Consider the following 72,089-nt stretch of genomic DNA (forward strand, 5'->3'; position numbering starts at 1 on the left):
AGTACCCTAGGTAGAACATAAAATGCTAGACACTTGACAACATATGGATTAAACCGTACCTCTCGTCACTTGAACATACAACTCATATGGAGTTTTCTCGTATCTAGTAAAGAACATGGCCAATATCACACAGACCAATATATGACTAAGGTCCCTAAACCCATAACTACACCATATGAGTCATGGTGTGAGTCCTATGATGATCAGAAGGTTCAAGACTCAAGAATTTTGCAAGGGCCAAGGTTTGGGGTGTTTCAGTCTCCCCTCCCTTTTAGGATTATTCATCCTTAAATTATGGGACAAGTTAATACAAGCATGACTTAAACCACAATTTCTCCACTCTTATCTTTAAGATAGAAAACAAACACCAAGAAATTCACAATCTTTCATCAACAATGATAGAAAACAAAGAGGTTAAGAGCAACACATACCTCAAGCAGGAATTTCCGAAATCGAAAATAAGAATGGATACTTGGAATTCATGTCCTACTAGGATTCCCAAGTAGCTTCCTCAGACTTTTGGTTCCACCATAGAACCTTTACTGATGTCACGTCTTTTGTTTGCAATCTATGAACATGAAGATCCAAGATCCTCATCAGGATCTCCTCATAAGACAAAAAATCTGAAATAACAATGTTCTCCAAGGGAAAAACTAACGAAGGACCACCTACACATTTCTGCAACATAGACACATGGAATACCGGATGAAAGGAACTCACGCTAAATAGAAAGTCCAACTCATAAGCAACATTACCAACCCTTCTTAAAACCACATACGGGCTAATATACCGAGGACTAAGCTTCCTCTTCTTTCCAAACCTCATTACTCCCTTCGTGGGAGACACCTTCAAGAATTCCCAATCTCAAACATCAAACTCCAAATCCCTTCGTCTCATGTCCACATAGTACTTTTGGTGACTTTGGGAGGTCTTAAGCCTATCCCAAATTTCCTTCACCCTGTCCATAGCTTGGTGAACCAAATCCAGGACAAACATTCCTGCTTTCCCAACCTCAAACCACTCAATAGGAGATCTACACCTCCTACCATATAATGCCTCAAATGGGGCCATACCAATATTAGAATAGTAACTATTATTATAGCAAAATTCAATCAAAAGCAAATGGTCAAACCAACTACTACCATAGTCAATCACATAGGCTCGCAAATATCTTCAAAAATCTAAATAGTTCTTTCGGCCAGCCCATCCAACTGTGGGTGAAAAGCCATAATAAGACACACTTTAGTCCCCAAACCATGATAAAAAGAGCACCAAAAATGCGACATAAACTGAGTACCATGATCCAAATAATTGAGACAGGAACACCATGCAACTTTACCACTTTCTGAAGGAATAACTTCACATAATCCTTGGCAAAATAGGTGGTCCTTACTGGCAAAAAATGAGAGAACTTAGTCATCCTATCCATGACGACCCAAATGGATTCACATTGATTCTGGGATCGTGGAAGGCTGGCAATGAAATTAATGTTAATTGTTTCCCATTTCCACATCAGTAGTTCATTCAATTAAAGTAGCCTACCGAGCCTCATGTGCTCCACCTTCACTTGCTGACACACTATACACTTAGACATAAAGCTGGATACATCCAATTCCATAATATTCTACCAATATATCTCCTTAAAGTTATGATACATCTTTGTTGAACTTAGATAAATCGTATGCTATGATTTATGGGCTTCGGCCAAAATCCTGCCTCGCAGTCCATCAACATTGGGAATACATAACCTCTCTTGGTACCTTAAGATACCATCTCTACCAATTTCAAAGGCTATCACCTTCTACCTACCCACAACATTCTTGATCTTTATTAAAAGAGGATTCAATACCTACTTCTTCTTTATTTCTAAACCAAGATATGATTGGTTTACCTATTGCACAGCCACACCACCATTCTCGGAGTCCAAGAGATGAACCCTAAGGTTAGCCAAATGGTGAATATCCTTCTCCAATTCCTGCATATCCTTATCCACATACAATAAACTATCCATGGACAACCTGCTAAGAGCATCAATAACCATATTAGCCTTACCTGGATGGTATTGAATACTTATATCGTAGTCCTTCATCAATTCAAGCCACCTCCTTTGCCTAAGATTAAGCTCTTTTTAAGTGAACACATACTGTAGGCTATTATGATCAGAAAAATATTAACATGGGCCCTGTATAGATAGTGACACCAAATTTTCAATGCAAACACCACAGATAACAATTCCAAGTCATGGGTCAGATAATTTTTCTTATGAAACTTTAACTTTTTAGAGGCACAAGCAACCACCTTACCATGCTACATCAACACATAACCCAAACCAACCGGGGACTATCACGACCTGAGGCTACCCCCTAAAAATAGTGCTTATGACCATGAGGGGCATAAGCTAATTCATGAACAGATACCTGCTGTAAGTACTAAATGAATATAAACATAACAACTATGCAGAATATAAGCTGAGAAAAAAATATAAATTAAAATGCTAAAATACCAAACAATCATAAGTCTAAAATATTTGATAAAATAGAAAGTAACTGACTAACTATCTAACTGACTGTTTGAACATTTAAAATACTTTAAACTGGCTAAGGAGCTGATGGAACAGACCCCCCAAATAACTCCGACTGATTGAATAAAATGAAATAACTGAATAATGTAACATGGCCTCAATGGATGAGGACTCACCTTTACGACTGTTGGATTACGCTAAGCTTTCTAACTGTGGTTGGGAAACTGTGTATCCAAAACTATGATATAAGAAATCATAGCGCAAAAAAGAGTATGTGGTAAGTACTTTAAATGTACTGGTATATAAGATGAGATCAATCTGATATATACATAGTTACTATGCATATGAAATAAGGACTAACTTAATAGCATGAGATAACTAAATATGAATGCATGAAAATTGTAACATCTCAGAATGCAATACCAAGCATAAACATATATCTAAAATAATCTGTAAACTGATAAACTAATATCTAATAACTGAATAACTAAGAGTTTGTATGCTTTGGTCAGGCAAACCTAAACTAAAACTATACTAAATACTATACTGAGACTGGGGGAGGTATCATCTAACCGATATACCCCAATTTGAGCTAATCGGGGTCCAATATGTAACCCAGTTGGGAGGGTGTTAGTACCGTGCCTTGGGTACTAACACTGGCTATGTGGATCTACTAGCTGGCGTCCCGAAGGACTAAGAAGTCAACCTCAATTAACAGGTGATCTAAAGAGATATGTGTCACCCTTAACTGGCAGGTAAATACTTATTCAACCCTCAACTGACAGGTAGACATCTCAAACCTACGATAGCTACAGAGTTTTGTAACTCGGGGATTGCTACTAAGGTTTACACCCTCTACTGTCAGGTGATCCCTGAGTTTACTTATTGCTAAATCCTACTCCCAACTGAATTGACACTTATACTGGAATAGACTAAACTAGATTGAACATTATTACATAACAAATAGTGCTCATCATGATCATAAATATGTAAGTATACTGATAAGAGTCATGGATTAACTCTCTGAGTACTTGAAAAGCTGAATTCATATAGAACACATAGGTATCGGGTGTTCATAACACACCAACATTGAATGAACATGAGTATGCAATATCAAACATAAAATAAAGTAATATGTGGTTATGGTTCAAAGACCCAAACATGGTATCTCATAAAAGCATGCAAAAATTCATACATTTAAACATAATAAAATAATAGGATTTTATGGTTAAACTCATAACTTGAGGATTCATCCTGAAACCAATTGAACATGAAATGAAAATTCCAATACTCAAACATGATATGGTTCATTCTACTTGAAAATACTTGTAACCATAAATTATAATTGAATCAATAAGAGATTCATGGAATTAGTTCAACTTAAACATTTAAAACTCATAATTCAAAATACCAAAAAGGGTTCTTGGACTTCATGGGTGAAAGGACCCATAGATGAACATCACACATACCTCATTGGATGAATTCATGAAGATTTTTGAGAATTTCTTGAGGTTTAAAGCTTGAATTCCTTGATTTTTTATGAAAAAGTTAGGGTTTGTTCTTGAGGAAAGAGATGCTTTTTTGGAGAGAATTTATGATAAAAAGAGCAAATAATACTCTTTGGGGACCTAAATTTTGTGTTATGGATGATTTAGGTGAAGGAGAAATGACCTAAATACCCTTAAATGATAAGGAACAAAAGCTAGACAAAAAGGGAAAGGGCGACGTAGGCTCTAGAGCACCAGGCTGGAGTCGATGGCGCGGGATTTGGAGAGGTGTACTGGAGGTACGGTACGGGCTAATCCTGGTGCTGCTACTACCTTGGTTCTCCAAACATACCATTATGCTCATTCAAAAATTCCAAAACTCACCCGAGATGTACTTTTAACTACCCCGATTATAAATCAACTCAAAAATTGACATCCCGAGGTTGGAAAGGTCAAAAATAATATCATCGAAGTTTAGGGGTCTTGGAAATGTCTAAGTCACAACACTTGGTGAAATTTTCAAGTCTTGGACCCCTTATACATGCAACTGAGAACCGAAATGAGCTAAGACTTTTACGGGTATTATAATATCTCCCCTTGGGAACATTCATCCTCAAATGAGACTAGTTTAGCTGAGAGTACTAAAGTAACTGAGATCATATACTGAATATGCTTGGTTGGAAACATGATTACATAACTGAGTCTGAAATATGATACATGAACTGAACTGAATGTATGCAATAACATAAAATAGATTACATAACAGAAACTGAGAATGGAAGAGAGTCAATCTGAAGTAAATTGTTACCTCAAGCTGAATCTGGTTTCACGAAGAAAAGATGAGGATACTTAGTTTGTCTATCTTCTTTTGCTTCCTAAGTGGTTCCCTTAACGGACTGATTCCATCAAAGAACTTTGACCAAAGGAACTTCTTTGTTCCTTAGTTTACAAACATGGTGATAAAGGATCTCAACTGGGACTTCTTTGTAAGATAGGGTAACCTGAATATAACAACAACCAAATCACTAATACACTTCTTCAATAGGGAAACATGAAACATTGGTTGCACTGATGCTAAATCTACAGGAAACTCAAGCTCATAAGCCAACTTTCCAAAATGACTTAAGATCTTATATTGGCCAATATAACGGGGATTGAGTTTCCCTTTCTTTCCAAATCTCATTACTCCCTTCAAAGGAAAAACCTTCAAATAAATTAAATCACCAACCTCAAACTTAAGATCTCTTCTCCTTACAACAACATAGGATTTCTGACGGCTTTGGGCTGTCTTCAGCCTCTCCCTAATCAATTGAACTTTTCCATGGCCTCAACTACTGAATCTGGCCCATTCAAAGTAGCTTCACCTTCCTCAAACCAACCAATAGGAAATCAACATCTACTTCCATAAAGAGCCTCAAACTGAGCCATCTGAATACTAGAGTTATAACTGTTGTTATAGGCAAACTCAATCAAAGGTAAGTGATCATCCCAACTACCTCTAAAGTCAATAACACATGCTCTCAACATATCCTTTAAGGTCTGAATGGTCCTTTCTACCTAACTATCTACCGAGGATGAAAAGCTATACTGAGATAAACTTGGGTACCAAAACCCTTCTAAAAAATCCTTTTAAAAATAAGAGGTAAACTGAGCACCTCTATCTGATATGATAGACAATGGAATCCATACAACCTATCCAAATCCCTAAGATAGAGCCCGGCATAATCCTCAGCTAAGTAAGACGTATGAACTGGCAGAAAATATAAATACATGAAACACTTAGCTATAAACTCTATGATATCCCTCTTCATACCACTCCACCAATAGATTTCCCGTAAGTCACGGTACATCTTAGTGGCTCTTAGATGGATATAGTACCACGCACCATGCGTTTCTACAAGTATTCATTGTATCAAGTCATCAACAATGAAACACATAATCTACTATGACAATAAAGTACACCATCTCCCCCTTGGGAGAAAACCTCCACCTTTTGATCTCTAGCCATCTCCTTCAACTTAACCAAACAATGATCTCTATCTTTTTTTTCTTTTACTTTGGCAACTAAGGGAGATTCCAAACCATTATGAACCTATACACTACCTTCTACTGAATTAACCAACCAAACACCTAATCTAGTAGGCTGATGAACCTCACTAACTAACTTCTTCTTATTTTCATCAACATGAGCAACACTACTAATAGACAACTTGCTAAGGGTATCTTTCACTATATTGGCCTTGCTCGGATACAACACACTCATATCATAATTATTCAACAACTAAAGGCACCTTCTCTGATGAAGATTCAGATCTTTCTGTGAGAAAATATACTGCAAACTCTTATGGTCAGTGAACACATCCACACGAACCCCAAAAAGGTAATGTATTCATATCTTCAAAGCAAACACAATAGCTACCAACTCAAGATCATAGATAGGATAATTTTTTCATGGGGCTTAAGATTTCTAGAGAGGCTATGACTTTACCTCTCTGCATCAAAACACAACCAAGACCAACTCGCGAAGCATCACAGTAAACCATAAATCCACTTGAAGCATCTGGCAAAGTCAAAACTGGGGCTGAAGTGAGATGAGTTTTCAACTCTGGAAAACTCTTCTCGCAAGAATCTGATCACTGGAATTTGAATTTTTTCTGAGTTAATCGATACATGGGGGATGGAAAAGAAGAAAACACCTCAACAAATCATCTATAATAGCCGGCCAAGCCCAAGAAACTCATGGTATTAGATGAAGAGATAGGTCTTGGCCAGTTTCTCACTACTTTGGTTTTCTGAGGGTCAACTCTAATTCTATCACTAGAAATAATATGGCCAAGGAAAGTACTGATCTTAGCCAAAATTTGCACTTACTAAATTTAGAGAATAACTAATGAGCTTTAAGAGTCTGCAACACAATTCTTAGATGGTCTGAATGATCATTCTCACTATGAGAATAAAAAAGAATATCATCAATAATGACTATAATGAACATGTCCAAGTACATAACTAAGAATTTAAACACTCTGTTCATCAAGTTCATAAAAGCTGTAGGGGAATTTGTTAGTCCAAATGATATAACTAAGAATTTAATGTGACCATACCGAGTTCTGAAGGCTATTTTTGGAATATGACATTCTCTAACTCTAAGCTAATGATAGCCGGATCTGAGGTTTATCTTGATAAAATAACTGACACCCTAAAGTTGGTCGAACAAATCAGCAATTTTAGGGAGTGGATGATACTTATTCTTGATTATAAATTTATTTAACTGATGATAATCGATACATATTCTGAGAGAGTAATATTTCTTACGCACAAACAAGACTGGAGTGCCCCATGGAGAAACACTAGGCCTGATAAAACCCTTATCTAAGAGATCTTTCAACTACTCTTTAACTTCTGTAAGCTCTGCTAGAGCCATTCTATAGGGTGGAATAGAGATAGACTGGGTATCTAGAAGGAGATCTATTCTGAAGTTAATTTCTTTTTTGGGAGGAACTTTAGGGATGTCTTCAGGGAACACATTTGGAAATTCCTTTACTTATTTCCATAAGATAGGAAATGATCTGACCCCTAAGCACAGAGGTGCTACCCCTCTATTCAATGAGTGGTTCATTAGGAAACTGAAATTGGAGGACTCTATTTTTGCAATCAACTAAGGCATAGAATGAGTGGAGCTAATCAATGCTGAGAATGACATCAAAATCAATTATCTCCAACTCCACAAGATATACCAAGGTAACTCCCTGGGACACTATAAGTGGGTAGCGCCTGTATACCCACCTGGCTATAATAGAGCTACCTACTAGAGTAGATACTAGGAAAGGTTTGCTAAATATTCGGGACTAATACCAAAATTGACTACTATATGAGGAGTTACAAAGGATAGTGACGCTTTGGGATCTAATAAAGAATAACATAGAGATGAAAGACTTGTAACATACCCATAACCATATTAGGAGAACTCCTATGATCCAATCAAGTTTGGATGACATACAACCTATTTTTATGCTGCTCACTGGTTGTGCTGGAAGCGATACCCTACTGTGTCAGGCGACCAGCTGGAACTTGAGGATGACTAGATTGACCTTGCTGTACTCCTTTGGGCAATCTCTAACTCTGTGGCCTAGCTTGCCACAACCAAAACACACATCATAGTTTGCTCTACACATACCCTGATGATGCCTACCACACTTTCCATAAAGTGGATTAGTACTAATACTATTCACATTACCCTAGGACTTGGCGCCTGGTACTCTATCTTGACTACTTTGCCTGAACTTAGGCACTGTGCACTAGCTGAAGATAGGTCTGGGGCTGAAGACTTCTGAAGGAAATCAAAATGGTTACCACCCTCAGACCTTAGCTAAAAAAAGTTTAAATTACCATTTCTGGCCCTCTTATTCTCTCTCTCTTTTTCCTTAAACTTCTCTTTCTTAATTTATTGAGCATGAACCATAAGCCAAAATAAATCCATATCCTTAATTAATATTGTGGTACTACACTCCTTGACCATACTATCAAATACACCAGATACCAACTTACTCATTCTAGACTTGTTATCAGCCACCACCAAAATAGCATACCTCGCCAATTGAGTAAACTTAAGCGAGTATTCCTTCAAACTCATAGTACCCTACTTCAAGTTAATAAACTTCTAAATCTTAGCCTCTATCAACTCTAATGGGAAGAACCTATCTAGAAAAGCTGTGGTAAACTCTTCCCACTTTACAGGCCCTACTTTAGCACCTCTATCCTCTTTTCACTGCTTATATAAGGTGTAAGCTACATCCTAAAACTAATATGCAACCAACTCTTCACTTTCACTCAAAGTGATACCTATAGTATCAGTCATTTTTTGAACCATATCAAGAAACTCCTACGGATCCTCCTCAGACATAGATCCAAAAAACAAAAGTGGATTCATCTGTGTGAAGTCCTGAATCCTAGTTGCAGTTGTATTTGCCAATGGATTAGCTGGGGCAATAGCTTGCTGATTGTTCTAAGAATCTACTTAATGAGCTAAAGTAGTGAAAGAAGCTCTGAATTTGGTGTGAGAGACATGTTCATTCAGGGGATCTTCCTGAATCGACAGTGGTGCAGGCTAATTCCCGTTCCTTCTTTCATTGTTTCTTTTGGGAGGCATTAACTATAAATGAAAAGAATAATGAGTTAGAAAGAGAGTTTAAGTAGATATTATGCTCTTTCGCATGACATGAATACTGAAATAAGGGAAACTTTTCCTAAAAGATCTTTAGCCTCTTGTCCATAAGTGTGGCACACTTCACACCTATGCATAAAACTCTACTTAACGTGGCTTTCAGACTCCCTAGGATACTTTAAAACTTTGGGCTCTAATACCAAGTTTTGTCATGACCCAAGTCTACCCCCTAGTGGCGACAATAGTGCTTACGACCATGAGGGTCACAAGCTAACCAATGAATTGATACCTGCTGTGAGCATTGAACAACTATGAACATAACACCTGTGCAGAAAATAAACTGAGCAGGAAAAAATATAAATGTAAATACTAAATACCAAATCAATCATAAGTCAGAAACATTTGATATAAACTGAAAGTAACTAACTGACTGACTGTCTAAACATTTGAAAGCCTCTAAACAAATTGAGGAGACTGTCTTCGATGGATAAGGACTCACCACTACGACTGCTGGATTATGCTGAGCTATCTAACTACGATCAGGAAATTATGCATCCGAACTAATGATATAAGTTATTATAGTGCAAAGAAAAGTATGTGGTCAGTACTTTGAATGTACTAGTATATGAAATGAGGTCAGGATGATATACATGGGGTACTGTGCATATAAAATAAGGACTGATCGAATAACATAAGAAAAATGAACATGAATACATAAAAACTGTAACATCTGAGAATGTAAGACCAAGCATGAATATATATCTAAAATAATCTGTAAACTAAAAAATTGGAATCTAATAACTGAATGACTGAAGTCTATATTATTTGGTCAGGTAAACCTAAACTGAAACTATACTGAATACTGTACTGAGATTATAGGAGGTATTATCTATTTGACATGCCTTAATCTGAACTAATTAGGGTCCAACCTGTAATCCCAGTTAGAAGGGTGTCAATATAGTGCCACGGGTACTAATACTGGCAGTGTGAATCTACTAAGCTGGTATCCCCAAGGACTAAAAAGTCACCCTCAATTGGCAGGTGCTCTAAAGAGATATGTGTCACCCTCAACTAGCAGGTAGATACTTAGTTAACCTTCAACTGGCAGGTAGACATCTCTAACTTACGCTGGTTACACAGTTCTATCACTCGGGGATTGCTACTAAGGGTCACACCCTCTTATGTCAGGTGATAACACTTAAATTACACGTCAATTTAGTGTAAGAAGATCATCGTCAATATATTTACACAACTTTGGAGTAGGGGTCAAATCCACAGGGAATAATGTGAGTGGCGATTAAACTAATTTGAAACTAAAGCTACAAGTTAAATTCAAATAACTGACACAAAAAAACAAAATGGGGTTTTTTTAATGGTTGAACAATTGATTGTTGGTAATCAAGAGTTTATGGAATAACCAAAATTATGTTCACTAGGATTTACGGTACATGACAGATGCTACAAATAACTTAAGGTTCTCACGATGGTTAGGATGACGAGCTATCTTTATCAATGGTATGCACAAATGTCTCTCGACCTATTCAAGCATCTAATTTCATAATCCTCTCGAACTTAGGAAATCATAACAGACTGCCAAGATTTTACCTCAGGTTAATCAACCTTATTATAGCACCGATTATTAAATGAAGCCTTTTCGAGTCCCTGTTGATAATTTACTTCCTACTATTTATGATTTCTTTCACAAGCAAACGAAAGTAGGTACACCTATTGTTTGCAACGAACATACATAAATTATAATATCAGAATTATCAATAAATACTAACACTTATTAAAACTTGATAATTTATGTAATACCCCAAGAAATTTTTTGTTGAAATTTTGTGCGTAAACGTGTTGGGTTCTATCTTCTAGAATGAATTATAAATTTTACGTACGAAATGTCTTAGATTATGATCCACTATTATGTAGAGTATTGAATAAGATTTTCAACGATATATGGATCATCCAAAACAGACACCCTAGCGATGAGTTATGAACATTCCGATCGAATCGTGAATAGTAGTGAACAGTAAAACGTGCAGGAAAAAGTACTGAGGCCTGACATATTTTTGCTCCAACTTTAACCAATCATAATTTTTGTAAATAATGATCTGGGTGATCTACTATATATCAACGGAAAGCTTTGCGAGTCCTCTTTCCAATGAAATTGGTTTCATCTAATTTGTCTATCAGAGCAAAACGTTATGGTCGATCTACTTTAGCCTATCAAAAGTAAATTTTTGAGTCAACTTCAAATGATCATAAATCCTTGTACACAATGATCTGGGTAAGATACTATATATCAACAGAAATATATGAGAGTCCTCTTTCTAATGAAATTAGTTTCATCCAATTTGGATATCGGAGTAAAACATTATGGTTGATCTACTTCAGACTATCAAAACAGTCCACCAAAGGACAAATTCAAGAATTATTTGATTTTTTAGGGGCGTTTTGGTCATTCCCCCTTACCCAAAATCCATCCAAACCCTATATTAAAGCCTATTAGAAGCATTATACGTTATATTTCATCAAATTCCCTCAAAAAGATAACCCTAAGCTCCTACATCTAACTTTAAGAACCTCCAAAGTTCACCATTAATTCTGCAAATTTATTCAAGATTCCAAGTTCCTAGTTCAAGAACTCCAAGAAACATCATTCAAAGGCATAATTAACATCTCAAAAATGAGTATCGATCTAAAGTTCATCATTCAAGGTATGTGGGGTTTTTCAACAAGAACTCTTTTTTGTTCTTGTTCCCAAAAGTAATTTTCCTTACAAAGGCATGATTTTTATTTGATTTTTTTATGAATTTGAAGCATGAACCCATATATTATGATGATTTTTATGAAATCTTGATGTTTATGATTTTGAAAGATGAATTTACATGTGTGGAGATATAAAGTATGATTCTTGAATCATATTTATCATGATTTTAATATTTGGGACGTGAATCCCCATTGGAAATTGTGTTTGTTTTAAAAAGTGTGTGTTATAAGCACGTTGATGTTGAATATTTGAGATATTTTGAATGATTTGACCTTTTGGTTTTAATGGAGTTGTTTTGAACTCGAGTGTGAAAGAAATCCACAACGTGGTTGGTTTTGATAGATGGGAAGCATGATGGCTCCCGATGTATATTTATATATTACTGAAATTGTTTTGTTGTGGATTGTCTTTGAAATGATCTGAGCTAAGTCTGGGAGAAATCCTTAGCACCGAGTGGGAGGTATAAAGTGACCTTACTTCTCTAGAACTACGTACCCCCATAGGAGTGAGCCTGAGGTTGATTTATATAGTGATCACTAGTTTGTGTTAATTTGATATTGATAGTCCTACTTCGATGGCAAGGATAAGACGGCTCTCCCTAACGTGGGTTGTACGTTGGACTCCATGTAGCTCACATGGTTTATGTCGGTTATAGGATATCCCAGTGTGTGTGTTTCCTTGTGTCTATGGTGAATGGTAAAGTGATTTAAAGGTGGAATTGTGAAAGTTATTCTTTCGAAAGATTTAAATGATATTTACATTATGAGAATTGATATTCTTTATGAACTGAAAGTGATTGACAAATTATATGATGACTCACATGTGTTATTGTACTTATTTCATCCTCTCATTATTATGATGATTTTTTTTCGAGCTCTGTGAGTCTTTCATACATCCTACATATTTCTTATAAATATTTATGATGATGATGTTTATACAACTGTATACACCCCTATATACTCGGTTTCTTTCTATGGTATTGACCCACTTCTTTGGATGTGGGCTGTATTTTCTCAGAATGTAGGTTCAGGTGCTCAGTTCCAGGTTCGACAGTGATTCCTCGGGCACGCTGTTCTACATTCTCTGTTGTAGTGAGTCCTCATGTTCCAAGGACGTGATGTCTGATGTTGGTTTCACGGAATTGTTTACATTTGATAACTGAGTATGAGTCAGTTAGGGAATGTCTCAATAGCTCGCTGGTTTTATTGATTTTCTTAGAGGCTTGTCAAACTAGTATAGATGTTGGGAGTTGACTAATAAGTCATATTTTGTTATCTTTCTGAAATTCTTTTATTCTTGGATGATGATTACTCTGTTGATATTTGAGGGTTATTTATGGAAACCCCATTGATTTGTGTTAAACTAAATGAAAATGGCTCAAAGGGAGGAAAAAACATCATTTTTTCTCCTCAATAATAGATGAATTATGCTTAAAACACTAAAAGTGCTATAAATACTTAATTCTAAATAAGGACACAAAAATTAAGGTTTCAGTTTTCTCTTCAGAGTAGATGATGGCGATCTTGATGGTGTGTCAGACATCTGACGGCGTGTGCCAGATGTTGTCAAAGATTCCAGTGAATTGTTATCTTCTGATTCTTCTGATGGTAAATCTGATGGCGTGTCAAATATGTGATGGTGCATTAAAAATGTCATCAAATCTTCACTGGAAATCAGCATGATCTGCTTCAAGTTGATGGTAATTTTGACGCCTCATAACATATTTGACGGCTTCCAAAACTTCGTCATATTTCATCTCAACTCCTCAGGTTCTGTTTAAGCTTGATGGCAACTTTGACAACCTGTCCTATGTCTGAGACACTTCAGAAATTGCGTCAGCTGCACTTTAGCTTATTCGTACCAGATTTTAACTAATTTATTTTCTTTTCTTTTGTTTTCTCCCGAATCACTTGTATCTGTATTAAAACAATAAAAATAATCAAAAACAATAAAATTTACTTAAGGATTCACAATTATTTAGAGTTAAAAGCCTCAAATGTGTTAGAATATTCTCACACATCAACACCCTTAACTTAAAACAATTGCTTGTCCTCAAGCAACCAAAACATAACTTAGAAATAAACAAAGTACAATTGGCATCACACATTCACATAAGCTCAAACACACTTTACCTTCTCCAAGGTCAACTATTTCAAACTCAACTGTGTATACTATTAAAGAACAACAATGTGACACACACGACTCAAGATATGGCATAAATTCAGCAACACAATCATGCATGCACTAACATTGCACTATCTAAATAAGTTAGCTACTCGTAACATACCTACTGTGCCCCCACAACAAAGAAATCCCTTTCTCACTTAAATCAGACATCAAATGTTTAACATAGGGATAATCCACAAATCCTCACTCTCAGAATAAAGTTCCTATCATTGTATGTCATTTTCCATAGGCTTGCCCTTATTTTCATTGCCAAGGTCTTCAGACATGTTAGCTAGGATCACTATAGGACTTTTTCTCAGTTTGTAATGTAGGCTAGGGGCTGGTATGATATTCAAGGGTATTTAAAGTGACTACGCCTCCTTGACACTACACTAACCTCTTGGGGTTTTACTTCTTAACATTTTTATCTTTCTCTTTTTTATTGATCACACATGCTCAAAATGGGTGCGGTCTTTTAAATAATCAAGTTATCTTTTGTCATCTTTTACATATTTTTTTCTTTTTTTTTTTCATCGCACCCGGCTTTTATTCTTTTTTCTTGTTCTACCTCTCTTCACACTCATTTTGTATCATGCACCCCTATGATAGCAGCCCTCAACTTAGGTTGTTTGCCTAAGTCAAGGTGCACAATATCCAAAGAGGACCAGGGCCAAAACAGGTTCATTACAATGTTAATGTGAAGGTGATAGGTGTCTCAAAAAGAAATAGGCAATTAAGGCTCAAAGTAGGGATCAAGGGATCTCATGCATACTGGGAAGGTCATTTAGGCTTAAAGTAGACTAAATACAACAAAAACAGCCTATGATCCTTTCCTAACCCCTATCCTACAACCTAGGCAAGAAAAATCGAGCAAGTTCTGGATTTAACACACAAAGGGAACTAGGTAGTTTCTTAGACAGACATGGCATAAAGGTACATCACAAGCCACTACCTATCCAGTTCATGCAATTGTTAACAATGATTATCATGTACCCAACACTAATGCCATAAAAATATTCACAGTAGTCACATACAGATGGACGTTACACAGTTAACACAAACAATTGGAGAGGTAGTTATCATTCCAAGAAAATTCAACAAAAATATATCAACTGTTGTAGATAATTATTTTTCTCCTAGTTAACCAAAACACATCACAACACAAAAATAATACGACTAAATATGTTGGCTTTACTAGGAACAAGACTCCAGGGAAAAGAGGCACGAAAATAAAAACCCCAGGAGGACATCAATACCCGCAAGTAGCTCCAACACACTCAACTTAAAATCATGCAATATCCCCAATGCATCAAAGAAAAACAAGAAAGTTAGAAACATACCTGTGGCACAATGGTTGTGAAGATTTGATGTCAATCATATAATACGAATACAAATGAAAAAATACCTTGGGTTGTCTCCAAAGAAGCGCCTAATATAGTGTCGCGGCACGACAACATCCATTCATACTTTATTCCTCCACTTTGACGATTTAAATTGCTGGCCCATCTTTTGATCTTTACATTTTTTAGGCCCATTGGGTAAATGTGAGGGCATGATAAGGAATGTTCTATCATGCCACTTTGAAGACTTGAACCGCTTTCCCAATTTTGCATCGAACTTTTGTGTCGGATTATTGGGCAACGATGAGGATCTTAAAAAGCCACTAAATGGATATGATTTTTAAGCTTCTTAGCCTTCAAGACTGGGGTTGTAGTATACCTTTTTGGAAAGATAAACTCTAAAATGTAAAAATTTTCCTCATCGTTTTCAAAATTCATTGTTTGCTTGGGTGATTCGACTTTCATCAAATCTACCAAGCATAATATTGAAAAGTGGTTCGAATGAGGACTAACTCTCAATTTTGGAGTAGCATCCCTGTTAGTATTTTTTACCCCGAAATAGACTAGAGTCTTCACAAGGATTGTGCTTGATTTCTTCTTTTGATTCTACTACCATCTCCTCATCTTTGGCATCTTCATTCATAAATGGTTCAATTGGTTGGGAAATCACCAAGGGTTGCTTAACATCAATCTCATCATCAATATCAGATTCTTGCTCCTCATCTTCACACTCATCCATTATGTTAAATGATTCTACAGACAAGATATCATCTAAACATAATGTGGAAAAGTGCTTTGAATGCTTGACCTCTATATCCATATCCTCTATCCTTCTTTTTTTCTCGTTATTTGCCCTTATGTCTTGATGTATATCACGTATGATATCATTCGTTGTGTCCACACACTCCAACATTAGTTAAAGCATAGCTTTAATGCCACTCTTTCCGGTGCTTCGTTCTTCCTGTTCTTTACCATAAGACCTATCAAACTCATAATAAGAACTAGAATTTGGGTTAGCGCAATAAGGGGAAGGGGCATTTGGGCAATCACTCTAATGTCCATCTCGACCGCCATATAAAGAACAATCATATTCCTGGTATGATAGAGATGGTGCACACATCTCTCTTCAGAGAGCATATCTACAGTCTTGCCAAAAGTGAGGTCCATAGCAATATGGACATGGATCATCAAGATAAGATTTCCAACCATCAATATCATGTTCATTCCGAGATGCCATTGTAATAAGTAAAGTAAAATAAAAATCTACCTAACACAAGAAATAAAAGAAAACTAAAAACAAATATTTACAAGTTTGAATTCAAGCTAGTAGGCTAAAATTCCAAACCAACTCAATACGCCAAATTGTTCTCTGGCAACGGTGCCATTTTTGATAACGCTCGACTTACACGTTAATTTAGTGCAAGGCGGTCGTCGTCAATATATTCACCCAACTTTGGAGTCGTGGTCGAATCCACAAGGAATAATGTGAGTGGCGATTAAACTAATTTGAAACTAAAGCTACAAGTTAAATTTAAATAACTGACATAAAAAGAATAAATGGGGTTTTTTAATGGTTGAACAAGTGATTGTTAGTAATCAAGAGTTTATGGAATAACCAAAATTATGTTCACTAGGGTTTACGGTACATGACAGATGCTACAAATAACTCAAGATTCTTACGGTGGTTAGGATGACAAGCTATCTTTATCGATGGTATGCTCAAAGTTCTCTCGACCTATTCAAGCGTCTAATTTCCTAATCCTGTCGGACTTAGGGAATCGCAATTGACTGCCCAAATTTTACCTTAGGTTAATCAACCTTGTTACAACGCTGATTATTAAATGAAGCCTTTTTGAGTCCCTGTTGATAATTCACTTCCTACTATTTATGATTTCTTTCTTAAGCAAACCAAAGTAGGTACACCTATTGTTTGCAACCAAAAGACATAAATTATAATCTCAGAATTATCAAGAAATCCTAATACTTATTAAACCTTGATTATTTAACACCTTAGCATGACCTAACCTTAGATTCCATAATCCAGGTTAAAAGAGTTTAGCTACTCATGACGCATGAAACAAGCATGTAATTTGGATTCATAACTGAAAAGATTAACTTACAATGATGAATGAAATTGAAAGTGAACTTGTATTTGAATCACACGGAAAAACACTTACATATTGTTCTTGAGATAGGAAGGAAAGAACATCATTTTTTCTCTTCAATAATAGATGAATTATGCTTAAAACCCTAAAAGTTCTATAAATACTTAATTCTAAATAAGGAAACAAAAATTAAGGTTTCAGTTTTCTATTTGGAATAGACGACGGCGATCTTGACGGCGTGTGCAAGATATCATCAAAGATTCTAGTGAATTGTTATCTTCTGATTCTTCTGACGGAAAATCTGATGGAGTGTCAAATATGTGATGGCGCATGAAAAATGTCGTCACATCTTCACTGGAAATCAGCATGATCTGCTTCAGCTTGATGGTAATTTTGACACCTCATCACAGATTTGACGGTGCTTCCAAAACGTTATCACATTTCATCTCAACTCCTTAGGTTCTGTTTAAGCTTAATGGCAACTTTGAAAGCCTGTCCCATGTCTGATGACGCTTCAGAAATGGCGTCAGCTACACTTTAGCTTATTCGTACTAGATTTCAGCTGATTTATTTTTCTTTACTTTGGTTTTCTCGCCGATCACTTCTCTCTACATTAAAACAGTAAAAACAATCAAAAACAATAAAAGTTACTCAAGGATTCACAATTATTTAGAGTTAAAACCCTTAAATGTGTTAGCATCTGCTCACACATTAACACTCTCAACTTAAAACAATTGCTTGTCCTCAAGCAACTAAAGCATAACTTAGGAAGATACAAAGTACAATTGGCAGTCACACGTTCACATAAGCTCAAACACACTTTACCTTCTCTATGGTCAACTATTTCAAACTCAATTGTGTATACTATTAAAGAACAATAATGTGACACACAGGACTCAAGATATGGCATAAATTCAGCAACACAATCATGTATGCACTAACATTGCACTACACAAATAAGTTAGCTACTTGTAACATACCTAGTGTACCCTCACAATAAAGAAATCCCTTTCTCACTCATATCAGACATCAAATGTTTAACATAGGGATAATCCACAGATCCACACTCTCAGAATAAAGTTCCAATCATTGTACGTCATTTGCCATAGGCCTGCCCTTATTTTCATTGCCAAGGTCTTTAGACATGTTAGCTAGGATCACTATAGGACTTTTTCTTAGCTTGTAATGTAGGATAGGGACTGGTATGATATTCAAGGGTATTTAAAGTGACTACGCCTCCTTGACACTACACTAACCTCTTGGGGTTTTACTTATTAACATTTTTCTCTTCCTCTCTTTTATTGATCACACATGCTCAAAATGGGTGCGGTCTTTTTAATAATCACATTATCTTTTTCTCATATTTTACACAACTTTTTCTTTTCTTATTCTTTTTGCACCGCACCCGACTTTTTATTCTTTTCTCTTATTCTACCTCTCTTCATACTCATTTTGCATCACGCACCCCTATGATAGCCACCCTCAACTTAGGTTGTTTGCCTAAGTCAAGGAGCACAATATCTAAGGAGAACCAGGGCCAAAAGGTTCATTACAATATTAATATGAAGGTGATAGGTGTTTCAAAATGAAATTGGCAATTAAGGCTCAAAGTAGGGATTAAGGGATCTCATGCACACTAGGAAGGTCATATAGGATAAAAGTAGACTAAATACAACAAAAACGGCCTATGATCCTTTCCTAAACCCTATCCTACAACCTAGGCAAGAAAAATTGAGAAAGTTCTAGATTTAGCACACAAACGGAACTAGGTAGTATCTCACACACACATGACACAAAGGTATATTATAAGCCACTACCTATCCGGTTCATGTAATTGTTAACAATGATTATCATGTCCCCAACGCTAATGCCATAAGAAGATTCACAATAGTCACATACAGATGCACATCACACAGTTAACAGAAACAATCGGAGAGGTAGTTATGTCATGACCCGAACTGGGGCCCTGGCCATGACGAGCATTCTTGAACCTGAAGGCCCGAAACGCCCTCTGTCTAGCTGGTAATCATGGACATGACTTATATGAAAAAAATTATGGAAGATAGCACTATATAACAAAAACATGGTCAAGAATCATATAAAAATAATAATGGGGAATAATGTCCCACAATCTCGATCAATATCTCTATAACGTCTGCAAAATCTCTACTACATGACTGAAACATATATCTATCTGAAAACTGGGACAAGGCCCCTAGTAGACCCAAAATTAATAAGTGATAAATGAAAATGCCAGATATCAGGCCTTCCGAAATATAAAAGGCTCACCAAGTGACTCTACAAATCTGTCTGAGAAAATCTACTGATTTTCTGGACCCCTAGACTGTGCCTCCGAACCTGGGAGGGAAGGGGGTCAATATAAAAGTACTGGCACACAGAGATATCAGAACAAAACATAATGTTTTTATAAAATATAGTTGAGAGCCATTATAAAGCAAGTTCATATCAAATCATTTGAAAACACATGGGTGTAATGTAATTGTTTTCAACAACAATACAATGCAGCTGAGCTAGGTGGAATACCCTACATATCATATTTACATAAATTGTCAAACGTCGGTTGCCATCGAGATTAGAGTATAAATGAGGGAAAGACACACAAGATCACACAATAGGGTGTCTCGACCCAATGGTAGAGCACAAGATCACAAAGCAGGGCTCTAAACCATAGTCCCAATTTGGGAATGACATAAAGTCAGGTATGCAAGATCATAAAGTATGGTACCAAGTTGTCATGTCGGCAAACATGGTTTCCAGCGATGTGTCCTTACACTAAAATGCCTTCTTCGGGCATCCACCTATCTCATGTAAAATCAATGCATTCAAATTTCATCTAATTCAATCACATATCATATTCTGTAAGGTATCGTCATACCCGACTTGCAAGCCATCAATATCACATCAACATGTGCATAATCATGTAAAAATCAAGATGCTTCATCATTTACAAGTAGTGAACAGTAATCATTTCAAATTCATGCTCTCTTTTATTGGTCATAATATAATATGGGGTATCAAAACATTATCATAGGAAATTGAAAGCAATTTATCATTCATAATTTATCAAACTTTCAAGGAAAATCTCAAATCATATATGCATGGTTTCAACTATTGAAGTATGTAGGCAAACAATTCCCATGACATTCAGAAAAATGACTTAGAAATCATATTAAAAGCAAGCTATTAGCATTTTATTGAAAAAACCCCATTTAAAAGCATGCATGTTCATATAACTAAACCCATGAGATTTTAGGATAACCCCACGTACCTCGATTACTACTAATATTAGGTGCTTCTTGAAGCATACGTTGAGAGGATTCCAAATATGCAATTAGTTTCTAAAGCTCCCGGTTGAATCTTGAGTTGCTTGGGTTTTTATTTTTGAAAACCAAAGGAGAATTCTTGAGAAAATTTGATAAATGAAGGTGTGTTTTGGCATCTTTTAGAACTAAATTTCATGTTTAGGGCTAAATAAGGGTGGGAAAAGGACCATTTTACCCCAAATACAGAGTGTTTAAGTCACTTGAAATGATTACATAGGCGCCGCCTATGCTATCACCTATGTTTACATAGGCGCCGCCTATGCTTTCCAGTGGCCATGTGTGATTGGTTAGGCGATGCATATTACTTTGAAAGGCCATAACTTTTTTACTCGGGTGCCGGATTTTAGCAAAATTGGTATCGTTGGAAAGCTAACTCGAAAACCTATCATTTTACACATAGTAGGCTCTCTAATTCGATATATACAAAGAGTCATGGTTGATAGAAGTTGACACAAATTATAATTTCCACCCAAACTTAATTGATCAAAGTAGTTTTCAACTCGTCCTTGAGTCAAACGACCCCTATGTTCTTAATTCAAGCTTGAATGGATTTTACATACTACACAATAACTAGCATGCCATATTGGCATAGGATTTATGGCTTCGAGATTATCAGCACATCAGAATCATGGTCTATATTGTAGCCCAAAATGTGGGGCATTACAAGTTATCATTCCAAGAAAATTCAACAAAAATATGTCAACTGCTGTAGATACTTGTTTTTCTCCCAGTTAACCACAACACATCACAATGCAAAAATAATATGCCAAAACATGTTGGATCTACTAGAAACAAAACTCTAGGAAAAAGAGGCACGACAACAAAAACCCCAGGAGGACATCAACACCCACAAGTAGCCCCAACACCTTCAACTTAAAATCATGCAATGTCCCCAATGCGTCAAACCAAAACAAGAGAGTTAGAAACATACCTGTGGCACCATGGGTACGAAGATCTGATATCAATCAAATAATTCGAATACAAACAACAAAATACCTTGGGTTGCCTCCCAAGAAGTGCCTAATTTAGTGTCGCGGCACGACAACATCCAGTCATCCTTTATCCCTCCAGTTTGACAATTTAAATTGTCAGCCCATCTTTTTATCTTTACATCTTTTAGGTTCATTGGGAAAATATGAGGGCATGATAAGAAATATTCTACCACGCCACTTCCAAGACTTGAACCGCCTTCCCAATTTTGCATCAAACTTTTGTGTGGGCTCATTGGGCAACGATGAGGATCTTAAAAAGACACTAAATGGATATTGATTTTTAAGCTTCTTGGCCTTCAAGACTGGGGTTGTAGTATACCCTTTTGGAAAGATAAACTCCAAAATGTAAGAATTTTCCTCCTTATTTTTAAAATTTATTATTTGCTTGGGTGATTCAACTTTCATCAAATCCACCAAGCATAATATTGAAAAATGGTTCGAATGAGGACTAACTCTCAATTTTGGAGTAGCATCCCTATTAGTATTTTTACCCCGAAATAGACTAGAGTCTTCACAAAGATTGTGCTTGATTTCTTCTTTTGACTCTAGTACCATCTCCTCGTCTTTGGCATCTTCATTCATAAATGGTTCGGTTGGTTGGGAAATCATCAAGGGCTGCTTAACATCAAGATCATCATCAATATCAAATTGTTGCCTCTCATCTTCACACTATCCATTATGTTAAATGATTCCACAGACAAGATATCATCTAAACATAATGTGGAAAAGTGCTTTAAATGCTTGACCTCTATATCCATATCCTCTATCCTTCTTCTTTTCTCGTTATTTGCTATTATGTCTTGATGTATATCACATATGATATCATTCATTGTGTCCACACATTCCAACATTAGTTAAAGCGTAGCTTTAATGCCACTCTTTGCGGTGCTTCGTTCTTCCTGTTCTTTACCATAAGACCTATCAAACTCATAAAAAGAAATAGAATTTGGTTTAGTGCAATAAAGGGAGGGGGTATTTGTGCAATCACTACAATGTCCATCTTGACCACCACATAAGGAAAAATCATACTCCCTGTAGGATGGAGATGGTGCACACATCTTTCTCTGGAGAGCATATCTACAATCTTGCCAAAAGATAGGTCCATCACAATATGGACATGGATCATCAAGATAAGATTTCCAACCTCCAAGCTCATGTTTATTCCACGATGCCATAGTAAGTAAACAAAAATAAAAATCTACCAAACACAAGAAATAAAAGATAACTATAAACAAATATTTACAAGTTTGAATTTAAGGTAGTGGGCTAAAATTCCAAACCAACTCAATATGCCAAATTGTTTCCCGACAACGGTGCCATTTTTGATAACGCTCAACTTACATGTCAATTTAGTGCAAGGCCGTTGTCGTTAATATATTTACCCAACTTTGGAGTCGGGGTTGAATCCATAGGGAACAATGTGAGTGGCGATTAAACTAATTTGAAATTAAAGCTATAAGTTAAATTGAAACAACTGACATGAAAAGAATAAATGGGGTTTTTTAATGGTTGAACAAGTGATTGTTAGTAATCAAGAGCTTATGGAATAACCAAAATGTTCACTAGTGTTTACGGTACATAACAGATGCTGCAAATATCTCAAGATTCTCATGGTGGTTAGGATGACAAACTATCTTTATCGATGGTATGCTCAAATGTCTCTCGACCTATTCAAGCGTCTAATTTCCTAATCCTGTCGGACTTAGGGAATCGCAATTGGCTGCCTAGATTTTACCTCAGGTTAATCAACCTTGTTACAGCGTTAATTATTAAACTAAGCCTTTTCGAGTCCCCGTTGATAATTCACTTCCTACTATTTATGATTTCTTTCTCAAGCAAACCAAAGTAGGTACACCTATTGTTTGCAACCAACAGACATAAATTATAATCTCAGAATTATCAAGAAATCCTAATACTTATTAAACCTTGATTATTTAACACCTTAGCATGACCTAACCCTAGATTCCATAATCCAGGTTAAAAGAGTTTAGCTACTCATGACGCATGAAACAAACATGCAATTTGGACTCATAACTGAAAGGATTAACTTACAATGATGAATGAAATTGAAAGTGAACTTGTATTTGAATCACACGACAAAACACTTACATATTGTTCTTGAGATAGGAAGGAAAGAACATCATTTTTTCTCCTCAATAATAGATAAATTATGCTCAAAACCCTAAAAATGTTATAAATACTTAATTCTAAATATGGAAACAAAAATTAAGGTTTTAGTTTTCTCTTCGAAATAGAAGATAGTAATCTTGACATCGTGTGCAAGATGTCATCAGATTTCAGTGAATTGTTATCTTCTGATTCTTCTGATGGAAAATCTAACGGCGTATCAAATATGTGACAGCGCATGAAAAATATCATCACATTTTCACTGGAAAATTAGCATGATCTACTTTAGGTTGACGATAATTTTGACCCCTCATCACAGATTTGACAGCTCTTTTGAAACGTCATCATATTTCATCTCAACTCCTCATGTTCTGTCTAAAGCTTGACGCAACTTTGACAGCCTATCCCATGTCTAACGACACTTTAGAAATGGCGTCAGCTACACTTTATCTTATTCACACCAGATTTCAGTTGATTTATTCTTTTTTTATTTAGTTTCCTCCTCGATCATTTGTATCTGTATTAAAACAATAAAAACAATCAAAAACAACAAAAGTTACTTAAGGATTCATAATTATTTAGAGTTAAAGTCCTGAAATGTGTTAGCATCTTCTCACACATCATCAGGTGATCCCTTAGTTCCCTCGGTGCTAAATCCTACTCCCAACTAAACTGACACTTATACTGGAATGGAATGAACTAGACTAAACATTATTACATAATTGATAGTGCTCATCATGATCATAAACATATAAGTGTACTGATATGAGTTATTGATTAACTGTCTGAGTACTTGAAAATCTAAATTCATGTAAAACACATAGGTATCGGGTGTTTATAACCCATCAGCACTGAATAAACATGAGTATGCAATATCAAACTTAAAATACAGTAATACGTAATTATGGTTCAAAGACCCAAACATGGCATCTCATCAAAGAATGTGAAAATCATACACTTAAACATGAGGAAACAATAGGATTTTGTGGCTAAACTCATAACTTGAGGATTCATCCTGAATCCAATTGAACATGACATGGAAATTCCAATACTCAAATAAGATAGGTTTATTATACTTGAAACAACTTGCAACTATAACTTGTTATTGAATTAACAAGAGATTCATGGAATTAGTTCAACCTGAACATTTAAAACTCAAAATTTAAAATACAAAAAAGGGTTCTTGGACTCCATGGATAAAAGGGACCCATGGATGAAAATGACACATACCTTGCTGGATGAATTAGTGAAGATTCTTGGGAATTTCTTGAAATTTGAACCTTGAATTCCTTGATTATTTGTGAAAGAGTTAGGGTTTGTTCTTGAGGAAAGGGATGCTTCTTTTGAGAGAATTTGTGATAAAACGAGCAAATAATTCTCTTTAGGAACCTAAATGTTGTATTATGGATGAGTTGGGTGAAGGAGAAATGATCCAAATGCCCTTAAATGATGAGGAACAAAAGCTAGACAAAAAAGGAAGAGGGCAACACTGGTTCTAGAGCAGGCAACATGGGCTCTGGAGTATTGCATTGGGGTGAGCAGCGTGGGATCTGGAGTGGTACATTGGGGGGCACAATATGGGATAATCGCAATGGTTTTACTGCCTTGGTTCTCCAAACATACCTTTACGCTCATTCAAAAATTCTAGAACTCACTCGAGACGTACTTTTAACTACCTCTATCATGAATCAACTCAAAAATCGACGTCCTGAGATCGAGAATGTCAAAAATAAAATCATCAAAGTTTAGGGGTCTTGGAAATGACTAAGTCCCAACAATTAGTAAAATTTTTAAGTATTGGACTCCTTAATCATGCAACTGAGAGCTTAAATAAGCTAAGACTTTTATGGGGTATTACAAGGACGCATCATAATGACTACAAACCCTCTATACCCATAGGTAGAATAAAGACTGGAGCTGAAGTCAACTTATCTTTTAACTTCTAAAAGCTACCCTCGTAAGTATCAGACCATAAGAACTTCACCATCTTCTGAGTCAGTTTGGTCAATGGCGCAACAATAGAAGAAAAACTCTCCAAGAATCTCCTATAATACCCAGCTAAACCCAAGATGTTACGAATATTAGTTGGAGTCATGGGTATAGGTCACTTCTTAACCACAACAAACTTTTGATGATCCACCATAATCCCCTCACTAGACACAATATAAACCAGATAAACTATAACATTTAACCAGAATTCACATTTAGAGAATTTAGCATACAATTATTGATCTTTTAAAGTCTGCAACACAAAATGGAGGTAATTGACATGATGAAAAACCCGAGACTACCCCATAGTCATCACATGGTGCTTGGAACCACAAGTGTTCCCAAGCTAACACATAAACTGGCATACTATTAAGCAACTAAATTATAATATAATAAATAGTTGTTCTGCTGTGTAGAAACATAATTGTAATAAAAATCTAAATAGATACAATACCGATACAGCTTTATAACTTGATAAATCTGAAGGATGAAACTGAAATTACATAACTGACTCCGACTGACATCTATGCAGCCTCTACTATACTGACTATAGATAGCTGGGACATGTCTCCAACTACCACTAATCAATATACATGAAAATAAATGAATTGTACATAAACTACAACTGTTTGGAGTTCCTAAAGTGAGAGAACTCATTATCTGTTGGCTGGAATCTGCAGCTGTCTGATCATGATATGTTGGCTATAACTTATACTTACATTATGAGACAATGTATCACATAGACATATATGTGGATTAGAATTTTTGGAATGTATTAAGTATGCATGGGTGAATGCAATAAGTAAAACAAATTTCATACATAATCATAAAACATATATGCTAAGTGTAAGTAAACTCACCAATAGGCCAGAATGAACTAAAAACTAAAATATCTTAAAGCATGAGTGATATTCTCTGATAAGATAGTGGATCTCTACACTTAGTTTCTGTAAACATGCTTTAATGATATAACTATAACTGTAGCTAGAATATGATAAGACATGGATACTGTATGAATACTGAGTCTAAAACTACGTGATAGAGACTAACATAAACTGAGGATCTGATTACCCAATCACACTAAGCACAAATGCATAAATATTCTAACTTATTTGATTAACTCAATGTTTGATAGCTAAATACTGGGCATTTAAGACTGAACTGTACTTAGTCTGAGTAACTGGACTTAAACTGTAGAGTATTATGCATATGAGGAAGGGATTGATTAAGTAAAATGAGATAACTGAGCATGAATTCATGAAAAACTATATTATTTGAGAATGCAAGACCAAGCGTATAATATGATTCTGAAATAGTCTGTAAACTGAGGTACTAAAATACTAATAACTGAATAGCTAATAACTGTATGCTATGGTCAAGCAAACCTAAAGCTGAACTAAGTTACTGATCTTATTACTGGACAAAGAATGTGATTGGGACTAAAACTAAGACTATAAATAAGACTGTAACTATGACTGTGACTGAGATTGTAACAGAGACTATAACTAAAACTGTAATTGAGACTGTAACTATGACTATAACTGAGACAGTAACTAAGACTATAACTGATACTATAACTATGATTGTAACTTAGAATATAACTGAGATTGTAACTCAGTTTTGATAACTGAGTAACTGATAGCTGCAATTACTGATGATTGAGTTACTGATAATTAGGTGACTATTTCTGACAGTCCTAATTCTGTAGAACTGAACTGAGTTCTATACTGAGTTGGGTGATTATTTCTGACAATCCTAATTTTGTAGAACTGAACTGAGTTCTATATTGAGTCTGAAACTAAAACTGTGGGAAGTAATCATCTAATTGACATACCCCTCTCTGAATGGATTGGGGCATAACCTATAACCCCATCTAAAAGGGTTTCAGTACCGTGCCACGGGTAAAGACAAGCTAAAGAGTCACCCTTATCTGGTAGGTGCCCTAAATGAGAATGGTGGTACCCTAACTGGCAGGTAAAACACCTTATCAACCCTCAACTGGCAAGTCGATATCTCAACCTATGCTGGCTATGTAGTTTTAGAACGCAAGGACTACTACTAAGAATCACACCCTCTACTAGCAGGTGAGCCCCCATCCTTGGGTTCACTCGGTGCTAAATCCTACTGCCAACTGAATAAACACTAACTGATTACTAAACTGTACTAAGCTGGACTAAACTATTACTGACCGTGTTAATTGACTGAACTGGACTGAGTTCATTGAATTCTGTAACTGACTGAGTACTACCGTTCATGACAAAACTGAGACTATTCTGAAGCAACAATAATTCTAAGTAAACAACTAGATTTTTGGGTATTGAATATCCCCAGGACTCGATAACAATAACACCAAGACCATACTAAGGCTTTGAGGACTTGATAAATAGTCATTATTTAAAGAAACTCATTACTTTGACATTTCATCAAACACTTGTAATTTATGCTTTAAACTAAGCATGGGGATAGTTTTAGACATGTAGTAATAGCATGAATTCAATATTAAAAATCGCCAATTAAGGCTTTAATATGGAAAAATTCGTCAAACACATGGGGATCATCAACTTGGACATGGGAATATCTTAAATATGGGAGCATAGCATGATTACATAACTAAAATCATGACTTGGGGAATTCACATGTAATTCAATTGAAATAGGACATGGGTGTTTCATCAAAACATGTAACTTTCTAGCTTAAACGTAAGAATGTCTTAAACATGAGGGAACAATAAGGTTCTATGGTAAAATTCATAACTTAAGGATTCATCTTGAAATTAATTGGACATGATATGGGAATTTCATCAAAGATGTGGAAGGCATGAATTTAAAACATGGAAAATTCACTAAACATCATGAATTTAGGATTTATCATGGAATTTACTTCAATAAAGCATGGGAAATTCAAATTCATAGCATGAGGAATTTAAAATATTGCATGGAACATACATGTACTGAATTGAATTAAAAACATCATGAAAACATGAAATTCAACCTTTCTTGAACATACAAATTACCATAATAATGGAAAAAATTCATTCTTTACTTAAGTAAAAAGTTTTTTAGGCTCCACGGGTGAAAGAGGATCCATGGATGAACTCCCACATACCTTAAAACTTTAATCATGAAGGAGAAATACAATCTTGAAAGCATTCTTGAATTAAAAAACTTGAGTTCTTGCTTTTCTTGAAGAAAGATTGATGAAGTTCTTGATGTTCTTAAGGAGGTTATGATTTTTCTTTGATAGAAAAGATGAATAATTAAGTGTATATTGCTTTTGGGGGGGCTGAAATTAAGTGTTATGGGCGGATATGGGTGAGCGGAAGTGATCAAAGTTCCCCTAGACCCTTTAAAATCTAAATTAGCGTGTGAAACGCACTGGCCGACGCATCGACTTACTGCCTCACACGAAAAATGCCATAACTTTTCGCTCGGATATCGAATTTTGGCGAAATTCATATAATTGAAAACCTAATTCAATTATCTACAATTTGGTGGGTCTTGAGCTAATCAATTCCAAGAATTTAAAAAGTTATATATGTTTAAAGTAGACCTTTGTAGAATTGAATACCAAACTTTGGATGAATCAAAGGCTCTAAGATCAACTTTGTTCCAAGTTATTCTTATGAACATTTTTCACTTCTAAAGCATATAATAAATGAGGATAAAGATCATGAAACTTATATTCACATGGAAATATTTTGGATTTTATCTTTTATATGTAGGAACGATGGTTTAAAACTAGCCCAAAAATGTGGGGTATTACATTATCTCCCCTTGTGAACATTCATCTTCGAATGAGACTTATTAGACTGAGAGTACTATAAGAAGGTAACTTAGATCATATTTTGAACATGACTGATTTGTAACATGATTTCATAACTGATTCTAAAACATGATACATGAACTGAACTGATTTCTTGAATACATGCAGTGACATAAATTCGTCAGAGAGGTCTGAATTGAGGACATATATGACATAAAATGAATTTTTGCTTATCATTAGAGGTGTAGCATGAGTACTTGGGATTGAACATACTGTAACACATGAGTACCTGAGTCATGAGTTGCATGAACTGAGTTTGTATTTCACGATGTCATAGAACATGATTTATACTACTAAGTGAACTGAAACTCCTCATACTAGAAACTAAAAGCGTACATGGTTTTTTTTATATAAAGTGCATGGATATGAGCTATGATTAGGGAGCTGATATATTAGGCATAAGTAGATATCGTAATGGCAAAAAAACTTTACACTGCGATAAGAATGGGTTGAGAATCATCCTCCCTTACTGCTTTTCTATACATAATGGAACTACTACCAGAGTCTGAGAGCCTGACTTGGTTACTTGTTTTATCATCTCCCCCTTAGCTTTAAGCCATCATCTTAAGTCAGTGACCACTTTACTAAACTCTAAAATGAACTGTAATTACTTTACTCTAGAGTTTAGGGAATAATAATACACATGAATGATAAACTCATGCTGAAGGACTGGACTTGAAAGTATAAAACCGACTACTAATACTATCTCCTAGGGTACAACTCTTAACCTTCTATAGTTTCTATAATCATCATCACATACTTACACTTTTTTTGACACATGCTTGCCTCACTAAACACATCATCTTCTTCTGTTTCTTTATAGACTACTAATATCACATGTCTTAACTCACATCCACACCATCATACTTAATCTCAAATCAATAAACTTAAATTCTTTCATACACTATTCTAGCCTACCGATTTACCTTTTGCACAACTAGCCCCATTAATATATAATCTGCTCAATCTGAATAACGCTATCCCAAATCTACGACTTGTAAACTTTTGGGTTCATACTTCTAAGAAGGGATTCTGAGAAGAAAATCTGAAAGCACATTTGACTTTGGCTTAATGAACGATTTTCATGAACATGAATGAGATATTTCAAACTTTAGGACATAAGGGTGCTGATGGGATACTTTCTGAGCTAACATGTAATCCCATAATAGTCTGTGGGGACTGGCTGAGGAAATATGGTCTGTAAGGACTTAAGGTTCACTGTTTCTATCACCTTAAAACTAAGGTAAAGTTATCATGAATAGAGCAAGATGAGGATCTGCATAAATTTCTTAGATAATACTTCTACTGTATGGTCTGAGACTTATAAGAAGGAAAACATTTCCTAAATGCCCTGTAGCCTCTCGAAGAAAAGTACAGACATCTCCGTACAATTTTGAAAGACTCTACTAGATACAGTTTCATAGACACCCCAGGACACTTGAACTCTGTGCTCTGATACTAAGTTTGTAACAACTCGAGACTACCCCCTAGTCGTCATACAGTGCTTGAAACCAAAAGTGATCCCAAGCTAACCCATGAACTGGCATACTATTAAGCAACTGAATTATAACATAATAAATAGCTATTTTGTTATGTGGAAACATAACCATACTAAATATCTAAAATAGATACAATACTAATAAAACTTTACAATCTAATAAATCTGAAGGATGATTGATATTACATGACTAACTCTGACTGACATTATTACATGACTAACTCTGACTGATATCTATGAAGCCTATACTATACCGACTATAGGTAGCTAGGACATGCCTCCAACTACCACTAATCAATACACATGAAAATAAATAAACAGCACATGAACTAAAACTGTCTGGAATTCTCGAAGCAGGAGAACTCATCACCCGCTGGCTAGAATCTGTAACTGGCTGATCATGATACATAGGCTATAACTGATACCTACATTATGAGACAATGTAGCACATAGACATGTATGTGGATCAGTACTTCTAGAATGTACTGAGTATGCAGGGGTAAATGCAATAAGTAAAAATGATTGCATACGTAATCGTAATACATACATGTTAAGTATAAGTAGACTCACCAATAGGCTGGAATAAACTGAAAACTGAAATATCTTAAAGCATGAGTGACAAACATTCTCGGATAAGATAGTGAATTTCTACAATTAGTTTCTGTAAACTTGATTTAATGCTATAAGTATAACTGAAGCTGGAATATGATAAGACATGGACACTATATGAATACTGGGTCTGAAACTACGTGATGGAGACTAACATAAACTGAGGATCTAAATATACAATCACACTGAGCATGAATGCATAAAAATACAAACTTATCTGATTAACTAAATATCTAATAACTGAATACCAGGCAGGTAAGACTGAACTGTACTTAGTCTGAATAACTGGACTAAAATTGTGAAGTATTATGCATATAAGGAAGGGACTAACTGAGAAACATGATATAACTGAGCATAAATTCATGAAAAACTATATTATCTGAAAATGCAAGACCAAATGTATAATAGATTTTGAAATAGTTTGTAAACTGAGGTAGCAAACCTAAAACTAAACTAAGTTATTGATTTTATTATTAGACTAAGACTATGACTAAGACTGTAAATAATACTATAACTGAGACTGTAACTATGACTATAACTGAGACTGTGACTGAGACTGTAACTAAAACTATAACTAAGACTGTAACTATTACTATAACTAAGACTGTGACTATGACTATAACTGAGACTGTAACCATGACTATAACACTATAACTGAGTAACTGATAACTGAGTAAATGATAGCTGCGATTACTGATAACTGGGTGACTATTTATGACAGTCCTGATTTTGTAGAACTAAACTGAGTTCTATACTGAGCTGGTAAACTATTTCTGATAGTCCTAATTCTATGGAACTGAATTGAGTTCTATACTAAGTCTGAAACTACAATAGTTGGAAGTAATCATCTAACCGACATGCCCATCTCTGAATAGATTGGGACCAACCTGTAACCCCAGCTGGAAAGGTGTCAGTATCGTACCATGGGTAAAGAAAAGCTGAAGAGTCACCCTCATCTAAATGTCGCTAAACAACATGAGTTTAGGATTTATCATGGAATTTACTTCAATAAAGCATGGAAAATTCAAATTCATAGCATAAGGAATTTAAAATCATACATGGAATCATACATGGGATGAACTAAATTAAAAACATCATGAAAACATGAAATCCAACCTTTCATGAACATACAAATTACCATAATAATGGAAAATTTATTCTTTACTTAAGTAAAAAGGATTTTTGGGCTCCATGGGTAAAAGAGGACCCATGGATGAACTCCCACATACCTTAAAGCTTTAATCGTGAAGGAGAAATATAATCTTGAAAGCATTCTTGAAATAGGATACTTGAGTTCTTTCTTTTCTTGAAGAAAGATTGATGAAGTCTTGGTGTTCTTGAAGAGGCTAGGGTTTTTCTTTGAGAAAAAAGATGAATAATTGAGTCTATATTTCTTTTGGGGGGCTGTAATTAAGTGTTATGGGCGGATATGGGTGAGGGGAAGTGATCAAAGTGCCCCTAGACCCTTTAAAAACTGAATTAGCGTGTGAAACAATTCTGTAACGTGCTGGCCGATGCGTCGCGTCGCTATCGCATCGACTTACTGCCTCACACAGAAAATGCCATAGCTTTTTGCTCGGGTATTGGATTTTGGTGAAATTGGTATTGTTGGAAAGCTAATTCAATTATCTAAGATTTGGTGGTTATTGAGCCGAAAAATTCCAAATATATAAAAAGTTATACACGTTATAAGTTGACCCTTGTAGAATCGAATACCAAACTTTGGACAAATCAAGGGCTCTAAGCTCAACTTTGTTCTAAGTAATTCTTATGAACATTTTTAACCTCAAAAGCAAATCAAACATGAGGATTAAGATCATGAAACTCATATTTCCATGGGAATCATTTAGATTATTCCTAATATGCATAGGAACGATGGTTCAAAGACTAGCCCAAAAATGCGGGCTATTACACATGATCATCCCACTTTTAGAGCACACCAAGATGTCATTAATGAAGACAATCTTGGATAGATCTAGAAACTGACTGAAGACTCTATTCATCAAATCCATGAATTTTGTAGGGGTGTTGGTCAAGCCAAACGACATCACTATGATATCAAAATGCATATACCAGGTACGAAAAGATGTTTTAGGGATATCTAACTCCCTAATATTTAACTAGTGATACCCGAATGGAAGATCGATCTTAGAAAAGAATTTTGCACCCTGAAGCTAATCAAAGAGATCATCAATCCTTGAAAAAGGGTACTTATTATTTACCATCACCTTATTTAATTACCAATTCAGAATTAGCGATAATAAATACACATCTAAAGGGAACCATCCTTCTTATGCACGAAAAACATCGGTATACCCTATGAAGACACACTAGGACGGATGGAATCCTTACCTAAAAGATCCCGTAGTTGCTCCTTGAGTTCCTTTAACTTGGTTGGAGCCATTCTATATGTTGGAATAAAAATAAGATGAGTGAACAGAACAAGGTCAATACCAAAATCAATCTCCCTATTAGGAGGGACACCGAGAAGGTAATCAGGGAAGACCTCAGGAAATTTATTTATCACAGGAACATAATGTAAGGAAGGACCTTCCAAGTTAGAATCTTTAACCTGGACAAGATGATAGAGACAACCTTTGGAAATTAACTTTCGGGCCCTAAGATATGATATAAACCTCCCCTTAGGTGCTAGGGAACCACCCCCCACTCAATAACCAAATTATGGGACTTTAAATATGACCTTAAGGGTCTGACATTCTAGAAAACCATAGTACGAATACAACCAGTCTATTCCTAGAATAACATCAAAGTTAAGCATATCTAACTCTATCAAGTCTATCATAGTTTCTTTACTACTAACAGATACCACACCCCCTATAAACTCTTCTGAAAACAACGGAGTGTCCTACTAGGGTAGAAACAAAAAAAGTGTCCAATAGAAACTTAGGACCTAAACCAAAACACACAACCACAAATGGTGTCACATAGGAGAGAGTGGACCCCAAATTAAGTAAATAGTACAGATCACGAGAAAAGAGTTTCAACATATCGGTAATAATATTCGAAGATTCCACAGACTCCTGACGAGTAGTGAAAGAACAAAGATAGTTTTGACAAGTGCCAGAGCCAGAAGTGATACCCTTTGGTGCTGGAGATGATGAAGAGCCAACATGAACCTTATTTTTCCTTGAAGAAACTCTAGAGGGAAAATGCAATTGCATATGCCCAATTTGACCACACATAAAATATCGGTTCCTCCCCTTCTTGCATTGACCACAATGATATTGACCCCAGAATCTGCAAGAAGGCTAGGATGGTACTGACGGGGCCTCACTAGTCTGAGATTGGGCACTCTATTCGCTAGAACCATCACCACTTTAAAAATGTCGATTACCAGATAGCTTTGGGTAGGGAGCATTAGCTGTCAAATAGGAGTTAGGAATCCCCCAGCTCTTCTTCTTAGACCACTCACCACTCTGTTGTTGGCTCCCTCTCTACTCTGAATACTGGAATTTCTTACTCTACCTCTCATTAATCTTAGCCTATTTTATTTTCTCCTCTTCGACATGTTGCATATACATTACCGATATAGAGATTTCTATGTCCTTGATCGACAAGGCACCCTTACTTTCAAGAATCAACTCACCAGAAAATCTTGAAGAGAACTTTCTCATCCAAGCCCTTATATTAGATATGAATTCCAAAGCATATTGGGACAACTGATGGAATTTCAAAGAATACTTTTTGACTATTTCTTCCTTGATTAAAGTTAACAAATTCCTCCACGTTTGCCTCCTTCAACTCCTGAGGAAAAAAAGTTTACAGAAATACACTAGAGAAATCCTCCCACAAAGTAAAACCAGCATCCTCACCTTTTGACTATTTCCACTCTTCATACCATTGGTATGGCACATTTTTCAGTTGATAGGAAACAAACTCTACATCTTTAATCTTCGAAGTATGCATAACCTGGAAGATCTTCTCAATCTCATTAATGAAACTTTGAGTATCCTCCTCAACCCTTGTACCAGTAAATATTAGAGGATATAACCTTATGAATTGGCCAAACCTAGTGGCCTCAAACAAACCCAAAACAACACTAGCAGTACCCGACTATTGTGAATGAGACATCACTAATTAAGTTAATAGGGTAATGGGGCAACAAAACTCAGTAATAGTAACCTCCTCGGGAGGCAACACAGTATGAGTGTCACCCTTAGTAGTAGTATCAGTGGGGATAGGTGGGACCCTACGAGGACAGTCAAATTTAGTGAACTTTGAGCAGGTCTAGATCCTAGAAGTTTGATGAGCTTTGTCCATATTATCCCCGTCCATATTGTCCTCAGATGGGATAGATGAGTTCACGTGGATATTAGATGTTTTTAGAGGCATTATCTAAATAATGAGCTAATGGAAATCAGAAAAATCCAAGACCTTATACTCTATAGCTCAAAATTAAGACAACAAGAAAAGGAAATGTTCCTAAATGTCTCATAGCCTCCCTCTTATAAGTGTGGCGCACTATAGACCCATACAAAAGACTCTACTTGACAAAACTTTGTGGACACCCAATTGACCATGAGCCTAGGCTCTGATATCAACTTTTTCATGACCCAAACTAGGACCTATCCATGACGAGTATCTTAAGTCTCACATGGACAAAAGATCACCCCATTCACCTAACCTAATCAACACAACAACCTAAAGTGTCAGATGAATTTTGAACATATAGCAAGATAGTGCAACATAAGACTAATAATAACTCATGGTGTGTGTAAGTCAATCCACCAAATAACATACCCAAGTTTATAGTAATCCAACAAAACCTCTACATATTCAAAGTCAACAAAATGTTGGGACATGCCCCCAATAATAGCCAAAACCAAGCCTAAACAAAGTCTAAAGAATATAATATAAGGACTATGAAATAAAGCCTTCCAAAGTATGGAAGCTCACCACTTCAATGTTAACTCACAAACCACTCGAACACCTAATCATTGCACAAGAAAAGAAGAAGAAGTTTTAATCCCTGTATCGCGTGGGCATACGACGTCCGGAGCCTATTAGTTGTTGGAGTGATAGCATTTAACTCAGGGATGGAGGAATAAAATAGTGCCATTATTCAAAAACAAATCAATCATCATATGCAATCACATGTTTACCTATATATATTATGCTAGGATAGGGAATGAGGCTTAGCATGAACTTTGAAAACCGTAACCTAGGGTGTGTAGCATAACTGTCATATAACTAGTCACTTACAGGATATATAGGCCCAGCTCTCTCCTAGTTGAAAGGTCCCAATGCAAATAGCCAAATGAACCAGAGAATATCCTTAATCGTATATGCCATTATAGGGAACTCAAACCTTTCAGAATAATCAAGGTGACTTAAGCACCAATATTTATAAAATGGGGGACTTAAACCTCTTAGTCATATATCCATTCAGGTAACTCAAACCTCCCAGTCATATAGACACTCGCACTGATTAGTGTGATTTCCAGTGTTAGTTCTTCAGACTCCACTTTCATAGCCCAGCTACACATCCTATTTTAAAGCCTAATCAAAACATCCATTACAAATATACAACAATTAGTCCAATTACATACCAAAGGCACCCCGTTGGTATCATCATACCAACCCTACTTGCAAGCGTACAACATGCTATTATCATTATTAATCAATTTTGGGATTCGAACCCATTGTCTAAACAAAGACATCAATTATATTAAATATTTAGGGACTTAAACCCATTTTTCCTATTAAACCACCAAGGTTATTATTCAAATAAATTTATGGTCATCAAGACCTTCATAAAACCATTTACCGATCATCAATATTCATAGGCTAATGCCATAGTTCAAAATACAATCCATATATGAAAAGATTATTCTCATTGGTATTGTCACAAATAGGTTAAGAGCATACCATTATCAATCCATAAACCATAAAGTTAGGGTTAACCATGACTCTTTAGTTTAAATAACCATTACCAAGAACCCACATATGAAAAAACATTGTTAAAACATTCATAAACATAAATGAAATCATTAGAGAACAATACTCAACTTTATGCATTCAAACCCTCAACCATGATTTTCAAAACCACCATTTATGATTGAAGAAGAATGTTTAAAAAACATGATTTTTATGAACTAACAATGAAGGATGAGTCACATGCCTAAGTTACAAAAATTCACTGAGATATTTTGATATTTACGGCTCTAGATGACCACCTTGAAAAAACCATATCCTAATCTTCTAGAGAGGTTTTTAGAGAATGTTTAAAGAGCATTTCAATCTTCTAAAGTGTAGAATGAAAGCCAAATAAGTGTTATAAGATATGGAGTCTTAAGGGATTGGGGGTGGAAATTTTCCAAATACCCCCATCTTAAAATATGTAAAAAGAATGCATGTAGGTACGATTGGACCCTTCAACTCGTAACCATATCATACGAGTGTAACCCTAAAATAGTCACTTGATCAGAAAGTTGGAAACCATATTCCATCCAACATAAGATTTCTTTGCCCAACTCGTATCATCACCATAAGACTAGTGTAATCAAGTCGTGCCCTAGGCAAAACATCAAAGGCTAGACACTGGACAACATATGGTTTGGAGCCTACCTCTTATCATTTGAACATACGACTTTATGGAGTCTTCTCGTATCTGGAAGAGAACATAACCAATATCACACTAACAAATATATGACTAGGTTGCATAGAACCGTAACCATACCATATGAGTTATGGTGTGAGTCGTATGATAATCAGAAGGTTCAAGACTCAAGAATTTTGCAAGGGCCAAGGTTTGGGGCATTTTATTAATCCATACGCCTAAATATAAGGTAATTTTCCATAATAAAGAAAGCACAAAGAACGGAATAAAAATTATACGTTGAATCATAGTTACAGTCCAGTAATCAAACTTTCACAAACTAACCATAATAATAACATAATATAATAACCAGCTATCTTGAACAAATAATACCTACCTCGATGTCGAACTAAAAATCCTTGAATCACCCCCAAATCATCTATTTTTTTCTCTATGATCTTAAAATTCCATAATGCTATCAAATTAGTAATATATGCATCATTAGGAGTAAGATAATACTCATATTTCTATATAATGTTCGGGTCAAAATTCAGGTCAAGAATGGGCCTATTGGGCCTATAAACAAAATCTAAAATTGAATTCATCACGAGGTCCCTTGAAGAACAAAGAATGAGTGCTAAAAAGATAAGCATAAATAAAGCATAAATTGGGTCTCAAACCAACCCTTAGAGTTTAGGAATTCAATACCTAATACCTAAGAATTTATCGTAAACTAGGATGGAAACCAAAGAAAAAATTAATGAAAAATGACCAAGGAGAGTTAGGTTGGCTTACCTTAACCTATATGGATGATTTTTCACTTTTTCTCTCTTTGACATCTCTATTTGGTATGAAAATGGTGGAAAATCATGTTGGGAAAAAGGGATTAACACCACCATGCATCGCTTAAGCGGTCACCTTGTCACTTAAGAGACAACTACTTAAGCGGCTCCACGATTGCTTAAGAAATTAGGCACCAATGGTTGGGTATCGCTTAAGCTACTATTAGGCCATTTAAGCGATGACCGCTTAAGCAAACGCAACATCTTTTATGCCGCCCTAGACCTAATTGACAAGGTTTCTTAAGTGACCCTATGTAACATATATGGAGACCGCTTAAGCAGTCGCATCGGCAACCTGATGTACCAAATTTCTTTGAGTCTAAAATAGACTTCAATTGGGTGCTGGGGATTCATTCGAAACTCCATGCTTGTTAATAAAATATGTTACCATATCAAATTCAATGTTCTAGACTTAACAAAACCAATAAAACTTTCATCTGAGATCATTTCAACTAAGTTTGGGACCCAAACCTATAATTTTATTTTTTACATAATCCGCCTAATAGCCCAAAATAAGTCAGAAACCTTCAAACCTAAATCAAGGGTCCCCTAGCCTAAAATCAATGTTCTAAAGATGATGGCACTATCAAAATTCTCATATCAGGTCATCTACTAGGATTTTTAATCTGAGACCAAATCCTAAATTACAAAGTCTCCAAAATAGGGAAATGAGCCTAAAATCCAATCAAACTGCCTGATAATTGAATCGGCAGTTTCGATATGTCGTAAATGACTTATAACTACTATGGGAAGGCTCCAAATGCTAGAAAAGCTTAAAAATCATTAAAATAACCTTGAGGGTCATTATAGTATCTGCTACTAAAAGGACTTTTATCTGCAAAAGTCAATGGATAGAAAGATCTCTAAAGCTCAAAAGGATAAGGTGTGAGGCCTGCATGTTCCGAGCACATCTTCTTAGGTAACCTCCAAGAAGAAATGATGCTTCCAAGGGATTTTTCCATATGTATACATTTTCCAACCAACTTCTGCACTTTACTCTCAAACAACAAAAAATCAACCTCAACCAACAACTAGCCTCTAACTGAACTTAGAAAGGCTAATACATGCAAATCCAAACCATGACACACTGATACCATACCGATACCAGTACAATCAAGAGAAGAATCATCTAAGCCAAAGGCAATCCAAGGCATGAGTTATGCAACAAACTCCAAAATCCAAATATAATTTTGTTTTTCTTTTCCAAACCTACTATATATTCAAAACCAACCAGAAAGTGGCGTGAGTCCTGCCTGTGCAATTCCATCACACTAACCTCAAAAAACTAAAGCCGATCCACTAAAAATCCATAATGGCTGATATGAGAATAATCCCCTAAGGAACTTCTTGTGCATATAAATAGAGATAACCAAGGTTTATAATTTATGTTGATGCTATAACTAGTTTGGATGATCCTCAAAACTGCTAGCCAGGAGCCTAAAGTACAAGTGCTCACTACCGAATGATCCTTTTTATGATGCCCCACCAATAGGTGTAAAACCATGTGAAATCTACTTTTTCTGAGTAGATCATCCATAATCACTACGATAAATGAAACCTGAGGTCAAAGTTGAATGAATCAATACCGTGTCCACAGAGTATCATATGAACACCTATCAACCATAATCCATTTGAACTGAAGAATATCGAGTAGGTAGACAAGGTGTAGGCTTATCCAACCTATACATAAAATCCAAACTTAGATAATTCTAAAAACAAAGGCTGCACCCAACATCTACAACTCCAAGCTAATATCTTGACACCAACGCTGAACTGCTCAATATAAACCGCCCAAACCAACCCTAAAAATAAGTAAGCATTAACACTCTGAATCTACCATAATCTTTAAATTGCCATTCAAAGCCATCATATTCAAAACTGAGCCAACAAGTCTGATCTAAATCCAAATACCTAATAGACCTTAGTATCTAAATCATATATATCTCTTATGGATCATGTCAAAGCCAAATCAAAATATAGCTGAAGAACAAAATCATAATAAAGGATAAATCACCAGATAAAAAAATGAGAAATCAACTCCATATCTGCTAGAAGGCATGAACTGTAAAAACATACTGAAAAACTCAACAAGATTGTGAACAGTACTATAGATAACCAAAACTCTAGTAACTTGGAGAAATGTAACCTCAGTTAGAAATTGGTCAATTCAATAATTCATATCAACAGCGAATTATCAATTTTTAGCTTAGGAAATGGTCATAAAAAATATCACCTATTGTGATACCTTGTGTTATCCTTAGTTTAATTCAGCTGCTAGTGCATGCATAATAGGCTTAGAACCTAAAAATTTCACTAAGTGTTGTAGACTTGTCGTATTATTGGCCTTTCAACTTTGAGGACCTTTGGCCTTCCCAACCCTGAGACATAAGTTTTTGAGTTAATTTATGCTCAGGGAAGTAAGAAGTATATAGTTTGAGGGATTTTTTGATTTTTCAAACAAGGATTGGGCACTTTTAGATTTTAATTCCAAAATCTTATCGCGATAGTGGTGCGTCACTATGGGTATAGCAATGAGCATACCACTATATTATGGTGGAGGAGATTTCATCCAGTTCTTGATTTATAATTTGAGTGCTTGTGTCATGATCTTTATGTTAGTGTGTGAAGTGCTTATTAGGTGAAGAATGTTCATAGAAATCACTTAGAGCCAAGTTGAGCTAAGAGCCTATTATTTGTCCAAAGTTTGTTATTCAATTCTACAAGGGTCAACTTTGAACGTGTATACCTTTTGATGTATGTTGAATTTTTCAGGTCAAAACTCACCAAATTATAGATAATTGAGTTAACTTTATAACGATATCAATTTTGCCTTAATCCGATACCCGAGCGAAAAGTTCTAATTATTTTGATCAGAACCAGTAACCCACCACCATTAGACTGCATCATGATGAGCCTCAAAATAAAATCCGGGTATGAATTTAAATGTCCAAAAGGTAGTTAAGTATTTTTCCCACAAGCCAACTCATAAAAACATGAGTAAGATGTCAATTTAAGCATTATTTGCTCATTATTCTTCAGTTTTCTCTCGAAGAAACCTTAGCCTAATCCCAAGAACATTACATTCAATTCATCCTCTTCAAGAAAAATCAAGAATTAAGTTTCCTAATCCAAGAATCCCAAGAAAAACCTTCAAAGATCATCTCCAAGGATTTTAAGGTCAAGCTTTCTTCATCAAATTAAGCCTATTAAGGTATGTGGGTTTATGAACAAGGACTTTCTTTCACCCTTGTGCCCAAATTATATGATTTTAAGATTTATTTCCTTATTTGGAAGTAGGGTTTATACCAAAGTATACATATTCTTGAATCATGTGATTATTATGAAATTTGAAGCTTTAAGTTGATCATGAAGTGCTTATGTTAATGTTTTATCTTATGAGATTTCTATCATGCAGGAGATTGCACTATATTGATTTGATATTGTTGAAGTATTTTCAAGATTGTTATTGAGAATGAAGTTTTATTATGTATTGACTTGAGATTAAAGCATGGGTTTTAAGTCCTAAGTTTAAGTATTGAGGTTTCAAAAAGATCGTGATCTTAAGTTTTATTTGAAAAGTTCTTATCAAGAATAAGTTGAATTTTCAGGAAGACTATGTTCTTAGTTTCTTGATGGTTTTATACCAAGATTTAAAGATAGATGGATCTTTTGATCCTTAGTTAAGAGATGGAATCTATAGTTATTTATCTTGATTTCAATTTAAGCAAAGAAGAGCATAACTGGTTTTCATTATAAACCCTTATGCTATTTTAATATGGATTTCCTAAAGTTTGAGCATATAAGTATGAGAGTTGGGTATGATTCCAAGGTCTTATACGCCAGAACTATGTGCCATGGTAGGTTTTAATACCCATAAGTGGGTTTAGTATAGCAATCACTCTAGTTTAGGTCCTATTTTGATAGCAAGGGTAGGACAACTTTTCCCAACATGAGATCTACCCTCTGTGGGTAAGACGCTGAACTCCATGATTGTTCACATGGTGTATGTTAGTTAGAAGAACCTCCCTTAGAAATATTAAAAGTAAAGCTTTAAGAAACTAAGAGTGTGGCTCACAAAGTTTATTCAAGATGCTTTAATATTCATGATTTATGATTTTTCATCTTTCAGTTTTATTCAAGCCCAAGGTGAGTCACTTACACTTAGCATGCATTATTTGAAAGTCTATGAATATATTATGCAATTATTTTACTTATGCACTCACCCCCACATACTCAGTACATTCTAAAAGTATTGATCCACATTTATGTCTATGTACTATATTGTCTCATAATATAGGCACAAGTTGTAGTGCGCACATCATAATTAGATAGTTTACAAGTTTCAGTCAGCAGGTGATGAGTCCTTTGTATTCGAGGGCTCAAGTCAATCATAGTTTGAGTAGCATCTTGTTTTCTTTATTTAGTCGTATTGATTCAGGATAGCTAGGGGTTATGTCCTGGCTAACTATAGTCAATACAAGTAGAGGCTTCATAGTCAATTAGTAAAGTTGATGAATTTGATTTCAGTTTTGTTTTGTATAACCAGAGTTTAAATTATTTTAATAATTTTGTTTTGAATATCTTTAGCTAAAGACTTTTCTTTCACTCATTTCTTTAAGATTTATGTATCTTACTTAGTTTCTCACAAGTTATGCCAGTATAAGGGTTAGCTTAGGATCACTTGTGGTGCTAAACACCTCGTGACATCTAGGAGGTAGTCTGGGGTGTTACAAACTTGGTATTAGTGCACAGAATTTAAGTGTCCTAGGTTTTCTATGAAGCCATGTCTAGTAGAGTCTTATGGAATGGTACAGAGATGTTTGTACTTTTCTTCGAGAGGCTATAGGGCATTTAAGAAATATTTTCTTTCTTCATGCTCAAGGTTGTGCTGTAAGGTTGTTCTCTTAGAAACTTCTATCGATTCATGTGTTACTCCATAATACTTCATCTATGACTTATTCTTGAGATAATATAATTAGCAAGATCTAATTCCTCCTAAGATGGTGCTCTTAGATTTACTATCAACAATTTCAAAAGTCATATAAGGGGCTTGAGAAGAGATCGGTAGTGTGTATAAGTTCCTTAAGTTTATAGTTATTTCCTCATTATTATGAGTTATTTAGTTAAGACAAAGTAAGATATGTATCCAGATTCCTTATTAACCCTTTACTATAGATAGTGGTCATAAGAGGAGATAGTGTGAACCTAGATTGTTAAATAGAGTTTGCATTCGAGAGATATTACAACCTAGAGTGTTATGATTTATAAGTTGTAGAACCTTGTTATAGTTGGAAGTATGGGTTTTGATGTATAGTGACCATAAAGGTGGGAATGGTAATTGATCGGAAGTATATAGATGAATTTATGCTTTCTATCAAGTTTGTGTTAAGGTAATATGTCCTTATGTGTCAGCTTAGGGGTAATGAATGTAGTACTATTTTCCTGGTAGAAGGTAGAGAAAGAGTTATTAGTTAAGGTGAATTATGGTCTGCTTGAAGTAGGAAAAGAAAACTTGATGGTATGTTATGGTGTTAGAAAAGTATTGGTCATTAATTAAGGTACTAGGTTATTAAGGATTGTTAATGAAGGGTTTCTCGTAGAGTTATTAAAAAGAAATTGGTTGAGGTATGTAGAGATAGGGGTATAATTTAAATATATGGATGGATAAGTACTAGAGATATGTGGAAGGGGGATGTGCTTATGGACTATATTTAGATAGACTGTAAGATTATGATTAAATGTCATTATTATAAGGTTTTAGTGGACTAGTGTTTCCTGATGTTTTGACATGTAAGAATAGTGTGTGAAGTTATGGTTAATCATGGATAACACTAGACGTTAAGTTTGAACAGTGGATAATCATAAAGGAGGAAATAATGATTGCTTGGTTAGTGATGCTAATTATATGGAAGTGATCTAGTAGGCTTAAATAGTGTATGCAAGAGTTTAAGTTCATTTTTTGTAATTAAGTATGATATCGTAGGAATGATATAGAGGTGTGTCTAAGGTGATATAGGGATTGAATTATTTTATAATATTATTAAGTGTCACATATGCTTAGATAATGCCCATGAGTTTCTAATTTTAAATAAGGCTAGTCATATAGTATATGGTATTCTTGATGCCTATGTTAGGAGATAAGGATAGAGGATGCTGAGCCTTTTGGTGTGATTTGAGTTAGTGACAAAGATTATGTGTTTAGTGAGACAGGTATGTTTGTTGAGTTAATAGAGTATAAGTCTATGATGATGACTATTGAAGCTAACGGAAGTTAAGGGTGGTATATACTAAGAGAGTGACCAAGAATGAAGTTAGTATTATTTAGATATAGTGTATTTTGGTGAGTGAACATTCATGTGTAGACCATTAGAGAAAAGAAATTATGTTCAGTCTCGAGGATATGGAGTAGATCCATAAGCTTAGAATGTCATCTTTGATCTTATGGGGAAATGGTAGAGTAAAGAACCAAATAAAGATTTGAGAATTAGATTGTGATTCATGTCTTGCGTGATAGATCAATGCCAAAGGCCAATGCTTACACACCTCATGCGTATTCAAGTCCATTCTATACTTCTAGTAAGTAAGTAATAGCTTTACTCTGTGATTTAAGTCATCTCTCCTAAATCTACAAAACTCTAGTCTTATGTTAAATAGCTTATGATAAGCATGGACTCATCTTTTAGAGTGTGATCAGTTATCAAAACTCGTGATACTAGTAAAATATGCATTATATAGTGTACCTTCTTAATTTAGATCTCTTTATGAATCCATTCCTTTGACATTCTATTCCTCAGGCCTCAGTTAAGTGTCAAAGTTATGTATAGTATTATTTCATGCTTCAGTTCCTTATTTATTAGCCCTTCAGTGACCTCTTCCTATGTTAAGATAGTGGTAATGATAATGGATAAGCATTGATAGATGAGAGGGAGTTAATGACCCTCATTAAAAAAAATTATTTATGTTTTTTTATCTAAGGCTAAAGAAAGAAGGAATATTGAGGTAAATCTTTGGTATATGTCATAGTTAGTTGAGAATTCTGGGTATGACATCTTAAGCATAGTGCAAGAAAGATCTTGTTGATATAGGTTTAGAGAATATGAGAAGTATGTCTTTACGGATGTTGCCTTGAAGTTCATATGTTGTTATAATGATAGGCTTGGATGTCATGTTAGGATGTAAGTGGAGGAATGCAATAAGCGCTAGTGAATCCATAGTAAAAGTTCAGAGTTATCCATTAAAGAGGTAAGGCATGTTATGCTTAGGGTGTAAGCTTTGGAAGAGACATAGAAGATTGAATCATATGGTTTAGACTAGTATTATGGTACAACGTGTTGTATCTTGTGATTTTGAGTTAGGCTTGATCAATGTGAGAGAATTTAGTTCAGTTTAGACTTTAGGAGATGGATTTATCAACGCCCATGTGAAAATTTTAAGTTGAATCAAATGAGTATGGTATTTAAAGGGATTAGTATAGTTGAGGGAGTATTTGAGAAGTGTTTCTAAGCTTGAAAGTAAGAAGTTGCATTGCCTAAGGCCTAGTAATTCTATCCTAGTATATGATTTATATGTCTATGTTCTATGCTACAGAGTTGTATCAATGTTGTGATTCCTTAGTCAAATGTCTTGTTCAAATTATGCCCAAAATTCTTTGCTCTTTAATATTATTAAAATTTCTTAGAAGAGTGTTGGATAAATACTCAATTTGAGTATGGGCAGTCCGTATGGTCCAGTTCATAGAGCCTACAGCCCAGTTTAACAATCAAGCAGATAAGCTCCGATAGATTTTCAACTTTTCATTTAGTCTTACTACCCAAAGTTTCATAAGTAAGTCCATTCCATAAGGTAAAGTGTTCACATTCATGTAAATTACGAATTCAACTCCGTTTATGCATCATGCATCGGTTTCAAATTCAGATATTAAAACATGATTCATCTTGTGAATGTCCCATCTATCATCTCAGTCTTTCCTTCGTATATCAGCCAAGTCAGTATCATTTGAGGATGAATGTTCTCAAGGGGGAGATATTGTAATACCCCATATTATCCTTAGTTTAGTTCAGCTCCTAGTGCATGCATAAGAGTCTTAGAAACTCAAAGTTTCACCAAGTGTTGGAGACTTAGTCATATTATTGGCCTCTTAACTTTGAGGAATTTTAAGTTGGCCTTCCTGACCCCGAGACGTTTGTTTTTTATTTAATTCATGTTCAGGGAAGTAAGAAGTATATCTCGGGGGAGTTTTTGATTTTTTGGACGAGGATTGGGTTACTTTTGGATTTTGATTCTAGAACCTCATCGCGATTGTGGTGTATCACAGTGGGTAGAGCAATGGGAACAACACCACGTCACGGTGGAGGTGATTTTGTCTAGTTCTTGAATTATAATTTGAGTGCATTTGTCATTGTCTTTATCTTCGTATGTGAAATGCTTATTAGGTGAAGAATTTTTATAAAAATCACTTAGAGACAAGTTGAGCTGAGAGACTATGATCCGTCCAACGTTTGGTATTTGATTCTACAAGGGACAACTTTGAAAGTGTATAACATTTGATGTATGTGAAATTTTCCAACTCAAGACCCACCAAATCGTAGATAATTGAGTAAGATTTCTAATGATACCACTTTCGCCTTAATCCGATACCCCAGTAAAAGTTCTAATCATTTTCATCAGAATCAGTAAGCCACCATGATTAGACCACATCACGATGAGTCTTCAAAACGTAATCCGGGTATGAATTTAAATATCTAAGGGGTAGTTCAGTCTTTTCCCTCAATCTAAGTCGTTAAAAGATGAGTTACGATGTCGGTTTAAGCATTATTTGCCCATTCTCCTTCACTTTTCTCTCCAAAAAACCCTAACCTAATCCCAAGAACATCAAATTCAATTTATCCTCTTCAATAAAAACCAAGAATTAAGTTCCCTAATCTATGAACCTCAATAAAAGCTTTCAAGATTATCTCCAAGGATTTCAAGGTAAAGCTTTCTTTATCAAATCAAGCCTACTAAGGTATGTAGGGTTATGACCAAGGGATTTCTTTCACCCTTGTGCCCAAATTGCATGATTTTAAGATTTGTTTCCTTGTTTTGAAGTAGGGTTTATACCCAAGTTTACATATTCTTGAAGCATGTGATTACTATGAGATTTGAAGCTTTATGTTGATCATAAAGTGCTTATGTTTATGTTTTATCTTATGAGATTTCTATCATGCATGAGATTGCACTATCTTGACTAGATATTTTTTAAGTATTTTCAAGATTGTTATTGAGCATGAAGTTTTGTTATGTATTGACTTAAGATTAAAGCATGGGATTTAAGCCCTAAGTTTAAGTGAGTTTTCAAGAAGATCATGCTCTTAAGTTTTATTTGAAAGGTTTGTATCAAGAACGAGTTAAGTTTTCAAGAAGACTATGATCTTAAGTTTCTTGATGGTTTTTTACCAAGATTTAAAGAAATATGGATTTTTTGATCCTTAGCTAAGAGATGGAATATACAATTATTTATCTTAATTTTAGTTTAAGCAAAGAAGAGCATAACTGGTTTTCGTTATAAACCTTTATGCTATTTCAAGAAGGATTTCCTAAAGTTTGAGCATATAAGTATGGGAGTAGTATTTAGCACCGAGTTAGGTATGATTCCAAGGTCTCATTCCCCAAAACTATGTTCCACCATAGGTTTTAATACCCAGAAGTGGGTTCAATATAGTGATCACTCTAGTTTAGGTCCTATTTCAATGTTACATATAGGACAGCTTTCCCCAGTGTGACCTCTACCCTCTGTGGGTAAGACACTGGACTCCATGATATCTCATATGGTGTATGTCAGTTTGAAGAACCTCCCTAAGAAAGAGTAAAAGTAAATCTTTTAGAAATTAAATGTGTGGCTCATAAAGTTTATTCAGTATACTTTATTATTTATGATTTATGATTTTTCAAATTTCTAATTTATTAAAGCCCAAGGTGATACACTTACACTTAGCATGCATTATTTGAAAGTCTACGAATATGTAATACCCTATACTCCTACTTAGCTTCGATTCGCCCCTAGAATATCAAAGATCTTACTTCATAGATGAATACTTTTTTATTACTTATGGTATTTTTAAGATTTTGACTTTTTATTATGTGGGAAATTAAATAAGCTTTCCATCGATACCAAATTCGCCCAAATCCGACACTCGGGGGGAAGAGTTAGAGCTATTTTAGTAAGATAGTGTACCACCTGGTACTTTACCGCATTGCGGAGCCAGCCAAAATGGCAATCATCAAAATCCAGTGAGCCTCGGCGATTATGGCGAGTTGCGCCAAGGCTCAATTTTAGAGTTGTCAATTTCCAGTGCACCAACGTGATTCCACCACATCGCGGTGCCTTCCAAGTCATAACCAAGGTGGCAATGCAATTTCCACCGCATCGTGCCACCAACCAGTTTCCCAATTATCCTACTTTCAGTGAGCTAGCGTGATTTCACCACATCGCGCCAACATGAAAAATTGGGATTTTCAGATTTCGTTATTTAATTCGAAGGACCAATTGGTAATTTCCTAAAGCCCCTAATCAACCTGTATAAGGGATTTAAACCCTTAATAGCCAAAAATTGCTCATTAATTTCACTATTCCTCAAGAACAAAAGCATTCTCTCTAAAAAAAAAAAAGAAAACCCTACCCCCCAAGTTTCAAAAGGAATCTCAAGAATCCCTCCAAGAGTCTTCAAGAACTTCAAGAATCTAGATTTCCAGCAATGTTAGATTTTGATTCTTGGGTTCCTTCCACCCAAGAAGTTCAAGAATCCCTTTTTAAATTATAAAGATTGTTATTTATTAGTTTTCATGATATATGTGAATCTAGATTGAAGTTTATGATGTTGTTGAGTTTTAATTCATGTTTTGGTTACAAAGTTCTAAACTTTGGTCCTAGTGTGAGGTAAATTTCATGATATTCGTAATAAAACCTACAAGATGCATGTTGATTGATGTAACCATGTTAATTAGGTGTATTAAATATTGTATAACCAAAGTATGCTTCCCATATGTTTGAAAAAATGCTTGTGTGAAGGAAATAAGGTCATTATAGCATATTGACAAGAAACCCCAATTATGTATAAGTTCATGCATGCCAAGTATTTATTAAAAAGCCTTAGTGAATGACTGTGATATGTTACATGCATTACTATTCATGAGTATTCCTTATTGACTGAGTTATGAGACCACAACATGTCTCTCTATACAATTACATGTTTAAGACCTCCAAGTGCTTGAAGAAGTCGCTTTATTGATTATATTGTGAATGATAGCCTATTGCCATGTTGTGTACGAGTTGTCCTGTCTTGTATTATTTATGTTATCGAGTCCTGGGGGTATTTATACCCGATAATTTAGCTGATTGTCTAGAGCCAATGTCAGTTTTCAAGATAACCTCAGTCATTCCAATCAGTAGAACTCAAACAGTTACAGAACTTAGGAAATCTCAGTCATCTCAGTATCAGTAGCATTCTAGCTTCAGTTCAGTAATCAATTCAGATCTCAGTAGTATTCTGTCAGTCAACAAAACCAAGTGAACTCAGTTTATCTCAGTTAACTAGTATAATAAGTAATAGATTTAGCTCAGCCTAGTACAGTTTAAGAATCAGTTTAAAGTCTTTCAGTTGGGAGTATAATTCAGCACCGAGCGAGCCTAGGGATGGGGGCTTACCTATTAGATAGGACTGAGATCCCTAGAAGCAATCCCTAAGTTCCAGAACTATATAGCCAGTGTAGGTATGAGATGTCACCCGTTAGATAGGACTGACATACTCAGGGATCACCCATTAGTACAGGACTGATCTCAAGGGTCACCCGCTAGATTAGGACTGAACCCATAGTAGTTGTCCTTACCCATGGCACGGTACTTTCACCCTTCTAGCTGCGGTTACAGGTTGGACCCCACTATTAAAGATTCGAGGCATGTCGTTTAGATGAATACTTCCCACAATCTCAGTTTCAGTTTTAGTCTTCAGAATAGAACTAAGATTAGTATTACAAAAATGAATACTGTCAGATACAGTCACTCAGCTCAGTAAAGAACTTAGATAGTTCCAAAGATTTAGAGATCACCCGTTAGATTGGCTTGATCTCATATTCAGTCAATTATATTCACTATCAGTAGATTTAGAGATCACCCTCTAGAAAGGTCTGATCTCAGATATAATCAAGCAATACCAGTAACCTCAGATATCAGTTATCAGTTATCAGTAGACCCAGTTATTCAATATCTCAGTATTAGTAAACTCAGTAATATTTGATACTATGATTTCAACTATAGTTTGTGCATTCATGCATGTAACCTCATTCAGCATACTCGTGTATTTAGTCAGTATTGTTCATGCATAAGAACTCTTACATTTATCCTTACCTCATCTAGCATACCAGTACATTCAAAGTACTGACGCATATTTTTCTTTTACGCTATATTGTCTTATACCATAGGTTCAGAAGTATGAGCTCCAGAGCATCCTTAGCAGTTCAGACTCATCCAGCAACAGTAGACTTTGTAGTGAGTCCTTATCATTCAAGGATGTTCTTTGTTTCAATATTGAATTAGATTCAGTATTTTAGTATACAGAGTTTGTTAGGGGTTTGTCCCATCAACTCCAAGTTTAGACAGTTTAGAGGTTTTCAGACTAAAATTTTAGATAGTTGTTTTAGTTTTGGTATTGATATATTTTGTACAGTTATAATTCAGTTTGAACCTTATGTCAAGTTTTTCGCCAGTTTTCCACATTATTACATATATTATTCAATTATTGCAGCAGGTACCAAAAAAGGGTTAGCTTATGGTCCTTTGGAATTATGAGCACCGTGTAACGTTTAGGGTTTAGAATCTAGGGCATTATAGAATATATTATACTATTGTTTTACTTATGCATTCACCCCCACATACTTAGTACATTCTAGAAGTACTGATCTACATAATTGTCAATGTGTTACATTGTCTCATAATGTAGGTACAAGTTGTAGCGCACACATCATAATCACACAGTTTGTAGCTTCTAGTCAACAGGTGATGAGTCCTTTTTATTCAAGGGCTCAAGTCAATCATAGTTTGAGTAGCATCTTGTTTTAGTTTTTTAGTTGTATTGATTCGGGATAGCTGGGGGTCAAGTCCCATCTACCTATAGTCAATACTAGTAAAGGTTTCATAGACAGTTAGTAGAGTTGATGTATTTGATTTCAGTTTTGTTTTCTATAACCAGAGTTGTAATTGTTTTAATAGTTTTGTTTTGAAGATGTTCAACTAAAGACTTGTCTTCCACTCACTTCTTCAAGTTTTATGTATCTTATTTTGTTGCTCATGAGTTATGCCAGTACAAGGGTTAGCTTGAGGTCACTTGTGGTCCTAAGCACCGTGTGACATCCAGGGGTAGTCTCAGGGCGTTACACCTATCTCTAACTCTCTTAAATCCGTTACAAAAAGAATCACATCATGGTCAGAATAGAGTTTCCAATTCTACGCCAATACCAAAAGTAAACCATTACTAGGAGATAAACCTGACAAACCTAAAAGACGAATCCAAGACCTCTCAATATCAACACCAAAACCACCACCAGGCGATTAATTAGTCATAAAAAATTGACCACAAACTGGTCAACCAAGAAAATGGACATGCTAACCCAATCACCAACTCTAGAACCATAACAAAACCAGAGAAAGACAACTTACCTTCACTACCATAACCTACTCTACGACTGGTCGAGCATACCCAATAGAAGAAGAAAACAACAAAACTCATTGCTACAATTAAGAACTCATCCTACCAAGATGGCCACCCAAGCCAATCAACAAAAACTATAAGGAAGGGAAATTCTAACTAGATACTACTAGTCTAGCCATCTACCAAGAGAGGATGAATTAACATTAAACAATGAAAATGATAACAATAATAATATAAAAATTAATAAAAAGAGTAGGCGGTACCAAAATAAAATATGAAAAGATAAAAACATAATATAAACATGAATGAAAAGAGTAGGAAATACCAAAATAAAATCAACAATAAGTACCATTATTGTGCAATAATAAGGCCAATATGCCAAGGTAAATTGGACTCAAACCCAAATGCTACACCTACAAGGAAATATCATTACTGATCTACTCCATCCACTACTAAAAGAAATCATCTATGGAGGTATTCATATAATAATGAACTTTATATCAAGGCACACAATAATTGATATAAACCTACCAAGGCATACAATCATCGATGGGTATGAGAATCCTAATACACACAAATGAAAAGGTAAAGGCAAAAAATTTAATCATACAGATCATAACAAACCTCAAAGTCACATACCTAATGGGTCCAAGGAAGAAAGAATATAATGCGTCCAAACTTGGACTGACCATCTATATCACCAACTATTGCACTAAATGCACTGTCTCTGACTAAAGGTGCTACAATACTACCAGTCTAATCTAAAAAGTTAAATGACTAATAATCCCATGTCGAGGATGCTCGCTAAATCAGTGAATGATCTCTCTACAGCCATAGCGAACCCCTAAAGCCCTAAATTGGTGAGAAATATGAGCTGACCCTAACTAGCTAACCAACTGACGCTGAGGCAACTCCCTAATAAAATGACCATCCTCTCCATAATCATAATATATCTTAGAATATCTAGGCTAGTAAGGAACATAGCTAACTCTATCTAAAGAACCAACTTGTATTTGTGGCACACTCTAGACTAATGTCCCATCTTACCAACAAAACAAGCCCCTGGAATACTTTGAGGTTCATTTCCTACAGATCCTAAATAGTCACCAGATATATAAAATACTCTAAAAGTTCAGTGAGAACTCTGTCCACTACGATAACCATGACTAATCTAAGAGCCACCCATAGCATAAGATGCTACCTATATAGAATTAATAGGCTGTAAGTGAAGCTGACCTCTACCGAAAGGATCCTCACTCCCAAATAGAATACCAATAGCACTATACTAATGGCATAGAATTTTAATTCCACCTTCATAAGTCTTGACACATGATCTCTCTCTGGCCCTTGTGTGATCAATAACCTGAGAGAAAGAAGACCCATCTTCTATCAAATACTTTGATGCCAAATAGAGTGGCAATGTTAATCCTCTAATAAATCAATGGACCATATCATACTCTAAATGATATAACATAGGAATATGTATGGACCTCTTAAAATACCCAATATCATACTCTAAAAGTAATAAAGAAGCTTGATTAACACTAACAAACCTATAATACCCCACCCTTCTTCTAGTTCAAATTCATCTCAAGAATATTAAAATCTTTATTTAAAGATGAATATATTTTATTCCATGTGAAATTTGTAAGATTTGACTCTTTATCCCATGGAAAATCGAATAAGCTTTCCATCGATACTAAATTCACCCAAATCCGACATTCGGGCGAAGAGTTAAAGCCATTTTAGTGAGACAGTGTACCACCTGGTACTTTAGCGCGCCGCGGAGCAAGCCAAAATAGCAATTGTTAAAATCTAGTAAGCCTCTATGATGCCACTACATTGCAGTGGCTTTCCTGTTTGCAACCAAGGTGGTAACGTGATTTCCACTACATCGCGCCAAGGCTCAGTTTCCCAATTGTCTAATTTCCAGTAAGCTGGCGTGATTATGGCGCGTCATGCCAGCATGTAAATTCAGGATTTTTTTCAGTTCTAGATTTAAATTCCAAGGATAAGAAGGTCATTTTTCTATCCCTATATATACTCTTTAACATGAGATTTCTCATTATTTCACCCAAATATACTAGTTTTCTTTCAATTTTCTTCAAAAACAACCATTAGGGTTCATAGATCAAGACCCAAGTCATTAAGATTCCTCTATAAATCTTTTGAGAATCATTTAACGAGGTATGTTAGATGGTGATTCTTGGGTTCCTTCCACCCAAGAAGCTCAAGAATCCTTTTCAAAATTTTGAGGTTTATGTATTTTCAAGATTTCATGATTTATGTGTATTAGAGTTCATGATTTTTTATTGTTGGGTTTTAATTCATGATTTAGACTACCAATTTCAAGAGTTGATTCTAGTATGTGATGAATTGTATAATGTTCATGATAAACCCTCTTCAAATTGCTTGATATTGATGTATTCATGATAATTAAGTATAGAATCTATTGTATAACCAAATCATACTCCCCATATGTTGGATAGAATGCTTAAGTAAAGATAATAGTGCCTATTTAGTATGTTAAGCATGAAATCCCCAGTTTTGTGATAACTAGTGCATGCCAAGCATTTGTTGAAATGCCTTAGTGAATGTATTATGATAAGTTGCATGCATTCTTATCCATTTGTTTTCCTTATTGAACAACTATGAGTTATTAGTATGCATTCCCTATATATTTACATGTTTATGATATTCAAGTGATTGACGGATATCGTAATGATTGTGTTGTGAATGAAAGTCCATTGTCATGATATTCAAGTGTGGTCTTGTCTTATTATTTATGCTATATAGTTCCAGGGGTATTTATACCTGAAAATTTAGCTGATTGTCTAGAGCCGAATCAGTCTCAAGATAATTTCAGTCGTGCTATGATCAGAAGAATTCAGCCAGTACAAACTTAAGAAAATTCAATAATCTCAGTACTATTTCAATCTAGTCTCAGTATCAGTCTAACCTAGTTCTATATTCAATTCAGACCTCAGTAGTATTTAGTATCCAGTTTAGATTTCAGTAAAGCTCAGTAAGTTACATAACTCAGTAGCATTCCGACCGAAAGTAGAATTCAGAAGTATTCCATTAGATAATGGAATCAAGAAAACTCAGTCAGATCATTCAAGTAAGATAATCAGTAATAGATTCAGCTCAGTATAGTACAGTCCAAGAATCAATTTAGTGTCTTTCAGTTAGGAGTAGGAACTAGCACCAAGCGATTACAGGGATGACGGATTCCCCGTTAGAGAGGCAGAGTCGTTAGTAATAGTCCCTGAACTCCAGAACTACGTAGCCAGCGCAGGACCAGGATTCACCTATTAGATTAAGGCTTGACTATCATATTGCCTTAGGCTTGACTTCCTATCCAGGGTCACCCGTTAGAGACGTTTGACCATAGCAGAGGTCTTTACTCATGGAATAATATTGACACCTTTCCAGCTGGGCTACAGGTTGGACCCCACTGGATCAAATTTGGGGCATGCCAGTTAAGTGAGAATTCCTGCAGTTGCAGTTGCAGTATCAGTCTTTAGAGTAGAACTCAGAAATTAGGACTGTCAGATACAATCACCTATCTCAGTAAGGAACTTAGATAGTTCTATAGATTCATGGACCACCTACTAGATAGGCCTGGTCTTACATAAAGTTAATCAGTATCAGTACTAATAAAGCTGGAGATCATCCGTTAGATAGGCCTGATCTCAAACTCAGTCCATCATTTCTATTATTAAAAGATTCAAAGATCTTCTACTAGATAGGTCTGATCTCAGATACAATTATTCTTTATCATTATTAGTAGATTCAAATATTATACGTTAGAAAGGTTTTATCACATATTTACTCAGTCGATAGTAGCAAACTCAGAACTCAATAATTGATATAAGAAGATTTAGTTAATCAGCTTCAGTATTATCAGTTTCAGAGATCAACCGTTAGAGAGGATTGATCTCAACTTCAGTACTCAGTTATCAATATCAGAAGATTCAGTTATTCAGTATCTTAGTATTAGTAGTGATTTTAGATGTCAGTAAAGCAGTATTCAAGTATTGATATTTAGAGTCATGATGATTTCAGTTATGGTTTGTGCATGCATGCATATGTCTTCATTCAGTACTCTCATGTTATTCATTTAAGCAATGTTTATGCATATGCCGTTGAACTTATCCTTACCTCATCTAGTATACCATTACATTCAAAGTACTGATGCATACTTTTCTCTTATGCTATGGTGTCTTATACCATAGGTTTAGAAGCGCGAGATCCATAGCACCCTTAGCAGTCCAGAATCAGTCAGTAGTAGTATACGTAGCAGTGAGTCCTCTTCATTTGAGGATGATCCTTATTTTATTATAGCATTAGACTCAGTTTATTTTTAGTAGATAGAGTTAGTTAGGGATATATCCCATCAACTCCACAGTTCAATCAGTTAGAGGCTTTTCAGACAGATGTATCAGTATTTAGTTTTCAGTTTTAAGTATTTTAGATGTTTGAACCTTATGGCAAGTTTTTGCTATTTTTTTGCATTTATTATATTATATTATGTAGTGCTCAAGTACAGATATTAGTAGAGGGTTATCTTGTGGTCCTACGGGATCATGTGCACTATGTGGCATTCCGATTCACAAAAATTAGGACGTTACGAAACCTAACCATGGCCTAAGAACTGCTTGAAGAACCAAATACCATACTTGTCTATGAGGTATCCGCAAAAATACTTGGGATCACAAATGCTAAATCTTAAAAGACTGAAGCAATTATGAACTTTACCAAAGTTTGGGTTGGCCCTAAATTCAATGACTGGCGTTGAAGATCTTCAACACTCATCCTTGACTCCCTTGTTTGATGTTGCATTATCGAAGTCTTATCTACAATTATTCATAACCTTGAATTGTCCATCTAGGATAGAATAGAGCTAAGAAACATACTTAAAGGTCATAAAAATATAGATACATGACAATGTATCATGAATAAAATTTCCTAAGAATATCCTGTAGCCTCCTAATTATAAGATACAGACATCTCTGCCATGATGAATGTGATTCTACCAGACACTTAGCTATTATAACAATGCATTTGTAAACCTTAGATTTGTACCAATTTGTCAAGATCTAATTTTTTAGGTCATTATGACACCTACTATAACCTACCAGTAGGTAAGCTAATGAAATACCCTGGTTTCTGGACCTTGGAAAATTTCCTTGATTTTTGCTTTTTGGGAAAGATACAACTTAGGGGAATGAGTCATATGCTTGAGTATGGGTGGTATGATCCAGTTGTATATTGACCAGTGTTGGTTGGTAGGATGGATTTAGTTACAAGAATAGGTATGATTTGGGTGGTACAATTCGTATTGGCGTATACAGGTTATTTGGTTACTTTACTTAACCTTATACTTGGTAACTTAAGTTAGATCTAAGTAAGATTGGCTCACCAGGAGCATAAGACAGGGTACGAGTCATATCATGGAGTCATATGGTGGTCAATGTTCAAACCTCCTAAAATTCAATTTTGCCAGGGGTATAATTTATGGGTACTAGTAATTCACTTGGATACGACTTGGGTTTGGGTGTGGGGTACCTTGGAAAACATTAGGTGTAAGGGGTAGCCTAGGTTACAAATGATGGTTACCATTCATACAAGATGTGTACAACTCATAAGGGCCAGTCGTACCCTATGACGGGAATTAAGTATAGTTTAAGTGATGGCAATCTGGACATTTCCCCACTTTTCCTAATGAGGTCCCACAACTTATATTGCACTTGGGAGGTTATTTTCCCTACTATTCTATTTTTAAATACTTAGAAAACACTCTTAAATCCTCTCTAGAGTTCTTGGAAAAAGGAAGCTAGGGTTTTATCTTAAGGAGTAAATTGAGGCTTGTCTTGGTAATTTCTCTCAATCATTACCTTAGCTTAAGGCATTTTCTCTTCCCTCATTGTTAGTTTCAACTAAAGGAATGGATTTTATACAATGTTTTCATGATTTTAATGTTGTATAATCTTGGGTTTTCAAATATGATTTGGTGGTTTTGGTTTTAAATGCTTGGTTATGGTTTTCTTATGCTTTCATTATGTTTTAATGGTGGTTTTGGATAAATAGATTTCATGGAATGGTTATTGGTAATGGATTTTGGTTTTGGAAATACTATGCCCCCAATATATTTGATAAAATGCCTATGATAATGATTTCACTATGTAATTGGATTTCTAAAGGAACTATTGCATGGTTTGAACTTGGTAATGGAACCCTAAATGGTTTAAATGATTTTGAAATGGTTTGGCTTAATAAACATACTTGCGGGGTACAAGACAATCCCCAAAGTTAATATGGTAATGAATTCTTATGAGGTACATGGGAATCCCCCAAGCTAATTGGATAATAGGGTCTATGGGTACATGGGAATCCCTTGACCAGTAAAATATTTGGCTAAGGAGAATACTTGCAACTTATAGTCGGTATGATGATACCACTACTAATAGCCATGGTTAATAATAGTAGAATAATGGTTTAGCTGGAAATTAATTTTAATTGGGCTAATGGCGGGGTGTGAAAGCAAACCACGAAGGTGGGAGTCCAATGGATGAACACCAAAAACTTATGTTTTCCGACATAAGAGGTAGGTTATGGCAACCTTATATGATATTTATGAGGTATATGGGAATCCTCTAGGTACACTGTACATATGTATCATGGAGAGTGAAGGGTACATGGGAATCCCTGACTTGTATGGTATCTTCGATTCATGCGGCTACATGCATCAGGGCCCATTCAGGGGATTACACTGGACCCATACAGCCTATAGGTAGTTCTAGGAAGGTTATGCTTCACATACCCAAGTTAAAGGTTTTAAATGCATGCTAAACCCAGTTCTCTTTTCCCAGCATAGTTGTATATATATGTATGGTTTGTGTACATATGGATGGTTTTGCTTGGTTTTCTTAAATGGAATTATTTTATCCTTATCTAGAGTTCATGCTAGCGTTCACCCATCTTCGAGCAACTGTATCCCTACGCAATATAGGAATTGGCCGTTCTACTCCTCTTGCTTAGCATTCAGAGATTTGGGGATCATCTTTGGATTGAAGTAGTGAGTTTCCATTTTCCTAGAAGGCTTAATTTCATGGATGTTATTTCATACATTGGATTATTTATGGGTATTGGCTTTTGCTATGATTCGGGGCATGTGACAACTGGATTTTTGTACTCTTTTGGTTAGAGGCTTTTGTGGAACTACTATGGGTTGGAATGAGTGGGATTGATATTAGTGTCAACCTTAGGATTGGTATTGGTATTGGGGATAATACCAGTTGATGATATTGTTGGTTTTTCCATCCTTTTTTATTTTGGGATTACATATTTAATTATTAATGGAATTTATTTGGTTATGGTCGAATTTATGGTTTTGGTTTGGCTTGGTATGGTTGGACGATTGGTATGGAATGGTTGGACTCGGTTGGGTCGATCATGGTCATGATCCTATGCTAGAGTGTTCATATGATTTGTTACACTATCTTGTTTTAAGCTTGAAATTCAGCCAACTAAGTGCAGGCGGCTAGAGGTTGGGTTAGGTAGCAAGGGTGGTCTCCGGTCTCGGCCGAACATGGGATGCCCATTATGACAAGGCCCCGATTCGGGCTGTGTTAGCTTACCCATATTCTAAAACTACTATTAACAGGATACCAAAAGAAATGAAAGAAGAATACTGAATAAATATAGTACAAGGATAAAATACACAACATTGTCCCAAAACCTGGTGGAATCAGTACAAGAGCTTCGAATATAATGAGACTAGAATATGAAGTACTAAATTAATATACTGATACAATCATCTTTGAATACAACATAAAATTATTCTTATATATAAGATGGAGAATAGTAATACTCCGAAATGCTAGGAACTAACCCTAAATCTCCAAACCATTACTGCTCTACATGACGCACACAAGAATGATAAGAACCAGTATTATGATCTGCAGGCTGCAGAAGTGTAGTATGCATACAAAACACATGAAACTGAGTAGAAAACTATCGACTGATCTCCAAAGATAATGCAAATATTCATAACATCCAAGAAATAATAAAAACTATTCCCCAATATCTATGGAACTTACATAGTAAAGCTAAGGAGGCACTAAGAATAAACTCTCCTATTCTAGCCGTACTCAAGAATCTATACACTATACCATATATTGCTGCCGCATATTTGAATAAAGAGCATATGAAGGATATATAATAGTATACAAGGCTAAGGAATGGATATACAACATGAACACATGAAGGAAGGAAGGGATATACGGTAATAACATTACTATATATATAAAGGTACATAAACAAGGCTAACCAAAAGGTACAACCTAAAGTAATAATACTAGCACCTTAAAGCTTCTTACTATTAGTAGCAACTATTACTAACATAACTAGGATCTCAAATACAAATGTTTAAACATGATATAATAACATATAACAAAGCAAATATTAAGAAGGAAATCATAATCATACCTCGAATCTCTATATGAGTCCAGTAATCAACATGTCATGAACTAATCGAAATAATATCACAATAGAATAATTGGCTAGCTCAGACAAATAATACCTAAATAGGAACCATAACACAGAAGGTCCAATCAATACAAACACTGCAATCAATTCTTATCACCTATACCCATGCAACCTCCTATAAGACTGATAGATATAGGCACATACTTGTGATAGGAAATGCACATGCAAGGATAAATGCAAAGAATAATCCATACTACTTAAATAAACCAAGTACCATAATTTAAATCAATGTGTACACCTCCTCCAACTAGATGGCTCGCAAAGTCAGGAGCTACGGCAACCTCTCTTCTCTGCCACGATGGCTCACAGATGAAGGGGCCCCTAGGAAAAACCATCATAATTCTCCATTCATCATAGTAATTATTATAATAAAGGTTTATTAGCCTCAACTATGCCTAAAATGCTAGAAACCTAGGGTAATAGGATTCTAAAAGCTTAATAAGTCTTTCACCTTAAGGGTCAATTTACCTATCTAATCCCAAACTTATAAATTTTGTCTAAGTCATGGTTTTCTACCTAATATCACATCTTAGAATCCCTACCTAACATACAAAATATATAATAAACCATCTCATGAAAAACAGTAGACAGAAGCCTACCGCGATGTCAAATAGTACACCATTGAATCACCCAAAAATCATTTGTTTTTGCTCCACAATCCCAAAATATCACCATGCTATTAATATAGTAATCTACACTATGTTAGGAGTAAAATGAGACCTATAATTCTATATAAAGGATCAAATCAAAATTTATGTCAAGAACGAACCCTCGAGTCCCGTAAATAGAATCCAAAATTAAATCCGTCATGAGGTCCCTTAAATGACAAGGAATGGGTGCTCAAACGTTAAGCACAAATAGAGCATAAATCGAGTCTAAAATCAACCTTTAAAGTTTAGGAATTCAAGATCTATTTGCTAAGAATTTTTCGTGAATTAGGATGAAAATCAAAGAAAAAATTATTGAAAAATGACCAAGGAGAGTTAGGTTAGCATACCATAACTTATATAGGTGATTTGCCATTTTTTCCTTTCTTTAAGCTCTAAATTTGGTGTGAAAATGGATGAAATTGGTTAGGAAATAAGTGATTTATAGCTAACAAGTGTTGCTTAAGGGGTCACTCCATCGCTTAAGACAACCACTTAAGCATCTCCGCGATCGCTTAATCAATCTGGCACCATGGGTCGGGTATCACTTAAGTGACTCCTAGCCTGCTGAAGTGATTCCTGATTAAGTGGACATAACATTTCTTAAGCATCCCTTAATAAAATGGTCAAGGTCTCTTAAGAGACCTTATGTCACATACACGGAGACTGCTTAAGTAGTCATATGATCGCTTTAGCCGTTGCATCAGCAACAATTTGCACCAGATTTCTCTGAGTCTAAAATAGACTTTATTCGAGTGATCAAGATTCGTTTAGAATCCCTGTGTGCAAAAAAACATGCTACCATATAAAATTCGATATTTTAGACTCAATAGATCCATCAAAAATTTCATTTGAGATCATTTAAATTAAGTTTGGGCCCACACCTATAGTATTATTTTTCACATAATCTGCCTAATACCCCAAAATGAGTTTGAAAGCCTTGAGACCTTAATCAAGGTTTCCTCTAGCCTAAATAAACATTACAACACTAATCACATTATCAAAATTCTTATCCGATGTCATCTACTAGGATTTTTTGTCAAATATCAAATCCTAAAAACGAAAATACCAAAACTAAGAAATAATCCTAAAATCCAAACAAACTATCACATAAATTGAAATGGACGAAGTATTTTTTAAAATATTTCAACCAACCAAACAAGAAAACATTACAGATCGTACACTAAATATTTATTGAGTTTCATTTTTATGCACTAATTAGTAATGAGTTATACAATGGATAAAAGCTCATTACTTTATTGATAGGTTAATTGATTTCATTAATTAATTAGTACAAACTAAATTTTTTAATTAGCTTAATGGTAGGTGTATTCAATTATTTTCAATCCAACAATTGAATCGATAATTCTGGTAAGTCATAAATAACCTATAATCAATGTGGGAAGTCTAAAAACTCTGGAAATAATGAAAATCAAGAAAATGACTTAGAGGGTCATCACAATAGATTAAGGTATAACATAATTATTGAAATTATGATGTTTTCAGGATGTGGTATTGTGATGTATTGTGATAATGAGTATCAAAAGAACAAGGTTAATATACCTCAAAGAATTCATGGTAGCATAAGAATAAGTCTATGTAAAAGGAGAAAGGGTTAGGTTGGATCAGGTAATCAAGGGACAATGATATACAAAATATTAAGTCAGAGGGCAATAATATATGAAATACTAAGTCAAAGGATAAATACATACAAAATATTAAGTTAAAAAACAAAGATATATAAATTTGTTACATGACGGGTAAGTCACAAAGATGTTAAGATTATGTGTTGAGATTCCTTAATTATGGTTATAACAGAAACTTTATTTAATGTTATGATTCTTTAGTTTTATTATTGATGTTATTTTTTTATAATTCAGGTCCGCCAATGATTCTTACCAGTATGTGTGGTTGTACCAATTCTACATTTACTATACCTGTACTCATGGTATAGCCATGGTGCATGCCAGTTGGAGTTTCTATAGCAGCGATGTCAATCGCTCAACAATAGCTCCTACCATCTTTATTCAGCATAGATGTCATATCTTGGATGTCCCTAGTTCTTGACACTTACTATTGTACCAATTTAGGAATGATTTTATAAGACATTTGTAGTTGTTTTTTACATTTAATTTTTATCTATGATGTATTAAAAATAAGTTTTGGAATGAATTAATTTAATAATCATTAAGTATTTAATGGTTATTAGGATGATAGATAACATTGTTTAAGTGGCCTTTATAACAACTTTTGCAAATGCTTAATCGTGGGATATTCAAGGTTCTCCTATCAGGAGTAGGTGTAGGCAGGTGTCAGATATGACTAGGTGGGATGGATCGTGACATATATTGATACTATCATGGATGGTATGGATTATCCTCAATGACCATTCAAACATAGCCAAGCAAATGAGCTTCAACACCTACAAGCAATGTTCGTGAGAAAAGAATCTTTGGAGGAGTTTGAAGGATGTCAAAGGAACACAAACAATGTATGAAAGATCAATCAAAGTGAAGAAGAGGAAGAGAATGGGCTATTTTTTCAAGTGACTACTTGTTAAGTTCAAGAATTCACAAAAGGAGACAATGAAACAAGGCCCTCGTCTCATTAAGGGAAAAATTATAGATGCCAGTTGTCTTCTTATTCCCTTTAGTGTAAATAGGATTTCCTTATTTTGGCATAGTTGTTTTTTATGAATATTGAATATTGATAAATTGTAGTTCCTTATTAGCATATTTCCTTAGGGAATTATATGGTTAACTAGTCAGTGTTTAGTATTGTGTAATCTTAGAATGGTTGTAAATTAATTTTAGTTTATTAATTTTAAAAATTACCTATTTGTCGTATTTGGCATTTCCTTTGATTTTTCATAATCTAGAGTTTTGTTTGCATTACTGGATTCAATTGGGAACTGAGAGTTTTAGTCCTTTGTTTACCATAAATTCAATATTTTGAATATCAACCTCCATATCCTTCTATTATTTTCCATCTCTTTTTGTTCCTCTCTTTGATTATTATCATTTTGTTAGCAAGAGCATAAGTTTAGTTTTTTTTTCACAAATCTAAATCTCTAAGTATTGACCTAAAATTAAAAAATCTATGAATCTACTAAAAATTTCAAAAAGAATTTTGTTTTAATTTGTTGTTTTTGATGCTAGATTTTAATTTTCTAATATTTTTAAGCCTGGATTTCTAATGTCCTGCAATATATAGGTGTAGAATTAGAATTATCATTGAAAAGTTTTAACGTTTCAAAACTTGATCAACATTGAAAAGTGGGCTTATTTTAAATCAGTTTTGAAGGATAAAAAATAGAGTGATTTGTTCATGGTGTTGAATGGTGCACGAGGGTTAAAATTTCATTAAATTTGAAACATAGATGATGTTATGAGCATGTGAGGATTAAAGTTTTTGTTGGTGTTCTTGTGCTTTTTCATCTTGCTCTTCAAGAAGAAGATAGACAAGTACACTTTTATCCAAAAACTTTTAGATCAAAGTGTTAGTGGGCCACTCCTAGAAATTTGGAAAAAAAATTTGTATATTAGCAGCTGACTGGTCACCCCCGTCACGTACCGTCACGTCGACCAGTGGCTGCGACATCAGTGACAAAGATCTAGCACCTAACCCCTATGCATCGTGTGCTATACAATATCTGAGATTTGGAGTTTTCAGCACTAATAATATTTTGGGTCCTATGTTTTTACGTCCAAAAAATTTTGTAAGTGTCCAAGTTCCATTATTCTTTTTTCTACACATTTTTCCTTCAATTTCTCAAATATTTAGCAGGTAATTAACATATTAAATTACTTTTTTACTAGTTCAAAAGAATCAAATCACTTCAATCGAGTCATCCTTCTTTTATGAGTCAAAATAATCTACTCTACCCTAAAGGATAGGTGATCTTAAATTGATCGAGAAAAGCTAGTTCACTACTAAGTTAGAGATGATGAATTAAGAGGTGAGTTGGGAGTTTACATATAAGTGAAGTGAGACTTTTTATACTAATATTGTTTGTTATATTTTGTAGGTACTAGTTTGAATGCAAGTCTATGTGAGAAATACTAGAACCACATCATGGAAGCCATCACAACCTCCCCAAACAAATAATAGAAATAAGTGCAGTTATGAATGGAAAGAGAGGGGAGTGTATGGAAGAATGAGAGGGATAGAGAAAAGGTTAGTACGGCTGGAGAGAGGAAAATTAATTAAAATTGAAGATGAGGGGTAAGGATGGGATCAGTGTAATCCAACACCATTACTTCGGGACAAACCCAAAACTTCCAACACGTTACCTTCCATACAAAAAACACTCCAAATTTTCCAAGGCAAACTACACCATACCCCAATTACAACCCTATCATCCTCTACAAAAGAATTGATCTTTTGTAGACAACCAAATTTGATACCAAACTACACTACGAAACACACCAAATTCATCCATACATGATTCCCACATATCATCTTCACAAAATGCATCAAAGTTCCATACAAAGAGTAACAATACCAAAAACATCTATGTGATGAAGTAAATGATGAGTTAAAAACTGATGAATTTTGTGAGCATGTATGTAAGTGTGGTTATCGAGTACTAAGGAATGTTGTCTAGCCTTGAAAACTAAGGTGAGACCAAGGAAAGGGAGGTCATAAATATGGAATAGATGAGATAGGATGAGAAATCGAAGAGATAGATTTGGGGAGAAAAATTATCAAGATCGAGGTACTTGATGCCACAATACTACCAAGAAGTACTCAAGAAGATATATATATTGAGGCAAGATTCCAAATGAGTAGAAAGATACTATAATGAGTTTGAAAACTTAAGAATTAAGTCTAAACTTAAAGAGGGCTTAGACTATACGATGATTTGATTTGTGGAAAATTTAAGGTATGATATTTTAAATTCGATGAAACATAGTCACTATGATACTCTCAAAGAGTCCTTTAATGATTCCTCAATGATAGAATCAAATTTGAAATAAGAATGGTCCTAAGAGGATAAGTGTTCATCTACTTCCACATGGAACAAGCAGAGATATTTGGAAGGCGACATCTTCTAAAGGGAAATCTAAAGGTGTTGATCAAGACACTAAGTCAATATTTATTACAAGACCAAAGCAAGTGGGAAGCCATAAGTATCTAACTAAATCAAAACTAATTTACCTTGACCCTTTAATATTCAATACTTAAGAAGTCAAGGGAGGACGCATATTGTTAGTGAGTGTTAGGAGAATAATAGTAACTTAAGGATGGGTATATATATTATAGAATATAAAAGAGGTTGGTGAAAAGTTAGAGAGAGAGAAAGATAAAAGTGATAATAGGGAAGATGATTTAGGGAAGAGGGATGAAAGGTGAATGAAAGGGTGAATTTGGCTTATTTCCTTGACTAGAAAAGACCATTGCTTAATGATAATAAGTGATTATAGGTCAATACTAATATTTCATTTATTGTGAGGTAGATTATGGAATATCTTTCCAAAGAATAACTTTATAAAAGGGAGAATCTATTACATACTAGGTGCAAAATATAATATAAGGTGTACTCTCTGATTATTGATAGTGCGATATGAACCAATGTGGTAAGTAGTTCTTTGATCGTAAATATGAAAATAAAAATAAAAAATCATTACAACCCTTATAAATTACAATGGATCAAGAAGAGTGGTGAGAGTAAAGTCCTTAAGCAAGCAAATATCCAATTTAGTATGGGCACGTACAATAGGATTTGATTTGTGATGTTGTGCCTATGTTGGCTTGTCATGTATTGTTAGGATGACTGCGATAGTTTGATATTGATAATATACACCATGGGAGGTCCAATTAGTATACTTTTGTGATTTAGGATAAGAAGTATGTGCTTGCATCTCTCAGTCCCTACTAAAAGAGTGAGGGTGGAAAAAATAAGTGTGAAGGTGAAAGTTCGACCACTGTGAGAAAAAAGGGATGTGACTTGGCTAGGATCAAGAAGAACATGTGCATGATAATCAAGCTAAGAAAGTGTCTTGGGGTGCTGATGAGGAACACTTACTAGTGTTCCTTGCCAACACGAAGCTTTTGTTACATACCAACCAAGATACTAAGGTTTTTCCTAGTATTATTTCTTCTCTTTTGAAGGAGTACGTTGATTTATTTTTGGAGTAGATGCCCAAAGGATTACCACCTTGAAGTGGGATTGAGCACCAAATTAATTTTATGTCGGTACAATAAATTACCTATTGGCTAGCCAGTCGGAGTAATCCCAAAGAGAACAAGGAACTACAAAGACAAGTGGAAGAGATTCTTGAAAAAGGGTTAATCAAATAAAGTCTAAGCTCTTATGCCATACTAATCATTCTTGTTCCCAAAAATAATTGTACTTGGAGGATTGAATTAATTGTAGATCCATGAATAAGATTACCATCAAGTATAGGTATCAAATTCCTAGACTTGATGATATGTTGGATAAATTGTACGGCTCAGGTATCTTCTCAAAGATTGACCTTCGAATGGGTACCATCAAATTTGTATTAAACCAAGTGATGAGTGGAAAACAGATTTCAAAAATAAAGTTTGGGTTATTTGAGAGGCTTGTAACACGTTTGGTTTGACATATTCTCTAAGCACTTTCATGAGGTTGATGAATCATGTTGTCAAGCCTTTCATCAAAAGTTACTAGTAGTTTATTATGACATACTTGTGTATAGTAAGACCACTGAAGAACATGTGATCCATTAGAAACAAGTGTTTCATTTCTTACTACAAGAGAGGCTTTTTACAAGTCTTAAGAAGTGCTAATTTTATATTGAGAAAGATGACTTCTTGTGATTTGTGGTTAGTGCAAATGGTATAGAGATTGATGAAGAGAAGGTGGAATCCATTAAATCTTGGTTGAATCCTACCAAAGAAACAGAGGTAAAAAGTTTTCATGGTTCACTAAGCTTTTACCACCAGTTTATGAAAAGTTTTAGTTCAATTGCTTCTCCTTTAACTGAGATCATACACGTTGTACCTTTTGTATGGGGTGATGAACAAGGGAAATTTTTTCAAGTTTTGAAATCCATGTTGAGTTCCTCACCTTTAGTCCAACTACTCAACTTTGACAAATCTTAAAAGATTGAGTATGATCTTTGGGTGTTGGTATAGGTGGTATAATAATGCAAAAAGGGAGGCCATTTGCTTACTTTAATGAAAATCTAAAGAGAGATACTCTTGGATACCCAACTTATGAAAAGCATTTATATGAACTTGTCTGAGTGTTGGCTTATTGATAGTACAATTTGTGGCATAAGGAATTCATAATAAGGATCAATCACGAGTCCTTGAAACACCTTAAGGAAAAATCAAAGTTGAATGAGCGGCATGCTAGGTGGGTTGAGTTTATTGAGAACTTTCCATCTATGATTAACTACAATCAAGGCAAGAAATATCTGGTAGTGGATGCTAGCTATAACCGACATACCCTAATCTGATCTATCGGGGTCCAACCTATAACCCCAGTTGGAAAGGTGCTGGTACCTTGCCAAGGGTACTAATACTAGCTGACTATGTAGATCCACAAAGCTGATGTCCTGAAGGATGAGGGTGTCATACCCTAACCCGCCAGCACTGAAGGATCATAAACACGATAATAAAGCTTTAAAACTATAGTATAAGATTATAGTTCAAGAACCCAAAACATAAGCATTCCATCAAACGTAAGTAAATCAAGAACTTTAACATAGAGGTGTCCCAAAAATCAAAACAACACCATGAATTTATGAATAACCTTGCAATTCAACATTTGATTATACACAAGAATAGGGTTCCTTTCATAAGTTCATCATTCAAAAATTTGTTCACAAGTTCCACATATATCAGAAGTTATCCACATATGATTGAGTGAACTTCTAAAAGGAACCCTAATATAGGGTGGTATTTTAATACATGTGTAGAATTGAAGTTATAGACATTATATACGTTCAAAGTAGACCCTTGTAGAATTGAATACCAAACTTTTGATGAATCAAAGGCTCTTAGCTTAACTTTGTTCTAAGTGATTCCTATGAACATTTTTCACCTCGAAAGCACTTCACATATTCAGATAATAATCATGACACATTTATTCAAATACCAATCATGGGATTAAATTTTACACATGTAGGAACAATGATTCAAAGTCTAGCCCAAAAATGCGGGGTATTATAAAGATGATGTGATTTGAATGTTGGAATGGATTCTATTCAATGGATATCAATTTCAAAGAGGCTTTTCATTGTATATATAAAGGTAAAAGACCTCAAAAAAATTAAAAGGTAACGACAGCAAGTGATTGACTTCAGTAGTTCCTCATATAAAATTATTGACTCTACAAATATTGTAATATTAGTGGGTTGATAGATTTGAATTGGTTGATGGTTTTTTTTAAGGATGGGCCGGTTTATGTACCTATTAGTTCATAGGGGGAGTTTATTGTTAAGGAGGCTACACAATGGTGGTTTAATAGGGAAATTTGGGGTACCCAATAATCTTGACATTCTCAAATATGGTATGTTAACAGTGTGTGTGGTTGTGTGATATGTAGTCAAGTAGACCAATGGATGTAAGGACCGGCTGTGATCCAGAGAGTATATTTATATCTGCTACTTGAGCTTCGACTTATCTCACCAAGATTTTTAGTACAACTTAACTCTATCTGATCCTGTCTAAACCACCCAGGTGCTTGACTATTGGTGGAACACCATTAGAGATAAAGTATGAAGTGAGTAAGAATATTGATGAAAGAGTAGCACTCGAAAGATTGATAGATGAAAGATGGTTTTGGTTTAGCTTTGTAAACAATACAATTGTGGATTCAATTTATATTATTTATAAATAGGGGGTTATTATGCTATAGGTCATGCATAAGAAGTATTGTGTATAAAAGCACTTGATATTTTTTAAGGAAAAAATTCAAGGCAGATCCACTAGAGGCTACTGGCGTAGAGGCAAAATTAACCAATGCAGCGGCTACGGGCAGAATTTTGCTAGGCATTTTCCCTAATTTTGTAATGTTCAATCATTGAGAAGCAACCTATTTTTTACGATAATTAAATAACAAAAAATCATCCAACATAGTAAAAGCAAAGATGTTTATTATTAAAAGAGGTGTGGCAGAAAAACATTTTAAAGTGCAAGAAATAAAAAAAGATTGTTTGTTATATGCCCCATATAAAGGTAACTCAAATCTAAAAGCTTAAAACATAAAAGTGGGGAATGGACTAGCTAGTGGCGCCATCTACGAGAATCAAGCATCTGAACCCTCCACCTCCATACCACTAAGGAAGAAGAACTCTTTGGTATCCTTCCTGGTCAGCTTCAACAACTTCTTCTAGAGGGAGGTATACCTGAACATCACCTTGACCCCTTTCCATATTCTCACAAGCATGAATTCATAGAAATGATGCTTATCCTTTTCCTCATTCAACTCTTGTCGAACCACCACATAAGCTCGGGCCGAGTTTGGTGGGATTGTAAAGAACAAAGGAGACACTCTTAAAGGGGTAGGTAGGACCTCTCCAGGTAGCCCTGGACTGTCCTAAGGTCATCCTCGCAACTACTAATGGAGGCTGGGTTTTGAGTAAAATGAGAAATTTACCCTTAGTCCTAGTAACTCAACTAATCTTACTCTCTTTCACTATCTTTATCTTTTGCTTCATACCTCTTTCTCAAATACCCGTACCTGTAAATGGGTTATATGATACCTCACAATCATTTATAATTTCTTAGATCTCCCATGGCACATTCACCTTGTCACAAAGTTTAGTAACTAATCAAGGTAGGAAAAGATCTCACGCAGACCTCTCCCGAATATAACAGTACTCCACTCATTTGTAATTTGTGCCACTACATTCACTTAGATTCTTACAAAGATACAAGCC

This window comes from Capsicum annuum, chromosome 11 (genome assembly GCF_002878395.1).
Source record: "Capsicum annuum cultivar UCD-10X-F1 chromosome 11, UCD10Xv1.1, whole genome shotgun sequence".
Lineage (NCBI taxonomy): Eukaryota > Viridiplantae > Streptophyta > Magnoliopsida > Solanales > Solanaceae > Capsicum > Capsicum annuum.